Here is a 61,604-nt window from a genome sequence, read left to right on the forward strand (position 1 = left end):
GGGGAATGTCCCATGGTGTGTAGCCTTGATGAGAATTAATGTCCACATCCCACTACAGAAAGCAGAGGCATTATCCCTGCCAGCCTGGGGGACGGGCATAGAATCAAATTCCTGCACCTGGAAGCTCCCTCCAGACACCGGTCTCTTGAGCAGCGTTGCAAGGACGTGGGGTCAGTTGGAGGTCCTATTTCTTAAAGATGCAGCCGTACGGCAGGTATACCACACCCATTCTTTCTGTTGTGTCACTTTTGCAGTGATTTCTGCTGCCTAGCTCTCTGTAGCATCTAGGTTTTCAAAATTGATTGGAAGTCAATGAATATGATTTCACTGATTCTCACCATTGATTCTGTGAGACACTGACATTTGTCCAATCAATTTCCCCTTTTCCTAAGATTTTTAGAGGCTGTTTCTATTGTCTGCCACCGAGAACTCTGATTCTGTACTGATTATCTCCTACTATGGATTACATTTAGTTCTAGTAAGTTCTAGGCTATGGAGAAAGGCTCAGAATTAAGAATAAACAGAAGAGTCAGGCCTTGGGAGGCACAGGAACCAGACCTACAGATCTACACATCAAAAATGATGGGTGCCATCATTAAGATGAGAACACATCGATCCTTTCCAGTCCTTGGGTCATCACCGTGGTCACTCCAGGAGCAGAGTATAATGGACCAGCTGAGGATAGGGGTCTGTGATAGGCAGAATAATGGCCCCCCAAGACCTTCATGTCTTAATCCCTGGAACGTGTAAATGTTACCTGAAATGGCAAAAGGGACTTTGCAGATGTGGTTAAGTTAAGGACCTTGCGGTGGGGGGAGATCATCTTGCATTATTTAGGTGGGACCAATGCAATCACAAGGGTCCTTGAAAGTAGAGAACCTTTCCCAGCTGGATGTGACCACGGAAGCAGGATTTAGAAAGATGTCACTGATTTTGAAGATTGCTGGCTTTGAAGATGGAAGAAGGGGTAACAAGCCAAGGATCGCAGGCAGACACTCAAATCTGGAAAAGGCAAGGACAGGGGTCTTCCCTAGAGCCTGCAGGAAGGAACGCAGCCCTGCTGACACCTTCGTTTTAGCCCAGTGAGATTTCTCACTTATAGAACTGCGTTGTTTTAAGCCATTAGGCTCACGATAATTTGTTAGGGCAGCAAATAAAAAATGAATTCAACATCCACCTCTTGAGCTGGAGAGGACATCACTTTGATTGACAGTCCTACCAAGGCCGTATCTCTTGGAGTAGGTGGAAGGTTCCTCTGTGAAAATCAGGTGCCACTAGCAAATGGGGGAAAGGAGGCTGAACCGGAAAACACGGGTGCCCACTGCAACCACCACCACAGCCCTCTGCACAGCGTTTAATCAAAGTTTGTCCAAATGAACTTTTAGGGCCAGCAACTGATTAAGTTAAATATTCTGGATAAGAAGCCTTGATGAAATAGAAGGGAACTTTATAAGGAATGTAAATCCAGTATTTATATATGCAATATATATATTACTGCATCTTAAAAATTCCAAGTTTTGTCATAAAGATTCTCATGAAACTTGAAAAGGACTGATCCCCCCTCAAGTCAAGATGTAGTTAATTCAGCCAGCTGCCCCAGTACTTAGACATACAGACCTGTTGCATAAAGTGTTTAAGAATCATTGGCTTAGGGGCCAGCCCCACGGCCGAGTGGTGAAGTTCTCATGCTCTGCTCTGGCGGCCCAGGGTTTTGCTGGTTTGGATCCTGGGCGCGGACATGGCACCACTTATCAGGCCATGCTGAGGCAGCGTCCCACATGCTACAACGAGAATGACCCACAACTAAAATATACAACTATGTACTGGGGGGATTTGGGGAGAAAAAGCAGAATCACTGGCTTAGTTACTAATTAGTTGCTGCTAAATGGGAGACACTAATGGAGACCTACATAGAGGCAAATGAGATGGAAGTTATGGCCCACCCATCTAAGAAGGCAAAACATAACTAGGAGAGCCAAAAGGCACAAGAAAGGGAATTTACTGTACCTGTCCAAAAATCCTGATTGTGGTCACTTAAGGTCACTAGAAGAGCAGAGCGAAGTGATGCAAGTCAAGTCATTGGAAAAGCCAGGGCTGATGTCCAACACACCCTTGGCTTTTGAATGCTTGGTCTGACCCGGCAGTGGTTTAACAGTGGGTAACAAATATGTAGGAATATAGTAGAATATTACTTTACAGGGTTCATGTATTGTCATTCATAACTCAGTTAACAGGTTTTGGCTCATAAAAGATACTTTTCCTGCAGTTAAGGAGAGCGGTGCTCAGGTGGCAGTAAGGTATGTTGGTCACCTTTTTCAAGGAGAGTCTTTGTTCTGGTTGAAAACAGTTTTGCCTGTGAGCACTCCCCTGGGAGTTTGTGTATTTACTTGTTTTCTGTTGTCGAGATTTGCGGGGGTGAGAGGATGGGGTTCCTTGCCCAGACACCTGAACTAGGTTCGCTGGAAAGAGATGATTGTAGCACAATTGTTCTCAATCCTGGCCATAAGTGAGAATTATCTGGGAAGCTTTAAAACAAACAAAATACCAATGTTCACACTCAGAACTCACCTTGGCATCTAAATACTCTAAAAGCTCCCAGATAAATTTAACACCTGGTCCATGCTGTCAGCGTTAAGAACCATTGCTTTAGAGTTTTTTAAATTTTCTAAATGGTTACCCTGTAGGTCGTTAGTTTCGTACCATCAGCTCAGGGAGGTATGGCCTAACAACTCTCCAACTTGCGTGTGCCCAAGAGCCACCCGGGCGCTGTTTAAAATTCCGATTCCCGGGCTCCACCCTGAGGGCTCCCGGCAGACCCCGCTTGCGCAGCGCCCGGGAATCTTCACTTTATCTGTTGCAGGTAGTGAGGCTCACAGTCCAAAAAATGAAGGCATAAGACACGACAGTCGTGGGAGATCAGGGCCAACTAGGAAGGGCTGTGGAAAGAAAAAAAGACAATTTTGCGAGTATAGATCCCCAAATACGTGTTTTTCGTTGGCTCCCCTACTCTGGGCAGTTTGGGCTGAGACCACCGACGGAGGAGACGTGAGGGTAGCAAGGTGTGTGCTTGGCTCTGGGTTCCAGAAAATTCCTTCAGGCCCAGGGTTGCGGGGTGGTGCAGGCGGGGGAGGGGAAGTGTCCCTCCAGGTCCCTTGGCTCTGCCGCCGCCTCCCACCTGTGCGCCCCCTTAGGAAGCACCGCCCGCGCCTTTCCCCGTCCGGGGCCCGCAGAGCCCCGCGTCCGTGGCGAAAGGCAAGGGGCCCGGGTCCGGAGGCCGAGGGGCGGGGGCCGGGCGCGGGGAGGGCCGCGCGTCCCTGTGACGGCTGCGCCGGGCGCGGGCGCGGGCGCGGCCCCGGCCTCGCCTGCTCGCGCCCGCGGCACCGCCTCCCCCGCCGCCGGCGCTGCCCGGGGGCGGGGACTCGCGCGGCGTTGGCCGGAGACGCGGCGGCGCTGGACGCGGCGGGGGCGCACGGAGCGGGGAGCGGCCCGGGCCGCCTGGGAGCCGGGCCCGGAGCGCCGAGCGGCCGCCGGAGGCGCGGCGGGAGGTGAGTGAGCGGCGCGCCCCTCGCCGCCCTGGCCGCCTTCCTGCCCGCGGCTCCCTCGGCCCGGGCCCCGCGCCGGTCCCCGATCCCGGGCGCGCGCGCGGCTGCAGCCTCTGCCGGAGGCGCCTCGGGGCCGGCTCCGCGCCGCCCCGCCCGCCCCGCTGCGCTCCGTCCCGCGGCCGCCGGGAGCAGCTGGGCGAGGTTCTCGGTCCCTGCGGAAGCCGGCCTGGCCGGTGGGGGCCTTCCTTTTTGTCCCTGGCTGTGTCACGCGCGTCAGCATCGGGAGTCAAAAGCGTGCATCCCCACAGTCGCACTAGCGCCCGTCCTGCGGGCGTGATTGGCACGAGGGCGGGGACGGCTGGCCGTGCCGCTCCGCGCCTCCCCCCTCCCACCCCCCCGGGGCCCACGTTGGCAGCGGGCGCGTCCTGGCAGGTGACCGGGAGCGGCGCCGGGTCCTGGGCCGCGCCGCGGGAGCACATCCCGAGCCGGTCTCAGGGATGCTCCAGGCCCCCTCCGGGACCTGTGTTTCCCACCGTGGGCAGAGTGGAGGATCCACAGAACTTTTGCTCTGGTATACGTATAGTCTCTTGGGTTTGTATATTCTGTATTTCACATATCTTTAATATTTTTAATGATTTTTTAAATGTAAAACAAAATAGGAAAAATACCGACTTTGGCGAATGATCTTTTTAGCGGAATTTAAGAATCATTATATTCGGGATGCCATAATGATGCTAGTCATTTTCTGATGTTTGGTTTCCAGATTTGCATAACCGTACTTGTGTGACTTTCACGGTTTTGAGATTTCCTTTGTCTGGTTTGGGGTCTCCAAGACCCTGTGGCCCTAAATTATGCAAATGTTTGCGTAATGGGGCGGATTATGAAGATGTTCTACAGCCTGATGAAATATTTAACAGCTCTGGGGTGACTGTGTTTGGCTCACGGCCATCAGATTGACTCAAATTTAGTCCGTTTTAGTATTTCTGCATTTTTTGGAGCAGGAGACCTGGGGAGCAAAGGGACCTCTCCGCGGTCCTCTCCCACAAGGCATTCTAGCTCCTCCTGCGTGTGTTATAAAAGATGAAGCTAAGTTCATGCTTTTAGGGAGGATAATTTTACTTTATTTGTAAATAGAAAGCAGCAACTTAAGACTTAATTCTTAGGCCAGAACTGTTTTTAAGGTGTCAGTGTTCAAAAAGACATTGAATTCCTAGGACGTTTAAAGAAAAATGTTCTGTCTTTAAGACGTATTTTTTTCTTCTATGGAGAGGTTGTCACATTTTTATCAGTTTTGGTCAAGGGTGGGAGGAAGGAGTGGGTCCTGTTGCAACATTGCTGTAGAAGCTAGCGTGCTATCTGCTCTCTAACTGCCTGGAGGTCCAGTTATTGATGGGGGATGAAAAGGTTTTGCATTTACGTGGTTTTTTGAGGGATGGGGCAGAAGCAGCAGTGAGGACGGGTGAGGGGTCAGGCCCAGGGCTACCTTCAGTCTGTTTATGTGCCCACCTTCCCCCGGCGGGGAGAGAACTGCTGATCTTCCTGAAAATCCTGTGAAAGTGCGGCTGGCTGGCGTTCTGCACACGAAGCACAAAGGGGAGAAGGACAGAGCCTGTGCAGGGAGGAGGGGGAGGGTGGGGGTCTCTGCAAGCAGGTGCGGCTTTACAGGGGAGCAGGGGCCCGGGTGGGCACTGTAGTGAAAGGGAGCGTGAGGACAGCTTGGTCCCCAAAGACCAGCCTGGGGAGGCGGGCGGGGAGGGAGGGAGGGACGGAGGGAGGGAGGACCCAGCTGAGGGGCCTGCTGCCTTGGGCTTCAATTCAGTTGTGTTAATAGATTTACTTTAGAAAAAAGTAAATTGCCTTAGGAGGAGATTCATTTCTTTTTTTAATGACCTCACATGAGAAATAACATCCATAATTGAGGTAAGAAAAAAAGCACTTATTTTTTTTGTAAAAAAACAACAAAAAAAGAGCTTTGTTAAAATTTTTCCTAAACCTTTGCAAAAGTGGAAAGGCTGGTCTTGATAGGCTTTTGCTCCACCGTAGAAAAGTGTGAGTGGTATTTCACTTGCCCCTCCAAAAAAGTTCTTAGATTGTGGTCATTTTCTCGGCTTTTCAGGTTACTGGTGAGATTGAGAGACTTGGCGTGAAGTTTAAGAACTATTTCCTGAATTCTCGGAGAGTCTACTTTGCTTCATTCAGAAATTTCTTACACTTTCAGAAAAAAACAAAAAGCATACCTTCTCAAAATTTTACAGCATTTTTATTTTTTTAAACCGTTTAGGGCTATATAAACAGAACTACTTCTAGCTGAGATTTTAAAGATTAGTGCCTAACAGGAAAAAAAATGTGAAAATACTATATAATGTGATTATAGTGATCTATATTGTTATTTGCTGTGGTTTCCAGACGTTTTGGGTCATTTTTATTAGTAAAGATTTTAGCCCTCCCTGTGTGGGTGTGTGTGTCACGGTTGTCTTGGGTCTCGAGGCCCAGCACACTTAGGGCTGTGTTCGTTGTTAATGACAGTGGAGTTTACCCTGTTCCAAACACTTTCTTGAATTTTGAGTATTTGTGGCCCGTTTCTTCTTGGATCTGATTACTCCCTCCTAGTTTTTACTTCGTGTCGGGGCTTGTGCACAGTTGATTCAGAATGAGAAGCGTGTGCTTTGCTAGTTGTGGTCTTTGTTTGCCTGTGCTTGCATTCGTTAGTATAACTAATTTGTTCTTTTTATAGGATCTTAAAACTTCATATCTTTTGTAAGACTTAGTTATAATTTGTTAGTCTACCCCACTGTGCGTCTGCCAACAAGATACGTGGCATGTGCTGAAGGCGAAGAAAAGGGAGCAGGTGGCCCTGTCAGACCTGCCCTCCCTGCTGAGGTCCTCCGAAGCTGGTGACATGTGACCCTCGGCAGAGGGACTCAGGATGCAGAGTCAGTTTCTGCTTTTATCAGCACTGTTAGTCTTTTATGGTAGTATAATGTAATTAGTATCATGTAACATAGTGTAAAATAACTAGTACAATTAGTACATACATAATTACACATATTGCTAAAACATAGTTTGTATCCTATTTTTTGGATAAAAGTAAATGTAACTTCCAGGCTTTTCTTCCCCAGCCCTGTGGAGCGGCCTGTACCCGCTCTGGGAGGCCCGTGCCCTGCTGTAGACAGCTGGCTTCTTTCTTCAGCCTCAGATCCTTCTTCCATTTGCTCTTCAGAGGACTCCCATGAAGGCAGGTGTAATTGATCCCTGCTTTTTCTTTTTTTTAAAAGAGGAGACTGAAGCTAAAAAAGGTCCATGCCACAGAGTGACACCAGAGCAGTCCCTTTCCTTAAGTATTTCCTTGGTGGCAGGTGCTTTCCTGGGTGTTTGCTGAGTTTCACACTGGCCTTGGGAGGCCTGCCCCAAGTTACCCGTGCGCAGGGAGCCCAGGAGGCTGGGAGAAGGGACTGCCTGGCTGCCACCAGCTGGAGCTGGGCCTCACGCTGCACTCTGTCTCCTCTTGGTTACCCGCCGAGGCTCAGGACCGGGACCTGGGTCGGCTTTTTGTCCCTTGAGGACAGAGATCTTCTGGCCACCTCTGTGTCCCCAGTGATGGGGTCCAGCACAGAAGAGAGCATTGGGATGAACTCAGTTTGTTTCTCTACTTCATGGTATATACATATGCTATAAACATTTTGTTTTAGAGGAAGCTGTGAAATGCTATGATTTAATCTGGGAATGCTGGAAATACAGTTTCAAAACTTGCTAATATTACCATTATATACCTTCCTTTCACCGTAATTTTTTTTGTTGTTGTTCGCTTTTGTATTAAAAATATGCTCATTGAAGAAAAAAGATTGTATAGAGTAAAAAATGAAAGCTTCGTCCCTTCTCTTCCTCTCCACAGTATACTCTCACTACGACTTCTGTGTATCGTTCCCTAAAACATTTGCTATACATTTTCTGTGGATGGAAAGATATATTCATTTATTGAAGGTGTTTCTTCAAAATTTTTCAATGAAAATGGGATCGTATGATAATTACTATTTTGCACCTTTTTTCTCGCAACAGTTTGTGTTTTGATTATCTGTTGTTCCATAGCAAACCATCTCCCAGCTTCAAACCACCTTTTTGTTGTTGCCCCTGCGGGTGGGTGGCGAGGGCTCAGCTGAGTGCTGCTTCTGCTCCATGTGATATTGGGGAGGACTCCAGCCTTTTGAGGCTGTTTTCAGCTGGGACTTCAAGGTGGCTCATTGGCCATTATCAGTTTTGAAAAGTATTGCCTTGGTGAATTCTTAGAAGGGACAAAATTTTAATATGCTAATGATTGATATAGAAAAAAATTAACTATATTTCTCTAATTTAAGTGCTGTCAGAACTGGAGGTTCTAGCCCATCATTTCTTGCTGTCTGTCATTTATAGCTGTGTGGCAGATGGATGACTCCCTATCTTTCCTGTAGTTTTTCTATATCAGTTAGGGAGAGTCCTATATAATGTTGTGCTACCCTGCACTTAGTGATCATTTCATTCTGATTAAAGAATGAGGTACCTTGTCCACACTCTATCAGTGACTTTGATTGAGATGCTCAAAGGGAGAAAAGAACGTAGACTAAGAAGTTACTTCTAAAGGAGTCCGTTTTGGGTTGCTTTTTTTGTTTTTTTTGGTGAGGAAGATTGGCCCTAAACGAACATCCATTGCCAGTCTTCCTCTTCTTTGCTTGAGGAAGATTGTCACTGAGCTAACTATCTGTGCCCATCTTCCTCTACTTTGTATGTGGGATGCTGCCACAGCATGGCTTGATGCGTGGTGTGTAGGTCTGTGCCCAGGATCTGAACCAGTGAACCCTGGGCTGCCGAAGTGGAGCATGCGAACTTAACCACTACACCACCAGGCTGACTCCCATTTTAGGTTACTCTTTACTTCTTAGAGAAGTAAAAAGAAACCTTATTTCTCCAGGGCAGACAGGAGAAGATTGGTTTAGGAAGACTGTTTGTGGCTGTAGATGGTGGGGTGGGAGACAATCGTAGAATAAAACCAAAGCCGAAAGACCCAGGAAAGAGTGGAGGGGACAAACAAAACTCAGCCCTTAAATGGTAGGGATGAACAAATATTTCTCCAAAGCTCAACAACACGTCTCCTCCGATGTGCCTTTCTGCTTCCCGAGAATCAGTGAGCGCAGCCGGAGCGGACTCCCTGTCTTTGGAGGTTCAGACCCCCGGCAAGGCCCTACATACCACTCATCAAGCCACGCTGTAGCAGCGTCCCACGTAAAATAGGGGAAGGCTGGCACAGACGTTGGTTCAGCGACAGTCTTCCTCGAGCTAAAAGAGGAAGATTGGCAACAGATGTTTGCTCAGGGCCAGTCTTCCTCACACACACACAAAAGTAAATACTAAGCTTATGAACAATGTATAGAGACAGGTGGCTGCAGGATTCAGCCCTGGAGCTTTGGTTTGCTGACTCCTGAACTGGAGGAAAGATTGGGGAGCTCCTGCCAAAATGTAGTCTTGGCGTCCACGTGGGATGTGGCGTTTCTTTGGAAAATTCCCAGTGCTGGAAAAAACACGATGGAATTTGATTTTTATTCATTTTCACTCCTCCATCTTGCTTTTTGGTATTTCCACTACATAACACTAGGTGTGTGCGTTAATTAAAAAATTTTTCTTTTTAAAAAAATTTTTATCGGGATATAATTGATGTATAACATTCTGTTAGTTTCAGTTGTGCGACTTTATGATTCATTATTTGTATATATTGTGAAGTGATCACCAAAGTGAGTCTAATTAACATCTGTCACCATACCGTTACAAAATTTTTTTTTCTTGTAATGAGAACTTTTAAGATCTACTCTCTTAGCAAGTTTCAAATATGCAAGACAGTGTCGTTAACTATGGTCACCATGAACCTTTTTCCTTATAAGCTGTCAGCTTCCAGGATAGGGGAAAACATGGTGTTTATACTGGAGGGTGGGGGAGTGAGAGGAGATTCTGTGTACTTCCTGGTAAATTTTTAAAGCAATCTAAGGGGAATACAATGGATTTGGTCATTTAATTCTCTGGTTTAGAGCAGGAATCCACAGACTTTCTCTAAGGGGCCAGGTAATAAACGTTTTAATTGTCATAATGACCCTCTAAATGGCTGGCTCTCAACTATTCAACTCTGCCTTGTAGCCAGGAAGTCGTGAAGGGGCGTGGCTGTGTTCCGCAAAACTTTATTTAGAAAACAGGCCAATGATGGCCTGTGGGCCTTGGGATGCTGACCCCAGGCTTGGAGACGTTTTTGGGACAAGGTAGAACATTCTTAAACCCTCAAAAAAATGCTGGTGACTGAGTCCTTCACAGACCCTGAGGTGCTGTGCTTGGGTGTTCCCAGGTCTCTGCTCATTGCAGTGGCTTCTGAGTGAAACTTCCTCCTGCACACCTCCGGCTCTGGGCTCTCAGATCCAGATGAGGCCAGTTCCTCTGAGAAGGAATAAAGGTGTGGCTCCCCCACTGTTTGGAAAAGCTGTGTTGTTTCAACAGTGGTGACATTGGTCAAAGAAACTAATCTGATTTGATTGCTTGTGTGTATTTGCCTAAGTGATTAAAAGCCCTATGTGAAAATAAGGAAATGAAAAACAGATATTTAACTAGGAGGGTCAAGGGGCTTGTGGATTTGGCAGGTTGCCCATTTTCTTTTTTTTTTTTGGTGGGGGAGGAGATCGGCTCTGAGCTAATGTCTGTTGCCTGTCTTCCTCTTTTTTTTCTCCCCAAAGCCCCAGTGCATAGTAGTATATATCCTAGGTGTAGGTCCTTCTGGTTCCTCTATGTGGCCCGTCTGAGCAGTGCCATGTTCGCGCCCAGGATCTGAACCAGCGAACCCTCGGACCACTGAAGCGAGTGTGCAAACTTAGCCACAGGGCCGGCCCCTGGGCTGTCCATTTTCATATGCTTTTTTTTTTTTTTTTTTTAAGTAATTAGAGGTCTCTGTTCTCGTATAAAACTTTTTTTTGTCTTACGAGTAAACAGTTTTAACCAATTGGTTGAATTTTTTAAATTAATTAAGCCAGTAGGAAAGAATCTGCAGGATTTTCATGACTTTTCCAATTTACTAAGAAACTTTTAATGCAGAAGCACGCCGCTTAACTCCCACTCCAGGGAGGCCTGGGGTTTCACAGGCTGTCTGGTTTAGGTTAATCATTTTTCAGTGTGTCAGATGCCTATAGTCAGATGAGACGACACACTTTCTGGAGCCTAAATTAAAATGAATACATCTTTTTGACGCAGTTCCGTCTCCTCCAGTCCACATAAATTCTAAGGTGGGGAAAGGAGAGCGTTTGCGACATCTGACAGCCATAAACTCGGGCCCTGAGGTATTGCCCTTAGTCGTCGTCAGCCTTTGCCATTTTTCACCTGTGTCGTCCCTTTTTACTCAGCAGCAGTGGTTTCTAAATGAAAAGATGCTCATTTATGCTCATAACTAAAGAAGTGTATTTTAAAATATCGTTAATGCGATTGCCAAATATTAGTTAACATATTGTGTGAGAAAACAGACGTGCTCGTGCTGCTGGAGGGAGGGTCAATTATTGGAGGCGCTTTGGAAGCCAATATGGTATCATCCATCAAAACTTTTTTAGAGTTTAGGTTTATGAAAGAGTTGCAAAAATAGTGCAGAAGGCTCTCCTATATCCTTCACCCGCCTTCCCCTGATGTTACCATCTCACATACTCAGAGAATTTATCAAAATGGAGAAATTAACTTTGGCACTGTCTGATTAACTGAAGTACAGAACTTACTGAGATTTCAGTTTTTCCCCTGATGGTCTTTTTCGGTTGGAAAAGATCCTGGACAGGATCCTGCCTTGCATTTAATTGTCATGTTTCTGTAGTTAATAAGTCTGTGACAGTCTTATCCTTGTTTTTCTTGATCTTGACACTTTCTGAAGAGTGCTGGTCAGGTGTTTTATGGAATGTCTCTCAGTTTGGGTTCCTCTGAATTTTCCTGCCAGTGCATCAGGCAGTACGTGAGGCTATTTGTCTCATTTCTGTGATGTTAGCCTTGATCGCGTGGCTAAGATGGTGTCTGCCAGGATTCTGCACTGTAAAGGTACTATTTTTCCTCTGTAATTTGTGAAATATTTTGGAGAAGACACGATCTGTCCATTTTAAATGCATGTGTATTTTGGCCCAGCAATTCCACTTACAGAAATTTATGCACAGCTGTCCGTGATTTATTTCCTCTCCTGCAAAGTGGGCGTGATGATGCCCCTGGAACTGGTGGGAGCACTCAGTGGGGCCCTGTACTTGAAGCTCTCCGTCGGTGCCTCACAGGCAGGCGGCTCCCTGCTGGTTCCCCCTCCCGTCCCAAACCCTTGGGGCCAGAGGTATTTGGAATTCAGAATTTGTTCAGAATTCAGAAGAGAATAAAATGCATTTATTATACATTATGTGACAGCCCCGGGGGGATCTGCGGCAGCGCCCGTAATCAAACACGTATCTTTCTGCAGCAAAATGTGTGAATATTCACATGAGGGGGAAAGATAGAGACTAGGTAGCTTCAGGTGAGTTCTGATCAGACCTTGGTCTGAGGTCGGGCCAGGTCTTGTTCCTGGATGAGTTTTTAAAAATCTCTTTGGGTTTTAAAAACTATTTTGGATTTCAGAATTGTGGATAAGGGATGGTACCCCTGGATAAGCATTTGCAAACACAGGTGTGGATATGTGAGAGTGTTTGTGGCAGCATTGTTGGAAATAAGCCTTGAAAACCTCGAAAGGCCCTCTGGGAGATTAAGTAAATCCTGGCAAACAGTGATGCCCTATTCAGGCCTTTCAAGAGAATGGACTAAACCATACTGTGCTGCTAGGAAAAGGGTGACAAGACATATTATTGAGAGGTTACATTACAGAACACTATGCATGATCTTGTTTGGATTAAAATATATGTATCGATGCTTGTATATGCATGCATGAACATGGAGAATGACGTCTAGAAGCGTGGCTGCACATTAGAATCACCTGGGGAGATTAAAAATACCAATGTCTGGGGGCTGTCCTAAACCCACTGAATAGGAGGAGGAGTGGGGTTCACGTGTCGGTGTTCCAGGAAGATGTCCCAGGTGGTTCTGATGCCCTGCGAGGGTTGCCAGCCGCTGGAGGAGGAGGCGGGCTTTGGAGAGAGAAGAGGGGGACTTCTAATTTTACACTTCTGTGTACTCTGTGTGGTTTTTCTCCCTAGTTGTATTTGTACTTTTGTATTTGAAAAAAAAGTTTAAAAGAATAAAAAAGACTTTTGCAATCAAAATCACATATGATAAAGCAGTGCAGACACTTTTTTAGTGGACCTATAGAATCTTCCAGAAGTTTATTATTTCTGAGCATTCCTCTCCTTTAGTATGTACAGTGCCTGCTGATATCAACTAATAATTGAATTTGAAACATTGTTTTCCTGTTTTATCCTGAGTGACCAGAAGCTGGTGAGGAAGGCGCCAGCGGAGGCTGGATTCCGCCGTCTGTTCCATACGTAGGAATTCTGGTGGCCTTTACTGTAGGTGATTCACCAGGTTGCTTGTTGATGCCCCTCTCGGCTGCCACCCTAGTACCGGCTGCTGAGAAAGAAGCCGTCTCCCGGGACACACTTTGACAGGACTGCCGTACGTGGGGTGAGAGCTCTGTCAGCTCTTACAGGTTCTCAGGAACTTTGCCTGGAAGGTGCGTCCCTGGCGCTCTCTCCTGCCTCTCCCACTGCTGGCCGCACCTGGCAGGAAAGCGTGTGTGTTGTGAGCCTGCTGATTGCACGGACAGCGTTGATTGTGTGCGCTGCCCTCCCTCTGGTCAGGTCCTCTTTTATCTGGCTCAGCAGAGCCGTGTGGAAGAGTCCACTTCCTTGGCCTTAGTGACCAGTGCTGGTATCCAGCCAGGCCTGGTTTGGCTTGAAGCCTGTGAATGGAACTGATAGCAGCTCCTTTCGTGTGAGCTGCGTTTGTGTTTCTTTTAAGCAGCTTGGCGCTCTGCAGCTCTCGAAGTCTCTGCCTACTCGCCGTGCTGTGTGCCATTCTGCGCTGTGCCCACACTGATCCAGGCTCTGACAGGAGGGGGCAGGTGGCACAGGAAGCCAGGGCCAGTCCTTGTTACTGCTGCTGGGCCCTGTCTGAGCAGCGAGCGCTGTGGTAGCTCACAGTACGAGGCCACACTCCTCCAGGATGACTTCCTGCTTTGCTCAGGAGACACGTTAATTAGGTGTCATTACTAATTCTGTCAAAGGGCAAAACCGTCCCTTGTTAGGAATGAAATCACAAAGCCCTCTGGCTAATAAGGAGAAACGGATTGTCTTTAATATGACATGGAAGCACTTAATGTTTGTTCTTGCTGTTGACCGATAAGTAATTCTCAGACCTTGCGGGGAGGCAGGAGGAGGCTGACGCGTGCGAGAAGTGCTCTCCTGCCTGCGCTCCAGGAGCCTGTCCGGGGAGCCGGCCGGCCGCCTGGTCGGGGCGCGCACCACTGCAGCCCACCGTTCTTCCTCAGGGCCAGCTTCACGATTCCAGGAGGAAATGCTCCTCGTGCCTGGGGGCAGGCCGCCTCTCTGTGGCTGTGGTGGCGGCTGTGGCCTGCTTTGGGCATGGTAAGGCTGGCGTTGAGGCTTACGTATTTGTTTTCTTTTGGCAGCTCCTCAGCCCTGCCTTTGAGATGAGGGGACTGGGCAACGGGCGTCGGAGCATGAAGTCGCCGCCCCTTGTGCTGGCTGCCCTGGTGGCCTGTATCATTGTCCTGGGCTTCAACTACTGGATCGCCAGCTCCCGGAGCGTGGATCTCCAGGTGTTCTGTTTGTCTTGTCTTTGTGGATGTCATGGAGTATGTGATGTTGCTGGGTGGCGGGCCCGAGGGATTTGTCACTTGTCATGAGGCACCTTGCTCAGTGGTGTGCGACGCTGTAATGCGGGTTCAGGGGTGTGCAGATCCCGCCGCAGCCCCAGGCCTGACGCTCCACACCACCTCTGCTCTTGGCTGGGAAAGGACCCCCCATGCCTTCTTAGACTGCGCCAGAACATCCCTCTTGGCTTGTCATGTCAGTTAATTTTCAGCCGAGCCATTTGGGCCGGTTCTGGGAAGACAGCTTGCTTACGTCCTCTGACCACAGTCCTTTCTGGTCCTCCAGTTCACACTAGATACCAAAGAGCAGTGGTGTAAACGTATTTGGATAATGGGTGTGAGAAATGTTTTCAGAGGTAGCAATCTTTATCATCATCACTTAATGATAATTTTAGCTTTCCTATCTATTGTTGCCTGCTGTGGGTCAGGCACCGTGCTGGGCAGTGACAAAGGCCCTCCTTGACCAAACTCAGGCTTCTCTGAGCCCTCCTCTCGACCAGGCCTCCGTCTTGGCCCCCAGGTTGTGTGTGGCCTGCCCAGCTGAGCTTAGCAGGGAATCCTGCCAAGTCATCCCCCACCCCTGATACCTGATCAAGCTCCTCATCCCTCATGCTTGGAGTCTAAGCCCTTGGCCTTCAGCAAGGATCCTGTGAGGCCAGTTTAGCAAGAATCCCCTACCCTCCATGTCTCCTCCTAATACTCTGCCCCCACTGGGCCCCGCACTCCGCTCTTTGGCTGTAAATCCTGCCTTTGCCGTCTTCAGAGCTGAGCACAATTCCTCTCCCAGCAGCCACAGTCCTGACCCCTGTTGGAGAAGTCTTGAATAAAGTTTCCCTTACCGTTTTAACAAGTGTCAGATAACTCTGCTTTAGCGGTACCTTACATACATGATCTTCTTTTGAACACAGACTTTAAGTTTGGGACTTTACTTTTGCCATTTCATAGGCGGGCAAACTGAGGCACAGAGAGGTGAAGTCCAGGGGAGCTGGATCCAACCCAGTCTCTGACGCGGAGCTGGGGCCCTCAGCCATGGAGCTGAGTCCCGTCTGCGGGTTTGGTCCTGCTCTCTGGCTTGGCTACCCGGGGTTCTGGTGCTCCTGTTCCCCGGGCACATGTGGTCTGGTGTCTGGAGTTGGGGAGCTGGATCTGTTCTCAGAAATTTTGTCCAGTACAGAGTTGTCAAGTGCTCTGTTAGCAGGGGAAGGAACTGAGATTTTGAGCACCGGCTCACACCAGGTAAAGCCTGAGGCATTCATCTGCTTAGCTCGGTTAAGCCTCAGAGAACCCCTTTGAGGGGTGAGGTGTGTTTCCATGGAGACACCGAAGCAGGGGAGACACCGAAGCTCAGAGAAGTGAATTCCTCCACATGTAGCACCATTTCTCTAGAAAAACCTGCTTTAGCTTCTAGACAACTGGCCTACAAGATCGAGCCGTGGGAGCACACTGTGGGTAAGGCTTGGTGCTGGCTTTGGGCCCCGATGCTGTCTTTACTGAGGGAGCTTCGGTGGACTGCTCTCCAGAGGTGGCTCGACACTTGCCCTTATGCTGTGCTGTCCTTGTAGACACGAATCATGGAACTGGAAGGCAGGGTCCGCAGGGCGGCTGCAGAGAGAGGCGCTGTGGAGCTGAAGAAGAATGAGTTCCAGGGAGAGCTGGAGAAGCAACGAGAGCAGCTTGACAAAATCCAGTCCAGCCACAACTTTCAGATGGAGAGCGTCAACAAGTTATACCAGGATGAGAAGGCAAGACCCGTTTTGTTTTCCTCTTAATTCTGTTCCAGCCAAATTCTTCTCAATGGGAAGATGAGCGGCTGTGGGTATATCTAGGTGATTGTGTAGAATTTGCCTCTTAATCAAGCCTTGGGCATCTCCCCCACCTCCCCTTAGTCTCTGGGTGGGCTTGCTGTAAAACCTTTTGCAGTGGTGATAAATGGGAGAAATGCAAAATGGATCAGACTCATCCTCCTTTTGGCTTTTTTTCTTACTTTTTACGAACATGGATTAAGTACCTGCTCTGTGCCAGCCTGTGCCAGATGCTTTATAGCATCTGTGCCCTCGAGTATCTCATGCCGAGAGGAGATCAGACCTTTAATCAATGCTACCAAAGAATGCAGGGGACTCAGGAGTGCTGGTTTTTAAAAAAGTTAAAAATCAGATCCTACATAGATTAGCAAGGGGCATCCTGCTAGTGAACACATCTAAGCTTTCTGTGTCTTGCTTTTTCTGTTAGGAAGGCGTGGCTGCACTTTGCTGTGAATTAAATTGTGTAAAGGTGTGAGTTACTAATATCCTCTATCCTAAAGCACATCACACTCACGACTGCATGTTACCTAGAAGGGCTCAGCCCTCACCACTAATGCCTGCGCCTCTGGCCGTGGAATGTTTGATTCATTGGGAGAAGGCAGTATTACGAAGGTGGACTTGGTTTTATTATGAACTGCTGGCTAGCACTTCGCCAGAAAATGAATCACTTTTAGGTGGGCCTCAGACTTTTCTTACGTAACTGGTTTAAAATGTGAGAAATACTTTTTTTTTATTTGCAGAGTATTTCCCCATTTTCACAAATGTACATTTCTTCTCTGGGAGTTGTTCCAATTTTAATGCTGTTATAGTAAAGTGCTTCCTGATTTTTCATCACTTGGTTTGTACGTGGGCGACACTGTTTGTGCCCCTGAAATCTCCTTTAACTGAGTAAACGAGAACCTAGACGTTTCTCAGTGTGTACACGGACAGAACCCCTCAAAGGACGTTTTGGAGGAAGTAGAGTTTGTTCTCAAGGAAGAAAGTTTGCACAAGTTCCGTCTGGGATTTGCAGGACGTGCAGAGAGGTCTCTGGCACCCCGGCCTCCTGCTTGGTTAGGAAGGAGGAGTGTGATGGGCGCTGGGGGGTGTTGGCTGGGAAAGTGGACCCGGGAGGGACCAGCAGGATCGCCCGCAGAGCCTGGGCTGAGATGGGTTCCCGGGCTGGGCAAGGCAAGGTGGGAGGGCCGTCCATGCTGGCTGAGCACTTCTGCAGTGCCCGGTACTGGGCGCGGACCAGCCAGAGCGCGGGTTTCCATCTGGAGGTAGAAAGGAAAATAAGGTCTTGTGTGTGTCTGTGTGCCGCCTCTCCTCCCCTGTGTGTGTGTGTCATTACGTGAAAATTTAACTCTCTTTTCCTTTGGAAGAACTGTCTTTTACTGTGGACCTCTGGCCTGTCTACATTTTTGTTTTTAACTTTTTCATTGTGAAATGGTAGTGATAGAAGATAGTGTGGCCGTGTGTGTGTGTGTGTGTGTGTGTGTGTGGTGTTTGGTGGTTACTTTTAAGTGTCATTGTTGTCTTAACTCCATCAGTCTACTACATGCTTCTGAAATTCTACTGGCCCATGAAACCCAAAATCCTGGGAGCAACTGTCTGTCTCTTCATGCTCCTCCCAGCTTCTGGACATTGTTGTGCGTTGCATGGAAGTGGGTGCATGTTTCGGGTGGAGAGAAGGAAAAGAGGTTGCAGGGTAATTTCTGCTCATGGGGTGTCCTGCCCCAGCCTGGGTGTGCATGCGTGGGGCCCCCAATTCCTGTGAAACGGGCTGCAGACAACCAGGCTTGCGTGTCGTGTGGGCAGAGTCCTGAGGATGCACAGAACCATTCGTTGCAGAGGGGTCACGGTGACAGTCAGTGAAGCATCATCCCCACAGGCAAGTCCTCGAGATGGAAATGCTGGTTCATTTGAGCGTAGTCTGTGGTGGAGCTAAGACCACAAATTTGGAATTCTTTGAAATCTGATTGGCCTGCTGTTTGCTAAGAACATCTGCCTCTAAAGGAAGAAATGAGAGGGAACATCTTCCAGCCAGAAACAGGGGACTGGCTCACCTCTGTTCTTTCTTTTAAAGGCAAGCTGTGACTGGGAAGCCAGGGCTACCATCCCCGTGGCTAATGCTCTTTTTTTTTTTTTTAAAGGTATGCTTTTTGGTGAAGAAGATTGGCCCTGAGTTAACATCTGTTGTCAATCTTCCTCTTTTTTTTTCCCCCTCCCCAAAGCCCCAGTGCATAGGTGTACATCCTAGTTGTAAGTCATTCTAGTTCTTCTATGTGGGACACCGCCTTGGCATGGCTTGATGAGCGGCATGTAGGTCCACACCCATGACCTGAACCAGTGAACCCTGGGCCGCTGAAGTGGAGTGCATGACCTTAACCTCTCAGCCATGGGGCTGGCCCCCTCACCTTGGTTCTTAATGCTGCAGTTTTATGGCTTTTTTAAAAAGGGGGCAAAATGTAAGATCTCTCTCCTCCTGCCCCACCTGCAAGTTCAAGAACTGTTTGAGGGTCCAAGGGGAGGGCGGCCCTTGTCGTCAGAATAAACAGCTGATCATAGATAATGAAAATCGAGGAGTCCCAGTAAAGAAGGTAGACTGCACGTTTGAAAGAGGGTCAAATAGCCACTGGAAAACAGTGAGGGTCCTTGTTCGTTTGGCGTTTTTAACTTTTAGGTTATGTGATACAAAGTTCTTGTCTTTTGAGGTTGGGGGGCTAGTTTCTTAGCTCCAGGAGGCTTTTAGCTGGGCTGGGTGTAGTGGTGCAAGGCATGGGGTATCCGGTCAGGCAGACCTGGGTTCAAGTCCTTGTTTTCCTCAGCTCTGTGATTTTAGGCAAATCTGTTAAATTATTTGGACCTATTTTCTCAGCTGTCAAGTGGAAAAAATAACAGAATCTCATTACAAGTGACTGAGGATTCAGTGAGATACTTATAAAGGGTGTGGCATGGTGCTTCACTTGGGGTAGAAGCTCAAAAAATGGTGGTTACTATTCTTACAACTAGTTGTAGTAACTAGTAGTAGTAGCAGTCGTCGTCACAGTAATAGTAAAAGCATAGCAGTGGAGGTAATAGTGAGCCACAGCATCAGTAGTGATCGTATATGTGTATTCTTTTGTATGGACTCCTTTTTTTCCTCCCAAGGTGAAACCGTGAAACCAGATTGTCCTAGCTTTAAGAAGGGATGAAGAAGTTGCTGGGGTGTCTGTTAGAACCAAGAGCAAACGGTGCCGCTGGGCCATGGATAGAGTACCAGTGACAGCCCCTGCCCCAGCCAGGAGGGCTCACGCTTACTGCTCTCCGCTCAGCTGGGTGTGGAGCTCAACATCTCATGGGATTGTTTCCTGTATTCCTCTCGACAGCCTCAGGAGGTTGGCGCTCATCTTACGGGGGAAGGAACTGAGGCCCAGAGGGGCTTAGTAACCGTCCCCCAGGATGAGGCCTGGACCCTCACAGCCCCCAGGAGGCCTCCCTCCCTGCCGCTGGCCGCCCTCTGCTCTGGGCACGTACGGCTGCTCTGGGCCCCGAGAGGCTCCTCGGAGTTCTCGGTCACCTACGAGCACAGAGGGGCGTGGATGGGTGGGCCTCAGCGGAAGCCAGGCCGCCTCAGTCGATCGCTGTTGGAGCTGGGTGGTGGGATTGTTTTTCCATCTCCTTGCTTCGAAGGACTGCCATATTCCACCCAGCTCGCCTTTGTTGCCGACTTCAAATTCTCAGGCAAAAAATGTGTGATTCTCTCAGTATGGCCAGGCAGCTCCCAGAGAAGTAGGGCTGGTCCGTCGCCCCAGCGACTTGCCTTTACCTTATCTCGTTTCGTATCTTAGGAGCTTAGCACTTGTGTTTGAATTGGAATGACATTCTTTTTCAGAATTTTGAAGAATCGTTTGATGGTCTAGTAGTGATTCTCAGCCATGGGAGGGGGCAGTTTGCAAGTCTTAGATGGCCTGGAGACCTCCAGCCCCTGCCAGCGTCCAGCCGGGGCAGGCACTGTAGTGCTCAGGTGGGGGCCTGGGTAGAAGCCTGAGAACCAAACCGAAAGGCAAAATGTGGTGATGAAATTGGTGCTTTGGGTCAGCGCTGTGTCGTAGAATTCCCTGTGATGGAGGAAACGTTCTCTGTGCTCTGCCCTGCAGCAGTCACTGGCCACGTCTGGCTTTTGAACACCAGAAATACGGCTGGTGGGACTGACAAACTGAATTTTGAGTTTTATTTAATTGTAACTAATCTAAATTTAAAAGCCAAATGTTGGACAGTGCGGCTTTGGAGGAGAGAGGCGGAACTCCGGGAGAAAGCCTGGTTTGGGCCTGTGAGGTGCAGAGTCTGCTCTGCGGAGAAGCCGCTGGGCCCTTCGCTCGCGTCTTTGGCGCCCGCTCCCTTTCTCTGTGGGTTCCGAGTCGGGTGCTGGAGGACGAGGCCGCCTTCTGATTGGGTGGCTGTGCCCTCTGGAAGCCTGCGACTGTTCCGTGATGCAGCAGGCTGGGCTCCGCTTATCCGCTGGCTGGCGTTTGCGCCGCCCCTTGGGCATGTTGACTGCCTGGTTACGGAAGCTGTTTCAGAGCCAGAGCCCTCTCCCAGGCGCGTCACTGTCACCCGGGAGCTCACCCAGAAAAATACGCCGGCTCAGGATCCCTGGGTGCTGGAGAAAGTCCTCAGAGGACAGAGCGTTTCTTGGAGATTCCGCGCACCCGTGCACGCGCAGTGTCTTCTGAGCGCTCAGGCCGTCGTGACGCAGCCACTGATCCGGAGACCGGCGTGGGGCCCAGGTGTTTTGTGTTGTTATTTTAAAAATAAAATTGCTTTCTTAGGGTTTTTATTTTCATTTTTTTGGCCCTGCCTGAATGAAACGATTTAAAAAGTAGAGGGCATTATAACTAAGAGCTATAACTCTTTTAAAATAATTTGGCAGTGCTGTTACAAAGTAATGGCCATTAATACTTTCTTTCTGAGATCTTTTCGCATTTTTACCCATTATTATTGGGATCTTTGAAAATGTTCAGAAGACATGTCAGAGACTCGCTGCTCACCGCTTTTTCCCCAGATGGCCGACTCACCCAGAATTGGAACACGGGGCGTCTCCAGTCCTTGGCACTGGGACCAGCTCACTCAGGCGCCCTGCGAGTGTCACCTGAGATGGGTAGACACGTGGCAACGTTACACGAGCGTCTCCGCAGCTGCGCTCTGGTGACGAAATGAGACCCAGACAGTTTTACGTTGAAATAGCTGGACCTGCAGGAAGGTCAGAAGAACAAGCTAACACCTGTGTGCTGCTCACCCAGAAATCTTTTAAAACAAAAACATGAATAGAGGCCCTCTGTGTCCCTTCTCAGTCCCTTCCCTCTCTCTCTCCTGCCCAGAGATGGGCACTAGGATGGACTTTAATGATGAGCCTTCTGGTTTGTATTTCTGAACTTTGACAGCATGCAGCCAAAAGCAATACATGTTTTTTAAATTTTTGAGTTTTTAATGTGCATGTTTGGTTGCTCCGTTACTCTTTGTAGTAAGCACTGTTTTTGAGGTCTTTTTTTATTTCATAGTTCTGGATCACTCCTTCTAACTGCTGTGCCCTGTTTCTTTGTATAAATGAACCATGGATTCTCAGCCCCATCAGTGAGCCCTCAGGTAGTTTCTGGCATCTCCCTGTTACAGAGGAGGTGACAGTGGCCGTGCTTCCACAGGGCTCCCTCCGCAGTACAAGTGTCTCCAACCCCACGGTGTTTTTCTGATTGTAGCTTAGGACCCATTAGTGAGCTGTGAGTAATAGTTTATTGGGTTATGACCCACAGTAAAAAAATTAAGAATGTTACAGTGTTATTGTACATGGTAAGTATTGTTTAGTGAATCCATTGTGTCAGTTTATATAAAAACTCTGTATATGTGTGAATGTACTGAATTATAAGGTACCCTTTGGCATTGTGGGTCACAGTCAAAAGAGTTTGAAGGATACGGGGATAACCCTGAAAGTTGAATGACTGGACCTGAAGCTGCACATATTTTCATTTTTATTAGCTGTTGCTCATTGAAAGTGGTCCCACTGTTGTCTTTCACTTTTGGCGCCTTCCTGGCCTCTTCCGTTTTCACGAAGCGCAGCCCTTGGATGAGGGAGAAGCCTGGCACAGAGGGAGCCCGTCAGCGGCCCTGCATTTCTGTGTGTGATGTCTCACTCTTCTTTTCTGATTTGCCCCACTCTAAGCCATGTGCCTGATCATTGGCTGTGTCTCATAGGTTTGAGATGGGCACTCAGTAGTAGAAATTCAAGCTTTTGGTGAATGAATAAATGAATGGGAATCTCCCGGAAAGACCAGTACTTGCTAGATATCTAGCATGTGCCTGGGGCCCTTTGTCCTCAGCACCTTGCATTCTGTTTGGCGGAAGAGGAGATTCCTTCAAATGACTAGAGAATAAGTAAGTATTAGCAGCAATAGGAGTTCCATGAAGGGAGAGCTCAGCATTGGCTAAAGGAGTTGGAGTCTTTTCCTGAAAAGACTGGGTTTGATCCTTGGAGGTTAACATGGGATTTAGAGAAGTTTGTGGAGGAAGAATGGCCTTTCAGCGTGTAGAGTAACATAAAGCAAAGGGTTAGAGATGGGAAAGCAGAAGGTGTGACAAATCCCAGCTGGCTGTTTGGGAAGTCCGTTGGGAGATAAAGTTGTGCAGTGGCATGTGTCGTTGCCTGCCCTGTCTAAAGGCCTCCCTTCTCTGGAGAATGGCCCTTCACCGTCACTGCTGCCCACCTGGAAGGCTAGGTGGCCGTGTTTGTTCCATTTTCATGGCCCACAGCCCATTGGATGAGGGGAGAAACCTGGCACAGAGGGAGAGCCTTCATTGGCCAGGGCATTGACCAATCAATCAGATTCTCTGTCTTGATAATTTGAACCACAGACTCTGATCATTTGCTAGCAGATACTTCAAATGAGACTTCAACTGAATCTTGGGGATTGAACTGTCATTTTCATTTACTTTTTTTCCTGCCTCCCTGTCTGTTACAGAAATACGTGTGGTTAGGACGGTTTGACTCCATGAATGCAGTTATGCAAGTTCATGTGTATTTATATAACTTGGAAGCCCTGGTATGGTCACTTCCTAAGCCATATATAAAAAGGGATATCCAGCTTTGTTTTGAAACAGGAAATGATTGTGTGTAAGTCAGCCTTAAGTAATTTTTAAAAAAGTTGTCTTTTTCTTAATTATCAAAAACTTGTTATTGCAGACAGTTTTGAAGATAAAATTAAAATCACCTGTAATCCCATCACTCAGGACAGGTGACTTGATGTCTGAAATGCTCGGGAGACGAGTCTGGGAGCCCTTGGGTTAATCATGGCGCGTGGTCCAGGGTGTGTTGAGCTTCCCGCCATTGTGTTCATTTTTTGAGCACTGGCCAAAAGTTAGAGTCAGAGCTTCACTTTCCGTATTTGTGTTTGTGACAGTCTCTCAAGGCCAGTTTCTCGCAGCCATTTATCAGCGTGGACATTTAGACTTTCCACTTATTTGTTACAGTATGTGAATTAACCCTGCAGTAGTGCAGAGAAAGTCCTTTGAGGAACATTTCGTTTGTAATGAAAATCCAGCTCCCATGTCATTCTTGAAGGGAAGCAACTGCCCTGGAAAAGGAGAGGTTGCAGAGTGGAAGGGCAGAAGAGGGGGTGCTGGAGATGCGTTAACTGTTGTGTGTCCAGAGAGAAAAGCTTATAGCTGGAGGCAGCTGGCAAGGTGGAGAGAGACTGGCCACATTGAGGAGGCCACGCAAGCTTCCAGGTTTCTCCCCTCTCGCACAGTAACTTGGGGCCTGAGGAGGCTCTAGAAAGCATTGTTTCAGGAGTGGGATGAAAACGTCCTACTTTTAGAGGGCTTTCCTGTTGTAAGTGACCAGTTAGTTGGAGTTTCTGTGGTTGCTGGACGGTGAGAGCTGGGAGAGCCAAGGTTAGGACCTGGGGGTGGAGCCCCAGTCAGTTGCCGCAGCATTCGCTGCTGTGAATGACTCCCTCTGAGATTTTGCCCCTTAAAAAGGAGATCACTGACGTTAAGAAGTCTGGGCATTTGTCCCACTTCAGAGTTTTCACAGTGCTTTCACACACGTGAACCCATTAAATTTCTCAAAGTGCCTGACAGGGGACAGGTGTCGTCACTCTGAGACGGAGGTGAAGACGGAGCCTTGAGAGGTCACCTGCCGGCTCCTGGGACCTGCAGAGCGGCCGGCGGGGGCTGGGCCCAGGCTGCTGGCTCTTCCCATCTCCCTTGCTCCACCACTGAGTCCTCATACAGCCAGACACAGTTCTCACAGTGTTCCAGCTGCTTCTCTCGGGGCCAGCTTTTCTTGCCCACCTGAGAACGTGGTGATTTTCTTCTGGAGGGTTGGCTTTCCTGGGGAACTGGAGTGGACTTGTGCAGATAAAAGTAGTGTCTTTGATTTTTATCATCTTGTATCCCTGTGAGTGATTATGAGTCAAGGGTTCTAAAGCAGCTTTTCTGTTCTTATTACCATTCATTTTCCGTATTCAGTTCTGCCCGTCCGCTCAGTATTTATTCTGCCAGATGCCATGTTTGTACCAGGTGGTGTCCATTGTCTGTGTATTTCCCCTTGAGTGCTGGAGAAAGACTAGTTAAATAGGCCTGTTGGGGTCAATTGTAGACAGAGGAATTACCTATTTTAAGCAGAAAGGATTTAGTACGGGGAAGCAGGTGCCTGCAGAAAGGTGGGAAGGGTCTGGAGGAACAGCCTCGACGGGGATAGCTCACCACAGCAGGCCCGACCCCGAGCCTGGACCAGGAGGCTGTGGCTGCACCCTTGGCTTGGAGCCAGGGGCACCCCATCCTTGCTCCATTCTGCACCTCACCCCCTAACCCTGTTCGGCGTTCCAGTCTCAGCATCTAATTGGAGTCTGAATCCTGCTGGGATTGAGTGTGGACTATGTACTGTAGCATTTGCATCTTTCCCTTCAGGAAAACGGGGCAAAAGGAGCGTGTCACAGACATGAGGACTCTGCTAGGCGGGTGGGGGGTGTTGTAAGTGCTGCGTGAGTCACTGTGAGAGCCGCCCTCAGGTATCTCACCTGCACACGCCAGGTTAGTGTGTTCCTCCCAGGAATGGCGCCTGGTGGCTGGGTGTGAGAGGGAGCGAGTGGTGTTGGGCAGAGAGTAGAGGAATGTGGAGGCCCGTTTGCAAAAGGTCCTTTAAGCCAGTAAGTTTGGACTTCAGTTTAAGCTGTGGGTCAGAGCCATCAGATCAGATCTGGGGATTTAAAAGGCAGGCCCTGGCCCCTGGGAAGTATTTTGGGGCGGGGAGGAGGCAGACCACTCAGGTGGCTCTTGACTATTTGAAGCAAAAATGATGTTGCGCATTTGAATGGAGGTAGGAGTGGAATGAATTCTGCAGGGTGAGCAGATTGGAGAGTGAGCCCGGGAGGAACCGACAGGCCTGGCGATAGATGGGATGTGGAGAGGTCTACGTAGAGGCAGAAGGTGCAAGCAGGTGCAATAAACCTCACCGAAAATCTGTTTCCCTGAAAAAAGGTGTTTCGGAACACTTTGTCTTTTCAGATTGTAAATTCTCTAATTTGCTGATTGGATGTAGCCTCAAAAGACAGCTTTGTAATTAAACTCGAGTAATTTACCTCCCGGGTTAAAAAAAAAAAGTGCTTGTTAGGAAAAACAGCAGAATACCTGATGCTCAGCAGATGCCCTTTTCTGCACTGCCCCTGCGCCAGCGGGCATGCGTGGCAGGTCTCCACCCTTCCCGTCCCCCCTTACCTCCCACGCTCAAGGGAAGGGACGTGCTGGACCTCGGGAGAAAGCTCGGGAAGGCTTGATTCAGACTGCTGTGCTTTTACAGTGCACCTTGGGTAGGTCCACGAGGAAGGCGTCCTCTGGTGGTGTGCGGTGGCCGTGCTCCGTCGAGCACATGTGGCCCACACAGGTACCGGGCTTCTTGTTTACTCCTGGGCTTGGCTGCTTCCTTCCAGGAGAGTGCTTCCTGTTTCCTGCAGTAGGAGGTCTGACGCCCCCGGGTGTGCTCCTGTGGCTGGCCTTGTCTCATGCCCTGGTCACTCAGAATCCCGAGCTTCTGTTCACCTGCTGTGAACTTAACTCACAGGACAGGTGTTCCAGGTGAAATGCACAGAGACGGTTAGTTGGACCCCGCGCTCTCTTCCTTTGTTTTCTCTTTGGCATTGACGAGTGGGGCTCTGATTAATTCGTGTTTAAGAACAACGTGGGGGATCTGTGAGGAGCACGGGCTGCAGTCCAGTACACTTGGTTCAGTTTTCGTTTTCTCTTTAGTCCCCAGGTGTCTGTGTACACCTCTTTGCAGAAAGTCAGAATTTGCAAGCTGGGCTTTCCCACAGGTGAGGGTGGAGATGTTGTTAGGATTCCCATTTGGGAAGGCAAGAACCAGCACCCAGGAGGGGCCCAGCCCAAGGCTTGTCCCACCCTGCCTGCCAGCGAGTTTGGGGTGTGCTTTCCCAGCCACCAGGGTGGGAGGATGTTGTTCCCTTCTGCGTGGCAACGTGGGGACCTTAGGGCAAGAGCCGTTTGGGGTGTTGGAGCAGCTGTGCCTGTGTGTCTTGGGTCCTCTGGATAGATGATGTTTCCTTCTTTTTTCTTTAAGCTTTGCATACAGCTATGCATCATCTCCCATCAACCTTCCATTGGAAGTTCAGGACTTGAGCCCATTCTCCTGCCTGATGCTGGCACCTGCCAGGTGGGCACCTTGGCCTCTGACCAGGACCCTCCAGGTGTCTGCCTCTGCCTCCTGAGCGCTCACTCACACCTACTCATCTCTCCTGTTTACACCCTCATAGTCACACTCTCACACTGACTTACACTCACTCGCTCACGTCCACACCCTCACACACTAATTCACTGACTCACCCACACACATTCTTTGTGGAGTTTTTTTGGTTATTTTTTTATTGTGGTAGAACATACATCACATAAAAATGACCATCTTAGCCATTTTTTTTCCTCCTGAGGAAGATTGGCCCTGAGCTAACATCTGTGCCAGTCTTCCTCTATTTTGTATATGAGTCGCAGGTACCGATGGCCACTGCCAAGGGGAGTAGGTCCGCGCCCAGGAACTGAGCTGGGATGGCGAAGCCGAGCAGTCCAACTCAACCGCTAGGCCACGAGGCTGGCCCCCATCTTAACCATTTTGAGGTGTACAGTTGAGTGGCATTACGTACCTTCACGTTATTGTGCAACTGTCACCACCATCTCTCTCCAGAAACTTATCTTCCCAAACTGAAACTCTGCCCCGTTAGCCACCCACTCTGTGTTCCCGGCGCTCCGCCCCCGGCACCACCGTTCTCTGCCTGGGCGTGGTTGGCTGCTCCAGGGGTCTCACGTGAGGGGAATGGTAGTGTTTGTGCTTTTGTGTCTGGCTGGCTTCACTGCGTACGCTGTCTTCAACACCCGCACCCTGATTCTCTCACACACTCCTGAGCCCCTACCGCGAGTAACCCAGGCTGCAGGTGCTGACACTTGCAGTGTCCCGGGTTTCTTTCTCTCCCGAGAGTGGGTCTGGGACTGAGCCCGTGCGCCTCTCGGCCTGCTCTGTGAGTTGGCCTGTGGCTGCCCTCGCCCTCCCCGGGGAAGCCCCCGGGCCGCGGCGTGGTCTGTGCACCCCTGCCCCTCGTAGTGCGCCCGTCGTGCGGGCTTGCACGTGCCGCCCCTCGGCCCAGCTCGGTGCTTCCCCGGGCCTGCCCGCCGCTCTGCACCTGCGCGGCTCCTGCCGGCACGCTCGCCCCGCCCTGCCGCCCGGCCGCCCGGGAGCGCTCCCTCCCGCTGCTGGCGGCCTGCAGAATCGTGGAGAGGCTGGGGGCCGGGCGTGCTGAGCCGGGGCCTGGACGTCTCTCCTGGCTCCACTGTCATTCCTCTGTGTCCGCTGCACGGTTTCTCTTGAAAGAACAATGGTTTGACCGGTTGAACCTCCAGTGTCCGCTCCGGGCCACTTGGAAATGTAGGGGCTTTCCTTTTGTGTTGGTGACACACGTTGCAGGGATGCGAGTGCTGCTGGCGTTTAGAGGGGGCGAGGGGAGCAGGGCTGCTAAAGATGCTGCCCTGTCGGGGACAGTACGGAAAATAAAGAATCGTCCAATCTGAATGCCCATCGTGTGCCCCTGTTAAAACGCGGCAGGCTTTAGGTTCCAGCTGGGGAAACTGAGGCCGGGAGAAGTTAAGTGATATGTCAGAGGACAAGGAGCAAATTAGCAGACTCCAAACCAGAATCCACGGAATCTTCCATTTCCTTCCCCACTTTTCAGGTCTTTTCATTTTCTTCAAGAAAACCCCCTCCGCCTTTTCTCTTGCTCTCTCTCCTCATGTCTCCTTTTCTTGCTCCTCCCTTTTATCCCGTTAATGAGCCTTAAAAGCTCTTATCGTAGCTGAAAAATTGTTGGTGGAACTATATATACTGTGATAAGAAAACTGCTTAATTTTACGAGGGAAATTACAGGTAAGAAATAACACACTGGAAGGATCTGTGCCTCTGAAAGATCTTGAACTTAGCCAGAATTTCCTTCAGAAAATAAAAGTCTACCTCAGCATCTTCCAACTCATCTTTCTTTTCCACTAAAACCAGCCTTGAAGTTGATTATAAAAGAATTTGTTCTTAACTTTGCTTTTCAGTTTTAATTATTAGTGCTGTGACAAGATTATCTGTGTGTGTCTGTGTGTGTAGACTAGTTAAAACATGAAAAAGTAGACAGAATGGTCTGCTGGCCCCACGTGTCCAACATCAAGCTAGTGATGATGACACACACTGTTTCCATCCTGTTTCACTGTGTATCTCTAGAAGGCGGGATCTGCTCTTCTCGTAACATTCTCATACCATTATCACACTAAAAATGCCAGTGATCCCTTCATAGCAAAGATCCAGCCAGTGTTCACATTTCTGTGTGTGCTTATTTTTAACCACAAAAGTGACTGCTGTCAACCGTAGGGTTTTTGTGGACGGGACTAGTGGCCACACGACTTTGTGCCTGGGTTCTCTGAGAACATGTGTTTGGTGAGCCAGCATTTGGCCCACAGGGGCCATAGGTGTGAAGTGTGTGGCAGGCAGTACTTGTTTTGTTGTGGTTGCCAATGGGTGCTGGTATGAGTGTATAATCTCAGTGGGATGCTGTAAATAAATAACTAATTGGCAGTTCTCTGCTCCCAGACTGTCCCTCTGCCCGCCCTTCTTATTCCCCAGGGGCTGTGCTGTCCCTACCGGTGAGTGACTGTTGAGTGCTGAAAATGTCTCAAGTGAGATGTGCTGAAAGTGTAAAATATGCTGGGTTGCAAAGGCTTAGTATGAAAAAAAAAGTAAAATATCTCGTTAATGCTTTTTATGTTGATTACATCTTGACATGATAATTTGGATATATTAGATTCAATAAAGCATTAACACCTAATTTCACCTGTTTCTTTTTGTTAATTGGGATAAAATTTACACAACATAAAACTCACCATTTTAACCATTTTAAAGTGTGTCATTCAGTGGGTTTTGGTATATTTACGATGTTCTGCAACCATCACCACTACCTAATTCCAGAACGTTTTATTACGCCAAAAAGAAACACATACCTGTTAAGCAGTCACTCCCCGTTTCCCGCTCCCACCGGTCCCTGACAACCACTAATTTACTTTCTAGATTTGCCTGGTCTGGGCATGCATTTGTGGAATCACACATTTTGTGGCCTTTTGTCTCTGGCTTCTCTCACTTAGCGTAGTGTTTTCAGGGTCCATCCATGTTGCAGCGTGTCAGTGCTCCAGTCCTTTTTATGGCTGAATAGTCGTCCGTTATATGGATATACCACCTTTTGCTTATCCCTTCATCACTTGATGGACATTGAGTTGTTTCCACTGTCTGACTGTTATGAATAATTCTTGCTGTGAACATGTGCGGACAGGTTTTTGTGTGGACGTATGTTTTCATTTCTCTTGGATCTATGTGTAGAATTACTGGGTTGTGTGATAAGTCTAATTTTTTGAGGAACTGCCAAATTGTTTCCCACAGCGACTCCACCATTTTACATTCTCGTCAGCTGTGGTGACGGCTCCAGTTTCGCTCCAGTTTCTCCACATCCTTGTCGATACTTACTTTGCTTTTTTGGTTTTTTTACTTGTCGCCTTTTGCGTGGGAAGCAGTATCTTCACATTTTGATTTGCATTTCTCTAGTGACTAATGATGTTGAGCATCTTTCATATACTTACTGGCCACTGTGTATCTTCTTTGGGGAAATGTCTATTCAAATCCTTGCCCAACCTGTTTGTTCTTACTGAATGTGAGAACTGAAAATTTTTAACTTTCCATTTATGACTGACGTTGTATTTCTGTTGGATAGCACTGCTCTGGGAGGTTTTGAAGTTGGTGAGGGGTAAAAAGAAGACAAACGACTACTTCCTCTTCCACTCATGCTTAATGTCATTCGCAGGTCCCTAAGATTAAGATTTTCATTTAAGGTTCATCTCCCTGAGGCACTGACAGGAATGTCATTGCAAAGAAGTTCCCCAGGTGCCTGATTGCTGGTGGGTTGACAAGGTTAGAGAGTTAGAGGGTCCTCTTGAGCGAGGCTTAAAGGTGGAACCCCACCTTCACAGCAGGTTGATTATTTTAATGAGCCAAACGAATACAGCAGCAAAGGCTGCCTTCTCTTCTTAATGGGATCAGCGTCACACTTCCAGTGAGCTCTTAAAACATTAGTATTTTTAAAATTTAGTCATTCACATCTTATTGAGCTTTCAGAACATGATAATTTGTTGTAGATTTACTGCTTTGAAAATTTCCATGAAACATTGAGCTTATTTTTCTAGGAATCTAATGTAGAAATAGTTGGATCGAATATACTTGTTTCCCAGATAGAATGGTCACAGTAAGTTTGTCCGTGGGTGATGCACCGAGTCCTCTGAGTTTAGTTTCCAGGTAAAGTCTGGTGGCACCTACAGCCTCCCTGTCTCCCGTGAGCGTTCCCAGGGGACACTTCACGCACACCAGCAAGTACAGCTGCCCGCGATGTGAACAGCAGCTGGGCTGTTAGAGTAGAATATATAATTCATTTGAAAGTAATTTTGTCTAATGCAGGTGTTTTCTTTTCTTTGTACTGAACCCAAAAAGAAGGTAGAAGCATTTTCATAGTTTTCCTGGAAATGAGTCAACAAGATTTTCAATAAATATAGAACTGCATATAAAAGATCTCGCTGGCATTTTGCAATCCTTTTCTCCTTTTCTTAAGTGGAGACTGTATTTTTCCATGCATAAGTAAGTAGGTGGGGGAAGATAACTAGAATATATTTTCTTTGGAAGAGTGAAGTCACATGGGCGACAGAAGTATCTTCAAATATTGCAGCCTGCAGCAGTTCCTAAACATTCTTAAACCCTCAGATAGTTGCAGACTCCAGTATGGGTTTTTTTGGGCTCAGGCTGAGGGGAATGCGTGAAGGGACTGGTCACATCGCCATAATTTTTGTAGAAATGACTTACCTGAGAGAGAGCAGCTTTCGAGATGACTAGCGCATAATCGTTTCCCTGTTCCTGCCCTTTTTCTGTTTTCTTTCAGCACTGATGTTCAGCGGGAAGGTGGTTTTGATACTTACGTGAGGTGGAAGTCTCAGTGTACAACTCAGTCGTGATAAATATGTTCACCTTGTTGTGCAGCAAAACTTTTTCATCTTGCAAGAGTGAAATCTATACCCGTTAAATGCTAATGCCCTTTCCCCCAGCCCATGGGAATCACCTTTCTACTTTGTTTCTATTATTTTGATTGCTTTAAACAATTCATGTGAGTGGAATCGTACACTGTTTCTCCTTTTGTGTCTGGCTTGATTTGCTTGGCATAATGTCCTCAGAGTTCATCCATGTTGTGGCATGTGACACTCCTCTTTTTTAAAGGCTGCATAATATTCCATTGTGTGTATGTACCAGTTGTCGTTCTCCATTTGTTTGTTGAAGGACACTGGGTTGCCTCCAGCTCTTGGCTGTTGTGAGTGCTGCTGCCGTGAACGTGGGGGTGCAGGTATCTCTTCCAGAGCTTGCTTTGAGTTCTTTGGATGTATACCTGGAAGTGGGACTGCTGGGTCTTAGGCTAATCTTCTGTCTTTTTCATTGAACCTGTGCAGGCCTTTTCTGAGAGGAGCAGGAGCTGGGAGCTGAGTCCTCCTGTCACTTCTGGTTCTCTTTGCTCCCTGCCCATGTCGAGCATCTAGAAACACTCCTCTTGATACTCTCTCCCTGAGAGATTAATTATACAGATATTACTACTGTCACTTCTTCCTTGTTGTGCCAGGAAATGTTGTGTGTCCTCAGATCTCCCAAAATAAGCACCAGATTCATTTGGCCAGCTTTCGTTTTTGGGAGCACACTCCTGTATTCACTTCTGGCTCTGTCCAGGCCAAAGAGAGTCAGGGCTGGACAGAGAGGGCACAGGGAGACCACAGAGGCGCAGAAGAGCGAGGTGGTGTGGCTGTCGTCGTACACCATGTGCTACCCTCGGACGGTCACCATTCTCGCCCTCTCTTTGTCAGGGTTTACTTGGGTTTAGCACTGGCTGTGTCTGCTAAGCTGGCATCCTGCTTGGGGTCCCCTCCCAGTTTGGAAGTCGTGCCGAGGAGCTCGCAGTCTGGAAGGAGCCACCGGGCTCGGGTCCTGTAGCTGTTAAGAGAGCCACGTGCCCTTGAGCCTGTGCCTCCGTTTCCTGTCCCATAAAGTGGGTAGCCCTGCCGCCCGTGCCCCTGCAGTGAGGAGTGAACACGGCGTAGACGTGGAGTGCTCGCCAGGGACGCGGCCTGTACAGGCCGCTTGTCACGCTGGATGCCACACTCACACTTCTTCCTTTTTTTCTTTGTCTTCTTGAGCCCTGTGTTGCTTCTTCCCTCCTCCATTGTCGGCTTTCCCCGACGCGCCTTGCCCCAGGGGTCATGACTGCGGGCAGGAGAGGACGGGAGTGCAGACAGCTGCCTGGTGGTGCACCCTGCGCCCGGCCCTTCCTTCTGCTGGCCGCCTGGGCTCAGGTGGCACTGTGTCCCGGGCTGCGCAGAGGGCCGAGGGGTCCGTGGTGGAGGGGGAGTGCGTCCAGAGCTGGGGCAGCCCCGGCCCCCTGCCCTGCTGGGCCACGTGGCTCAGCACTGCCCCGGGAGCCCCTGCAGCTGCTGGGCGCGTCCCGGGCCTGCGCGTGCGCTGCGGCTCCATCTGTGTGTCTTCCTGCAGGCGGTGCTGGTGAACAACATCACGGCGGGCGAGAGGCTCATCAGGACGCTGCAAGGTGAGTCCGCCTCTACTCCGCGCCGCGCCTTCTTTCCCCTTCAAAAAGGACATTTAAAGAGCCGTCTAGCAAAGAGTCAGGGTGCAGGCTCCTGCGGGGCCCTGGTCTTCCTTCCAGGGCCACTTCCAAGGCCAACGTAGTGATGACTGCCTGTCTTCTGCCCTCTCCCTCCCTCCCCGCCCCCGTGTCCCGCCGCCCATCGTGTTCTTGTCTGTGGGTTTTGATGGTGTGCCCTGTCATGATGGTGTGCCAGTGACATGTGCGATCTCGTGCCCCCCTCTCGGCACAGACCAGCTAAAGGCCCTGCAGAAGAATTACGGCAGACTGCAGCAGGATGTCCTCCAGTTCCAGAAGAACCAGACCAACCTGGAGAGGAAGTTCTCCTACGACCTGTAAGTGCGTGCCCCTCAGGGGCTGACCTTTTCTAAACGGAGGGCGGCAGGCAGGGTCCAGCCTCCGCTCCCCGGCCCTTCCAGTATGGAGCATGCAGGGCCCTGCGGGAAAGCCTCGGTCCCTTCTACAAGTCGTGTCCTTCATGCATTTTACGTTTGAAGTGTCAGCAGTGCTTCAGAAAGCTGTGGAAAAGTTCACCAGTGGGCTCACCATAGACAGTAATAAGAGGGCAGTCCCTTAGTAGGAATGATTTGCTCCGCATGCTTTAAAACTTAACAGAGTTTAAAAGTCCGTAAAGCATAGGTGTATTGGTTAAGTCGATAATCTAAAGCCTTTAAAAATGTCTTCCAGAAGTGCTCAGATGTGACCCAAGTCCAACTCACAGAGTAGAAGGCATTCTGGCATAATATTGGTCTGATTTATCACTGGCTGTTGGCATTGTGGGCGTTTTGTTTTTTTGAGACTTTTAAGGTCTTTCCAAATTTCTGCGGTGAGAATGGAGTACTTTTATTTTTTCAGCTTTATTGAGGTGTGATTGACAAATAATCATTGTGTGTATTTAAGTGTAAAATATGACGATTTGGTATAACTGTACATCGTGAAATGATGCCTCCAGTCAAGCGAATTAAGTGTCCGTAATCTCAGCGATTTCCCTTTTTGTGTCTGTGGCGGGAGCCCAGGTGTGGTGCTGTGAGTGGTCACCTGCTGCACATTAGGCCTCCTGCTCGCAGTTGTGACAGCCTGTTTCCAGCTGATGACTTCAGTTACATGTGAAAGTTCTACACTTTCACTTCTTGGAGTACTTTTATGATCAAAAGAGAACAGTAAGCTTTAAAAAAGTTACCTTAACCCATTCGTGAGAGAATAAAAACCAATTTAGAGGGTGGAGAATGAAGTTGTAGTCTGTGTATTTTTTCTCCTTTTTTTCCTCATAAAAACAGTATAACTCAAGCACAGGAAGTTTGGGATTTGGGGACAACTAGCCACCCGTGACCCCAGCCCTCTTTTCCCTGTGACTGACTTCTCTCTAGTCTGTATCCAAGTGCGTATGAATTTTTTACATAATTGCAGTCGCCATTAAAATTTTTAAATCATTTTTTCACTTGCATTATGTATATATAAAAATCCATATTGCTCCAAAATGTTTTATTGTAAAAAATGGCTGGTTAATATTCCATAATGTATAGGTACCACATTTAATTTACTGTTTCCCTGTTTGTTGGATATTTAGGTTACTTCTAAATTTCAGTTATTATAACTTGCCTGACATCAGTGCATATAACTTTTAAAAATTATCGTTTTGGATTATTTCCTTCTAAAAAAGACTCACCTGTAGGGTTAGTATGCCACTTGGTATCCATTGCCAAATTGCCCTCTGGAAGGTCACCAGCAATGCAGGAGAGTAAGCTTCCTTACGCCCGCCCGTTGCCCTTGTAGGGATTCTGATGTTCCTTCTAAAGATTGTCTGCTCACCGTGATATCTTCCTGATTACTTTAAGATCAACTTTGTAAATACAGAAAGGACATGCGCAAACAGTCAAAGCAAGGGAAACACAATGAGAAAATATGCGCGTGGAACCTTATTCAGCCAGCCCATCGGTTCTCTGTGGGTGGCAGTTTTGCCCCCAGGAGACCTTTGGCAACGTCTAGAGAAGTTTTTGGTTATCACAGCTTGGGAGAGGGTGCTACCAGCTTCTAGTGTGCCGAGAACAGGGCTGCCGCTCAGAACCTACAGTGCACAGGGCTGCTCCCACAGCAGAGTTCTACCTGCCCAGACGCCGGGAGTGCCAGGTAAGAAACCCTGAGCTAGGCTGGTAACCACCGAGAAGGAAGTGCCCCGGTCTTACTCATCTTTGAAGGATGCCTTAGCACACGCGTTTCCCTTCCAGTGATTGGAATACAATAAGCCATCAATGGCCTCCCTTGATAAATGCCGATGCAGAAGATTTTGACCTAGCTGGAAGTCAGCCAGGGCCCAGTGACAGGACGTGCAGCTCGGCTCCCCGTGTAGGAGCGTTCAGACAGGTAGCGAGCAGAACGTTCTAACCTGGGTTGGCTTTTGCGGGCCACATTCTTCCCTTAGGAGGGTGATAGCTGGGTTGGAAACTCTTGCTAGCTGACCACATCTGTTTCACTAGTTGTCCCTTGTACCACCATATGCTGGATGCTTCCAGGGATGATGTTCATGGAATGTTGAAAACTGGAAAGAGTTCGTTTTTCTTAACTTTCTTTGGATTATAGACGCTTTTTGAGAATCCGATAAAATGTATGGACACCTTGTTAGCAAATTTCTAAATGGATATATACACAAAGTTGTGTGTTCAATTTGTGGGACCTCGGAAGCATACCTGCACGCCATCTGTTAAAACCCCCTTTCTGGTCTAATCCTTTTACAGAGGGCAGTGCTGAGAATGAAAAAGCTGACAGGCTAGATTTCCTGATGCGTAAGTTAGTGTTCTTTCTCCAGTATCAGAGTCAGCACTTGTCCCCTCTTCTTATTCCTACACCTGTGGCACACATCACTAAGTGATCACTGTATGTGAACCAAACACAACCTTGCAGTCTCTCCCCAAAGCGCTCAGAGGAGGTGTATCAGATGGACTGCCTGCCGTCTCATCTCCATGCCAGGAGGAAACAGGAAACAGTTTGTGGATGCTCTTCCCGGACTGTAGCTAGTCATACTCTGAAGATAGCGCCCTGGACGGTCGGCTCCCCTGCCTTGGTCGATTGCTGGATTGAGCACATTCCGTTCATAGTACTCTGATTGTCAGTTGCACCAGTTAGAATAGTCGCTGGTGCCCAGTCCTGTATGTCCTACATTTTAGCTCCAGTTGATGCCTGAATATTTGCCATGTGCATGTGGGAAGAAGCCAGCCTGAGGCTCAGGAAGTAACAGTGTCGCCATCTGCTGATCTGTGTCTGAGAATTTGAGCTTCGTTCTGAGGTGGTTCCTCTTGCTGCTGTCGAGCTCGGGTGTGGACAGCCAGCCTTCATCTGGAGGCTCGGAGAGAGGCTCCTTGTTCTAGATTTTGGCCGGGCTGAGAGTGGGTGGAAACAGCATTTCCTGTTCGTAGGTTTAAAGGCTCAGGAACGCCGTGCCCCTGCTCACTTGCCATCCCGAGCTTCTGCGACATTGCTTAGTAGTGAAGAATCGGACATGGTTAGTTCTTTCAGGATACTGACATCTCTCTGTCGTTCGCTGTATTTAAGCTGCTTTGCACCAGTCTACTGCCTGGGGCTGGCATGTTTGTGAGAATTTTATTTACATGAATTTTTCACCAAGTCTTCTCCCGATGTGTAAGCTGTCCGTGGCCAGGAAGCCTGTCTTTCGTTATTTCCACAATACTCGATGCCCCTGTATGTGTGGGACGATGAGACCCAGTCAGTCCTCTGACCAGAAGGCTGTGTCCCAGGGGTGGAGGCTGAGTGCCCTGACACTTGCTCTGAAATGCCTGCGTGTGAAGGAGACACGGCACAGTCAGAAGCCGACGTGTGGCTCTGGTGTCTGCCTTAGCGCTTTCTGTCGGTGTCAGACAGTCAGCTCACCGCCTGGCTTCCTTACCTGTACAGGCAGGGAGTTCTCTCAGTTTCTTCGAAGCTCTGACATTTAAGGTACGCTTAAAATAAATTCCAGGCAGAGAGCTGAAGCGATGCTTCCGAATGTCTCAGCTCGTTGGGAGCTCGGGCTGATTAGATTGTACGCGCCAACCGTAATTCTCTGACGCCAACCGGGTGTCCTCCAGTTCGTTTCAATTTAGTTTTATTTATTTTTTAAAAATAATTTTGCATTCTTTTTTTTTTTTTTAAGATTTTTTTTTCCCTTTTTCTCCCCAAAGCTCCCCAGTACATAGTTGTGTATTCTTCGTTGTGGGTCCTTCTAGTTGTGGCATGTGGGATGCTGCCTCAGCGTGGTTTGATGAGCAGTGCCATGTCCGCGCCCAGGATTCAAACCAGCAAAACACTGGGCCGCCTGCAGCGGAGCATGCGAACTTAACCACTCGGCCACGGGACCGGCCCCAAATTTTAAATTCTTGAAGAGTTTAGATTCACAGAATTATTGAGAAGAGAATACAGAGTTCCTGTATACCCCACACCCAGTTTTCCCTATTGTTAACACTTTAGGATAGTATATTTGTCACGATTAATTAACCAGTATAGATTCATTATTAACTGAAGTTCATGCTTGATTCAGACATCCTCAGATTTATTCCGGTTCTCCCTGATGTCCTTTTTCTGTTCCAGGATACACATGACATTTAGTTGTCCTGTTTCCTGAGGCTCCTCCTGGCTGTGACAGTTTCCCAGACTCTCTTTTTTATGATCTTGACAGTTTTGAGGAGTACTGGTCGGTGTTTTGTGGAATGTCCTTCAGTCATCATATATCCGGTGTTTTTCTAGTCGCTCCTCTGGGGCGGCATTTCTGGGAGGAAGGCTGCGGAGTGGAAGCACGGTTCCCATCCCTTCCCGTGAGGAGGGCTTGTCACTGCGACGACGTTCAGCTGGTCCCCTGCTGGAGGCGTGTTGGTCAGCTTTCCGCAGGAGGAGGTTACTCTGCTTTCTCCCTCTGCTCTGTCATCTTTGGAAGGAAGTCCCTGTGGGAGCCTGCACGTAGAGACGGCGCAGGTTTATGCTCCGCTTCCTTAGGGTGGGGTATCTGTATACATTGGAATTTTCCTGCACGGGAGATTTGACTCTTCTTATCTATCAGGCTACTTATTTGTTTATGTCAGGATGGACTCATGGATATTTATTTTAGACTTTGGGTTATAATCCAATTTTTATTTTTTTCCTCAAATTGCTCCAGCTTTGGCCTTTGGGAGCTGCTTCAACTGACTCCCTTATCCAGTCGACATATCCCAGTATTGTGCCCCTCCCCCACCTTTTTTATAGCACTTTCTTACACTCTGGCACCAGAAGACGCTTCAGACTTATATATTTCCTGTCCCAGTCCTGGAATCAACCAATCCACCATTTCTCTAGGGAGCTCTGGTTCTTTTTATTAAGAATGGTATTAGAAACCAAGATCGTGGCACAAGGCGTCTTGTTGCTCCCAGGGTGTCATTGCTGCTAGGCCTTCTCAGATGACAGAGCAAAGAGATACGTGTGTGTGTATCTGTATCTAGATTAAGTTAAGCATGAATTCATACTGCTGTCTCCAACTCTAATCCATTTAAATTAATGTAGTATGTAATTGGATATGTTCTCAACTTGGGACATGATTCAGTTACTTTATCAATGTTTTGTGGCTCAAAACGTTTTCGAAACTGCCTGTGGCAAAGACTGGTCAGTGCTTATCCAAATCTATTCATCTTTTTTTCCCAGCAAGAATACTACATTTCTAATCCTTCCTTGCAGTTAGGTATGGCCAGTTGACTAAGGTCTGGCCAGTGGGGAAAGGAAATTGTGGGGTGGGACTTGTAGGAAGGCCTCTGAAAATGAGGACAGGCCACTGCACACCCCTTCCCTCCTCCTTCCTTCCTGCTGCCCAGAACTCAGACAAGATGGCTGGACCACTAGCAGCCATCCTGGATCATGAGGTAATCATAAGGATAGAAACCAGTGCTAGGATATTGAGACAGAAAGAGAAGCCTGGAGTTTTGGTGACTCAGAGCTGCCATACAGGCCTTGGATGACCTACATCCAGAGCTCTTTTATGTGTGGAAAAGGTAAACTGCTGTCTTAGGGCCTGTGTGCTTCATGCAGCCAAACCTGATGCTGACTTATACACTTTTTGAAAGTGCCTTTCGATATTCTCAACCAAACTGTATCATTTTCATGAGTGCCTGTCTGTGACCCAGAGTAAGACTTCTTAGGAAAGGCCGTTTAGAAGTGAGTCTTACAGAATGGGGAGTAGAGAAGGGGGATTAGGACTTGTTCTAGAAAAGAAAGAGAATCTGGGGAGCTCAGCGTGATCCGGGCAGGGCAGAGAGTTTATATTGTCATGGGAGGGAGTGAATAAGACTAGTATCTTGAAGACGGGCACGAAAGTGATCAGCTACGCGGGCCTTGGTGGGGAAGTTTTCTTCTCCTTCTCCCCAGATTCTGATGACACGAAATCAGGCCTTCTGTTAGAGTCACACGTCCCTGCAGCTCTGCTCTTTTTTCCCCCCAGTCTGTTTCCTTTTGTGTTCAGATTGGATAATACCTGTTGTTCTGTCTTCCAGTTGACTGATTCTTTCCTCCACTGAGTTTTTTTATTTTTGTTATTGCATTTTTCAGTTCTGAAATTTCCATTTGGTTCTTATTTGTATGTTTTATTTGTTTGCTAAGACTTTTTATTTCTTTGCTGAGACTATGTATTTTTTCATTTCTTTCAAGCAAGTTGTAATTGTTCATTAAAACATTTTTCTGGTGGCTGCTTTAAAATCTTCATCAGATCATTTCAGTTGCTCTCTCCTGTCGGTGTTGGGATCTGTTGATTCTCTCTTTTCATCCCATTCTTGATGTGTTGCGTGATTTTTGGTTGAAACCTCTGGGCAGGCGTGGAGCCCTGACTCCTCCCTGACGTCCTCTGACACCACCCCATGGGGAGGCAGAGGGCCTCATTACGTGGAAATGCAGGCTTCCTACGGATTCTGCAGTGACACTGCTGGGTGTCCTTCAGATCCTGAGGTCCCGAGTCAGTCTGCCTCCTTCTCTCCACCTTTCAGAGTTTTCTTATGTTTGTTTTAAATATAACGTTCAGAGTTTTTAGTTGTGCTTAGTGGGAGGAATAGGAAAAATGCATATGTTCCATCTTCCTGGAAGTGGAAGTCCAGTTCAGTTTTGACACTCCTCAGAGTTAGCACAAAGTCCACAGATTAAGGGGCTCAGTCCCACAAGACTGCCCCCACTTCAGACACCAGCCACAAGTTCCGGGTGTCCCCAGGCCACCTGTCCTTTTGCCTGGCTAGCTCCAAATTCAAGGCTTCCCACAACACCCTCAGATTCAAGAATTCTCTAGAAGAACTCACAGAACTCAGGAAAGTTCCGTACTTAAAATTACAGTTTTAGTATAAAGGGTAGAACTCAGGAGCAGCTAAGTGGTCGAGACTTATAAGGCAGGGTCTGGGGTGAGGGGAAGCAGGAGCTTCTGTTGGATTGGGGGGCCACCTTTCTGGTATGTAGACACGTTCATCGACCAGGAAGCTTGCCAAGCCTGGTGGTCCAGAGTTTGTGTCTAAGGGTCTATGGGCATGGTTGATTACGTCGTTGGCCACGAGACGGAACTCAGTCTCCAGTCCCTTCCTCTCCCTGGAGGACAGGGCAGGGCTGAAAGTTCCTGTCCTCTGGTGCTGTGGCCTGTTCCTCTGACCAGCAGCCTCCATCCTGAGTCAGCTCATTAGCATGAACGCAGGTGTGGTCCACAGGGGCTGCTTATGAAGAACTGAAGACGCTCCTATTGCTCAGGAAATTCCAGGGGTTTTAGGAGCTCTGTGCTAATAGTTGGGGACAAAGACCAAATTTTTTATTATACCAGATTATATTTAAAAAATTGTTTGTTCTAACCAGTAAAGTTCACTTATTTTAGAACAATGTGACATTTTTAGTAAGTTCAATCAACTACGGTTTTCTTGTCATTTAATAACTGAAAACACACATGTAGCTTTGTGTTTTTGGGTGAAAGAAATGTGCTGGGTCTCCTTTTGAAGTGGGTTCAGAGTCACAGCAGGGACGTGCTGGGTGTACAGACATATCCCTAAATATTTGTCCTTTCTTTGGCATTCTTTTACCGAAGGAGCCAGTGCATCAATCAGATGAAAGAGGTGAAGGAGCAGTGTGAGGAGCGAATAGAAGAAGTCACCAAAAAGGGGAATGAAGCTGTCGCTTCCAGGGACCTGAGTGAAAAAAAGGACCCAAACCAGCAGGTAATTCTCGTGTTTTTCTGCCAGGGACTTCCAGAAGGTATTCCTGCCCTCTCTTCAGGCATCTTCTTCTCTTGCCCACTGTCTGATTTGCTCTGATCTCTGCTCTTCCTTGTGAGTTTGGTTCCCTGAGACACAGCAGCTGGTCCCCAGATGCCGGGACTCTGACCGAGTGCGCTGGCCCCCGGTCCCAGCCCCACGCTCAGGGCTTACAGGGGTTACCTCACTTAAAGCTCACGGCCGTCCTGGGAGAGACTTGCTATTGCTTTCTTGTTTTGAGGACACTCAGTCCCAAGGAGATGGTTACATCCTGTGGCCACCGTGGTCACCTGGTCACTGATGGGGCTGATCAGTGCTGTGCTGTCAGCCTGCCGTGCAGAGCACAGCCTTCTGGGAAAACTTTGTGTTAAATATAGCAGCTTTATTGAGATGTAATTCATAGACCATACAATCGCCCGTATCATACTTAGAGTTCTAGTATATTCACAAAGTTATGTGACCATCATCACAGTCAATTTTAGAACGTTTCATTAGCCCAAAAGAAGCCCTGTACCCATTAGCTTACTCCCCACTTCCCCCCAGTCCCCAGAGCCCTTGACAGCCACTAATCTACTTTCTGTCTCTATGGATTTGCCTTATCTGGACATTTCCTATCAGTGGAATCAGACAGTATGTGGTCTTTTGTGTCTGATGTCTTTCACTTAGCATAATGCTTTCAAGTTTCATCCATGTTGTAGCATGTATCAGTACTCCATCCCTTTTTGTGGCTGAATAATATTCCATTGTATGGATATACCACATTTTGTTTATTCATTTGTCAGCTGATGGACATTTGGGTTATTTGCATTTTTTGGCTACTATGAATAATGCTGCTGTGAACATTCGTGTATATGTCTTTGTGTGAAGGGAAGTTTTCATTTCTCTTAGGCATATACCTAAAAGTGGAATTATTGGTCATATGGTAACTCTATGTTTAATGTATTGAAAACCTGCCAGACTATTTTCAGAAAGTGATCATACCATTTCCCATTTCCACCAGCAGTTTATGAGGGTTCCAGTTTCGCCACATTCTTACTGGCTCTTGTTATCATCTGTCTTTTTCACTGTAGCCATCCTACTGGGTGTGGAGTGGTTTGGAGTTGCATTTTCCTAGTAACTAATGATGTTGAGCATCTTTTCATATGCTTTATTGGCCATTTGGATATCTTCTTTGGAGAGGTGTCTGTTCAAATCTGCCCATTTTTAAATTGAATTATTTTTATTATTGCATTGTAAGAGTTCTTTATATATTCATAGATATATAAAGATATTGAATACATGATTTACGAATACTTTTTCCCATTCTGAGAGTTCTTTTTTCACTTTCTTGATGGTGTTTATTAAAGCACAAAAGTTTTAGATGACGTCTAGTTTATCTGTTTTTTTCTTTTGTTGCTTGTTCTTTTGGTGTAATATCTAAAAACACTTTGCCTAATCCAAGGTCATGAAGATTTACTCCTGTGTTTTCTTTTGAGAGTTTTATAGTTCTTAGCATTTAGTTCTTACACTTAGTCCTTTGATCCATTTTGAGTTAATTTAATTTTTGGTATATGGTATGAGCTAAGTGTCCAACTTCATTCTTTTGCATGTGGATATCCGGTTGTCTTAGCACTATTTGTTGAAAAAAGCCCTCTTCTTTCCCCAACTGAATTGTCTCGGCAGCCTTGTCAAAATCCGTTCACTGTAAATAAGAAGCTTTATTTCTGGACTCTCAATTCTATTCCATTGACCTCTTTGTCCTTGTGTCACTACCACACAGCCTTGATTACTGTAGCTTTGTAGTAAGCCTTGAAATCTGGAAGTGTGATTCCTCCAGCTTTCTTCTTCTTTCTCAAGGTTATTTTGTCTAGTGTGCACTGGTTGGCTTCCCATATGAACTTTAGGATCTGCTTGCCAGTTTCTCAGCAAAGCAAGGCAGGATTCTGACAGAGGCTGCCTTGGCTCTGTAGGTCACTGGCGAGTATTGCCGTCTTAGCAACATTAAGTCTCCCGATGTGCGAATGTAGGATGTCTTTCCACTTACTTAAGTCCTTTGAAAATCTCTTTCAACAGTGTTTTATAGTTTTCAGAAGACTTGCACTTCATTTGTTCAAATTATTTCTAAGTATTTTTTGTTGCTAATATAAATGGAATTGTTTTCTTAATTTCATTTTCAAATTGTTTATTGCTAGTGTATAGAAATATAGTTCATTTTTTGTATTGATCTTGTATCTTGCAGCCTTGCTGAATTTGTTTAATCGTATTTGTTGTGATTCGTTAGGATTTTCTGTATACAAGATCATATCATCTAAAATAGGAAAAGGAAGATAGTTTTACATCTTCCTTTCCAATCTGGATTCTTTTGTTTCTTCTTATTGCCTCTTAGTCCTGGCTGGGATCTCTAGTGCGGTGTTAAATTGAAGCGGTAAGAGCAGACATCCTTGACTTGTCCTTGATCATAGAGGAAAGCACTAAGTCTGTCGCCATTAAATTTGATGTCAGCTGTATGTTTTTCATGCCCATTATCAAGTTGAGGAAATCCCCCTCTATTCTTAATTTGTTGAGTGTTTTTATCAAGAAGAGGTGTTTTGGATTTTGCCACATTTTTTTCTGCTTGTGTTGAGATGATCATGTGTTTTTTTTGTCCTTTATGCTCTTGATATGTATTACATTAATTGATTTTTAGATGTTCAACTAACCTTTCATTCCTGGGATAAATCCCACTGGGCTATGGTGTATAACCCTTTCGTATGTTGCTGGATTTGAGTGCTAGTATTTTGTTGATGATTTTGGTGTCTATATTCGTAAGAAATATTGGTTTTTTCCTGAGTCTTTGTCTGGCTTTGATACTAGGGTAATTACTGGTCTCATAGGATGAGTTGGGGGTATGCCTTCCTCTTCTGTTTTTGGAATCGTTGTGAAGATTTAGTATTGATTCTTTAAATGTTTGGTAGAATTCACTAGTGAAGCCATTCGGGCCTGGACTTTTTTTGGGGGAAAGTTTTAAATGACCAATTCAGTCTCTTGTTATAAGTCTACTCAGGTTTTCTTCTTCTTGAGTCAGTTGTGGTAGTTTGTGTCTTTCTAAGAACTCATCTGTTTCATCTGTTATCAAACTTGTTGGCAAAAGTTGTTCAGAGTATTCCTTTTTTATTTGTGTAAAGTTGGTAGTGTTGTCCCCTTTCGTTTTCTATTTTAGTGATTTGAGTCTTCTCTCTTTCTTTTCTTGATCTAGCTAAAGTTTTGTCAATTCTCTTCATCTTTTCAGAGAATTAACTTTTGGTTTCATTGGTTTTCTCTGTTGTTTTTCTGTTCCATATTTCATTAATTCCTACTCTAATCTCTTTTTTGTCCTTCCTTGCTTTAGGTTCAGTTCACCCTTCTTTTTCTGGCATCGTAAGGTGGAAGATTAGGTTATTAATCTGAGATCTGTCTCTTTTCTTAATATACGCCTGTAAGTTTCCCTTTAAGCACTGCCTTAGCTGCCTCCTGTAAGTTTGGTATGTTGTGTTTTTGTTTTGATTTTTCTCAAGGTGCTTTCTAATTTTCCCTGTGATTTCTTTGACACATTGTTTATTTAGGAGCATATTGTCTAATTTCCACATATTTGGGAATTTCTCAGATTTCATTGTTATTGTTTTGTAGTGTCATTCCATTGTGATTGGAGAACATATTTTGTGAGATTTCAGTGATTTTAAACTTGTTGAGGGTTAGGGGCCAGCCCCGTGGCCTAGTGGTTAAAGTTCAGCGTGCTCTGCTTTGGCAACCCAGGTTTGGCACCCGGGCATGGACCTACACCACTTGTTGGCAGCCGTACTGTAGCGACATCCCACATACAAAATAGAGGATTGTTTGGCACAGACGTTTCCTCAGAGCAAATCTTCCTCAAGCATGAGGAGGAAGATTGGTACAGATGTTAGCTCAGGGTGAATCTTCCTCAGCCAAAAAAAAAAAAAGGAAAGAAAATTCGTTGAGGCTTGTTTTGTGGCCTGGCATCTCTCCTGTCCTAGAGCATATTCTATGTGTACTTGTGAAGAATGCGTATTTTGCCCTTTTTGGGTCGAGTGTTCTCTGGATGTCTGTTCAGGCTAGTTGGTTTGTAGTGTTGTTCAAATCTTCTCTTTCCTTGTTGATCTTCTGCCTCCTGGGTAATCCAGTGTTGAAAGTACTTCTGGGAGATCTTGACTCAACCTCAGATCCCCTGACTTACGCCAGGTGAGAGGGTGTGATTGGGATAGATCACAGCCTGTCTCAGGTTTCAGTGATCCCGTTTGTCAGAAGGATATGGTCTGTTGCATGGCTTGGGTTTTTGTAAGTTCATGGTCACGGAGCCCCTGCCCTGTGGTCCTGTGCTCCTGTTTCAGCTCCGAGCCCTTAGCGAGCCTCAGCCCCGGCCGCAGGACGCAGGCCTGCCGCAGGCAGAGGCTCCACAAGGGAAAGGAGACGTGCCTGGCGACAGCGAGCCCCGGACCCCGGCCCCCAGTTCTGAGGCAGCTGTGGATTCGAAGAGACAAGGTGACAAAGGTAAGTGTAGCTTGGTAATTACGTTTAAGCCCCCTTTGGAGCCCCATTCAAATAAAAAACATAGCAGCAGTGCATGCCGTCCACTCTGCACTAGTCCTCCCAGGGCACAATGCTGCTGGGGACGGGCGCGGCGGGGGCCCGCAGGGGGCAGTGAGTGTCCCCGGGCACCTGGAGTCGGGGCTGCAGGGCTCGTTCTCCATCTTCCTGATGTTTCGTCCTTTGAACTGATTGCCTTGTCCTTTGGGAGCCGTGTGAAAAATGTGCAGGCCACAGCTTTATTCGGGACACGGGTGGGACTGTGGCTTTGAGGGGAGGGGGCTGAGTCCTAGCTGTCGTTGGCTCCCAAGGACTTGTCTCAAACAGATGGGACGGTCAGGTCACCTCAGCACCCTCTTCCTCTCGTAGGTGGTTGCTGTAATTGAGGTAACTTAGTCCAGGCTGTTTGTCTAACCACTTTCCTCTTGTGGTTCTGAAGAGGAGCTGCGGGCGTAGAGAGGCCTAGAGTCTTCTGCTTAGGTCACAAAATATATTACCCAACCGCCTCACCCACCACAGCCCACCTCATCCACCCTCCTTGGAAGGCTCTGGAATGGAGTGGTACTAGGTTTTTTGTTTTAATTAAATTAAATGCTAGTGAGGTCACAGCTAACTGTTCTGTGCACAGAGGAAACCAATGAGGTTCAGGTTGTGAGTGAGGAGGCACTTCAGAGGGACAGCCCGGGGCTGCCACACGAGCCAGGCCAGGAGCAGGCTGTGGAAGAAGACAAACGTGCGGGTGGAAAAGGCGTTGGAGAAGTTGGCCGGACCCCACAGGTGCCAGCCACCCTGTTGGAGAGCCAGGAAAATCAGGAGATGGAGGGCCCTGCGCGGGACCAGCTCGTCATCCCTGATGGGCAGGAGGAGCAGCAGGATGCTGACAAGGAAGGTGAGTGAGAGGCTCCGGGGCTGCCAGCCGACCCCTTTCCACCAAGCGCTTGGCCCTCTCAGTCTCCTTCCGGGTGGGTAACCGTGAGGTTCACCAAACGGCAGTTCCCCATTTGGGGCTCACTTTGTCTGTCTGGCGTCCATTGTTGAGTCGGAGGCAGGTGGGAGAGCAGTGCACTCCCCACACTTGGCGCTTTCAGAAATAATATTCACGACTAGGCAAGGGGACTTTTCAGGTGGAGGACCTTGAGATGGGTGCTTGGCATCAAGTGAACTAGGCCTCGTGGCAGGCAGCCCACATGCCTGCAGCTGTCTGCATGTCCTGCGGCGTCACCGGTCAGCGCCTGGCACATGGAGGGAGGGGGGGCGATGATTGGATCAATGGGATTTGGGGCATATTTGAGCAGTGCGGAAAAGTGACACATGAATCCCTTTCTGGTTTGGTTGAGCTTTTTTTTTAATGGAAAATGTGGGAAACTGAGATCAACAGGATATTCTGGGATGTATTTTGGTCCCTTAAAAACGTGAAAAATTTCAAACCCAGCTGACACAGGAGCCGCTTAAATATAGATCTTTCTCAACTTATGATGGGGTTGCATCCTGCTAAATCCGTGTAAGTTGAAAATATCGTAAGTCAAAAATGCGTTTAGTACACCTGACCTACTGAACATTATAACTTAGCCCAGCCTACCTTCAGTGTGCTCACACTTACATCAGCCTGGAGTTGGCAAAACCATCTGACACAGAGCCTGCTGTATAAGAAAGCATAGAATACCTCATGTAATTTATTGACTACTGTGCTGACAGTGGAAAACAGAACGGCTCTAAGTGTCTCGGTGGCTCCCCCTCGTGATGGCGCGGCTGCCTGGGAGCTGCGGCTCACCGTCGCTGTCCAGCAGCACGAGAGCATATCCTCCTGCTCATCGCCAGCCAGGAAAAGGCCACAATTCGAAGTATGGTTTCTGCTGAATGCGTATCGCTTTCGCGCCATCATAAAATCGAAAAATCCTGAGTTGAACCATTGTCACGTAGGGGACTGTCGGTAGAAGACACCTGTGCTCTGGGACTGAGCAAGTAACAGAATTTGGGGAATGTGCTTATTTGCAGAAGTTATCCTGATTCCACTTAAATCTAATTTTCTCTCAAGTTTCTTTTTCTGAAGAATGTGTTCTCACGAGTTCTCAGTTAAAGAAAGGAAACTCTAGTGGCGGATCAGCGGCACTCAGGTTTCAGAGCACCTGCAGGCCTGTGGGAGACCCCTTGCTCTGGGGCAGTTGTACTGCTCTCGCTGTAGAGTAAAGCCGCAGCTCCCAGGCCTGCGCTTCCTTTCCACGGCAGGCAGTGGGTGCAGGGAGTCTAACTAGAGCGAACTTGCCCGGGCATGCTTTTTTAAAAAAGATGCTGTTTACCTACATGTATACACATATAAAATGCTTACGTTAGACCGTCTGCATATATCTCTGGAATGCATTTTGTCCCAATCTTCTTTCCTGGTCGCTGTTCTCTCCAGGGATGAACATAATGAAGAATGAACCTAATTCTGTATGTGTGATGGAAAATTTTATCCTTTGGCTCACAATAGCCACTCCATTTTCTTCTTCTGGAGCGATGAGCCATTCTGAGGAGATGCTGTCATTAACTAGAAATCTGTTGTTTCTGAAAAAGAGTGGTGCCTTTCTTTAACTTTGAGTTGATTGTCTCTTTAAAAAACCAGGATTTGGGTTTAGTTAGCTGGTTAGTTGCCCCGTTTCCAGCCTGCAGTATATCCCTTTGTTTTAGGGTTATGTTTTGTATAGTAGGTCAGAGTTGAAGTGGGGCATGCGTAAGTAGAGAACTCCTACAGGGCATTTGTACCGGAAGCAAGCACATGAGCCCCTGTCATTCCTGAGAGGGGGCATGAAGAGCTCTCAGTACCTGAGCTCTGGTGTTCCTATGGCATCAAGAGAGAAGTGATGTAGCTTGTGTTTTATGTGTCTGTGCCAATTTTATAGGGAGAAACCAGCAGAAACCGGGAGGAGATGATGACTACAACATAGATGAAAATGAAGCAGAATCTGAAAGAGACAAGCAGGCAGCCCTTGCCAGCAATGACAAAAGCGTAAATGGTGAGAACTGGGGTGGGGTGGGTCACTTTCATGTCTGCTTGGTGGCCCTTCACCTGTGGACTGACTGTGCTACGACTCCCACGGCAGTGCTGTACGTAATCGCTATTCCAGGGGACTCGTTTTCTTCAGAAGCCTTTGAGTGTAGGGGCAGCGGAGGCAGCGGAGGGTTGAGGAGCCCCAGCTGCAGACCTTTAGGGAGGGCCGCGTGTGCGGTGGGCTCAGGCCCTCAGGAGTCGGTGGGGGTTTGTCTTCACTGACATGTAGGGACTTGATCACTCTACAGCGCCCAGCAGAAAGCCCTCGCGTGCGCGCACAGCTTCCAGACAGCTTTTTGGAGTAGCGCTCCATATTATTACTGTTTCGATTCCTGAAGAGTGGGGTGGATCGGGTTCTGGACTCGTCTGCTTCCTTGTGACTGCATGCAGGTGGTGTTCCTCTCGCTTCATACCAGGAGCCTCGTAATGGCGGGTACTGCCTTGGTTAAGGCGATGCCCACCAGCTGCCTCCATGGCAGAGGCCCATTTTCGCTTGGGAGCCGATAGTCATCTAGAGGGGAAGCTTGGAAAAAACCCTGGTCTGCGCGGTGACTGTCCGCGTCCTGTCCCCCCTCACTTTTACAGCTGCCGTTCTTTAAGGACCACTCCCTGTGTGCACGCACACTTGTTTTAGCATCACTATGGACTCCTGGTTTCCTTTTTTAAAATTGGTTTTTCTGTCAGGTTCTTGGTGTTTTCTTTGTCAGTTTTCAGTAGCTCTTTGCACACTAGAGAGATCGCCCTTTATCTGTGATGTAAGTTGCAAATACTTTCTCCCAGTTTGTGTTGGTTTTGCTTATGGTGTTTTTGCCATGCTAAAGTTTCAAAAATTTTTGTCTTTTTTTCTTTTCTTGCCCCTGGATATTAAGTCGTAGTTAGAAAGCTTTCCCATCTAGAGTTGGAAGGAATTCGCCTGTTTTTGTTCAGTATGCTTTCAGAATTTTCTGTTTTATGTTATGAAGGAAAACAGATTCAGAACACCACACAAAACATGAACTTTGAGAATGTGAGCACCCCCTGCCCCCGTCAGGAGATAGAGCTCGGCTGGCCCTCCGGAGGCCCCTCTGCTGTCCCGGTCACAGCGCCGTCCCTCCTGTGGTAGAAACGCCTGTCCTGACCTTTCTGCCAGGCATGTTCTTGCCTTTATTTATGGATTTACCAACCACGTGGGCATCCCTGGACACCTTGTTCAGACTTCGCCAGTTTCGTAAATTTGAGCTGTCTTTAAGTCTCTCTTAATCTACAGGTCCCCCCTCCATTCCTTTCTTTTCTTTACAGTCTGTTACGGAGCCAAACCATCTGCCCTGGAGTTTTCCACAGTGCGGGTGGTGCGGATTGTATATTCATGGTGTGGTTTAGCATGTTCTGCTTTCCTTCCTCTTTCCTGCAAATCAGCAGCTGATATTTGGGCTCAGGCCCTTGGAGGATGATGCATAGTGGCGTGTTCTTTCATCAGGACACACGTAATGTGTGTGTCCTTCTTTTTGTGAGGTAAGCAGCAGTTGACGGTCAGTGCCTTTGTATATTAATTGATTGGTGGCATTCTAATTCAGCCATTGCTATTTCGTTTGTTAGTTGGAATATTTTCTAAATAGTCAGTGGTATTGTTCATATAGTATAGGCAGGATAAATGCTTGATTCTTTATTTACCATTTTCACAATCAGGAATTATTTCCCTCTCATCCTCTGAAGGTGACATTTTTAAAATATAATTATAAACTTAAGGATTTAAACCTATTTGATGGATCTCACTCAGTTGCATTTATTCTCCTTTTTGAAGTTCACATGGTCCCGTCTTTTGGCCGTCTTCAGGTTCCTTGGTCTGTTGTCGCCCTCCTGCTCAGCCGCTGCTTTACTCCACACCTGGCGCTTTTTCTCTGTGAGGGGCTCCACCTGGGGAGGGGCCCTGGCAGAGCGGTTTCAGAAGCTCATGGGCCTCAGCCTCCACCCGCCCCTTATTAGCGTGGACTGTGTGGTCACCTGCTCTGGAAGTAGCAGGAGCTCCCCCACTTCCAGCTGTTCACGCATTGGCCCGGGTCCTTTCTGCTGTAAATCTGTTGGCTGTTTGGGGTTCTCTTGCGCTAGGTCTATCAGATGCTCCATTGTTCTCTCTGTTTTCTCTCTAGACGCTGCTATCACATGGGTGGATGTCCATGGTTTGTCTTTAACTGCTGATGTTTTGGGGTCTGCAAGAGTCCTTGTCGTCTAGTTTTGTTGTAAATGTCATCCATGGTTTTTGAGTTTTTTAGTTAGCTAAACTTTAATCGCTTTGTGTAGGGACTCAGAGATTCAAGAACGATGCCACTGTTGCCACCGTCTTTCCAGAATCCTCTTCTGCTTTCATATTTACGTTTAGATCTCTTGATTCATTTGATTCGTTTCAAATGTGTTCAGGTATATGGCACAAGGAGTGGCTCCAATTTTCTTTTTCCAAAGGGCTGCCCATTTGGCCCAACACCATCTCAAATTGCCATGTCAAAGCCAGTGATTTGAGTTGCTACCTTCATCAAATGCTAAATTTCCTGTGTACTTGGGTCTAATTTTTGGACTTTCTCTTTCTATGCCATTGATTTCTCTAATGATTCACACTGTTCCAAGTCTAACAGCTTTTAAAAATACCTGGCCGGTCTAGTCTCTCTGGAAGATCTCAGCCGACGTCTCTTTGAATAACGCTTCCTCCCCTTTTGAATCCTTCCTGAACTCCAATGAGAAGTGTGTTGGGTCTTCTCATTCTATTCCTGTCGCTTATCCTCTTTTTCATGTTTTCAGTTTCTGCCTTTCTAGTCTGTATTCAGAATAATTTCCTCAGAAATATCTTCTGGTTCAACAATTTTTCCCTCAGCTATGTCTTATCTATTCTTTAATTCATGCTTTGTTTTTAATTTTAATTATTTTTCATTTCTGAACTTTATTTGGCCACTCTGTGTGGGCCCTTATTCCTTGCTCACGTTTGCAAACACCTTTTATTTCTCTAACTGTATATCACACAGAGTTGTTTATGTTCCCTGTCTTCTAGTTGCAGTATCTGAAAACTTTGTGTTTCTCTTTTCTCTGCACATTCCCTCTCACGATCCCTTGTTTCTTTGTGTGTTTGGTGCTTTTTAACTGTGAGCTCCTGGGTTCCCTGGAACCTCATCTGTGGGGCGTCTTTGAGGACCGAGTTACAGTTGTTTTCCACTGGAGAACGCAGTTGGCCTCTGCCAGTCTTGAGGAGGGCACTGCAAACTCACAACCTCTTTAATAAAGTTAAGTTCTTTTCAGGTTTTTTTGGATCACATAGGAAATGTAAGTTCAAATTATATCTCCACACAGTCATCTCACGTGGTTAAGAATCCCGCCAGTCCACACCTGGGGCTTTCTTGCCGTCCCACTTTCTTTCCAGGTTCATTTCCCATTACCTTTAAGCCAAGGATGGGAGTCTTCAGGGTTTCATCTTCATGTAGGATCCCCTTTCTTGACTTCCCGTCTTGAGTGGAGCCCTAGTCTTGAGTTTTTGGCCTCCAGCACCTTTTGAACCTGTGAAGGGAGAAGCCCAGTGTCTTCAGGCTTCCACAGAATCCTTAGGGCAAGAGGTGGCTTTGATGCTTGTCCCCTTCAGGAGTGGTAACTTTCACTTCATTTTTGGCCTGGCAGATTCTTTCTTTTACTGCCATTATAGGCAATGCTTTTTAATGTTTTCTTTACTTTTTAAAAAAAATTTTAAGTTTTCATTTTGAAATAGCTTAGATTTTTAAAAAATAGCAAGAATTTCCGTATACGCTTCACCCAGGTTCCCTGATGTTAATGTCTCATGTAACCATAGAGCAGTTATCAAAATGAATAAAGTGATATTGACACCTGCTATTATCTATAGACATGTTTTAAATTTAGTGAATTGTCCAGCCAGTATCCCTCTCTGGTCCCAGACCTCACCCAGGATCACACGCTGCGTTTACCATCATACTCTTTAGTGTCCTTTAACTCGGAGCCATCTGGCTTTATCATTTATGACAGTGATGGTTTTTGAAGTGCTGTGGCCAGCTATTTGGGAGAAAGGCCCTCAGTTTGGGTTTGTTTGATTCAACAATGTGTTCTTAAAAAATACCTTTCAATTTTATCCAACATGTCAGTTATTACAATTGGCGGAGTTGTTTGGGGTTTCCAGAAGTCTTAACTTGATTTTTAAATTATTTTCATGGGCTGTTTAGGTAATTTTTGTAATGCAAAAGGTGAACACATTAGCAGTCAGAATTTTAAGCATATACAAGGTCTCTGGATCTTTCTGTTCTTTATCATTGACTCCACTCGTTTGTGTCCCTCAGTTCCTGAATAGCATGTTTTCTGGTGTGGTTTCTCTCATCTCTTTTGACACATCCTTTTAAATGAGCCTTTTGTTGGTGCCATCGAGTTGATTCTGACTCCTAGCCACCCTGAGTACAGCAAAGTAGAACTCTGCCCGGTCTTTCCGCGCCATCCTCTTAGCTTCTGGAGCTCTATCAGACAGTGCTCTGCTGCTCTTCAGAGGGTTTTCACGGCCAGTTATTTGGAAATGGGTGGCCGGGTCCTTCTTCCTGGCCTGTCCTAGTCCGGAAGCTCCCCTGAAGCCTGTGCACCATGAGCGGCCCTGCTGGCATCTGAGATACCACTGGCACAGTTTTCATCACGGCAGCAACACGCAGCCACTACACTAAGACCGACAGACGGGTGTTGTGGTTCCCTGCCCGGGAACGAACCTAGTGTCCCACAGGATGTTCGGCTTTACAGTCACGCTTTGGGATCTTGTATCCCCCACTCCCAGGTGTCCCTCTCAGGATTTGGCCTTGTGCAAGGTTTTAAACAGAGTGAGGGGGTAGGCAAAGTAAAGAAGATAAATGCTCTGCAAGCTCTTTTAAGAAAGAGTTTTAAGTTGAAGTCGTCTCATCAACATCATTTTTAAGATTATGTCATTGAACCGCTTTAAGACCCTGTTTGCTCCAGCGACGGTAGGAGAAAAAGGCATTAGCTCCAATTTTATTAGAGAACTTTAAAAGACACTATTCATTTAAGGCGGTCATTTAATTAATTAAAAAATCATTAACCATTTAATGTGCAGTCGTTGTAAATTAGGACATTGGTTTTAGGTTTTATTTGTGCTGTGTCTTTTTACGTCGTTTGTGTGTCAAAGGATAGAGTAAGGATGGTGGAAGCCACAGAAAGACCTCAGCTCTGTCAAGGAAGAGCTTTGGAGTCACGAGTTGACCAACGCCGTACGTGGCACTTAAGACAGCGGGCCTCCTGCTGGAGGTGCACTGACAGAGGGAGCCACGCGGCACACCAGGGGCTGGTCATGTCAAAAATTTGATGAGAGTACATTTTATCGTGTCCATTCTATAGGATATGGGGCATTGTTTCCTTCTTTTAAACAATGAGTTCTTAGCTGTTTTGGCTTTGTTTCCTGGCACCTTGCTGGCTGTGCTGTGGGCTCTTTACTGCCTTGTCCTTGATTAGGAATGCAAATCCACCTTAGGTTGTTGCTCTGGGAGATACTGTCCTCTGTGTGACACAGTTTGTAGACACTTAGGTCAAATGGGACCTGCTTGGGCTGGTTTCTCAAAATGTTTAATATTAGAATATTGTGTTTTTTCTTTCCTTTTTAGTTCTTAATGCAGCAAATCAGAAAAGAGACACAATAAATTTACTTGATCAGCGTGAAAAGAGGAATCACACTCTCTGAATCAAACTGGAATCCCGTGCTGCGTGTCAGGATTGAACAGAGAACGCTACGAAATATTCATGAGGGATTGGATACTGTGAAATGCGCTAAGTCAAACATACATCTAAAGATGATTATTGTGGAGTTTTAGTACCTACTTTATGTAGGAAAATGAGATGGTCTTTAGACAGTTTTGGGGGGTACTTTTGAAGTGTGTATATTAAAATGTCAAAATTTGTCAGCTAATAGGTATTTCGTGAGTTCAACACCAAAAGTAGAACCCAAGTTCTTCAAGTATGGCGACGGTGGCAGCTTCTTCTGGAATATAACTTTGTTTAAAAAATAAAAGCCTGCAGGAAGAGTCCATCTTCAGACGTGAAGGAGAGACCTGCGCGCTGGGGAACTCCTTTTTCTCGGTTCCCTCTGGAGTCACTCTCTTCTCCGCATGCTGTGCCGAGTGACCGGTGCCAGCACGTTCTCTCTGTCCTCCCTGGTCAGCACTGAACCATTGTTGGTTTATGCTCTCATACATGCACTTCTGGTTCTGACAATCAATGTCCTAGAGCACCGACTGTTAACCCAAACATCACTAGCCGCAGTTTTAAATGAGTCTAAATACAAAGGTGTTTTGTGTGAGAGTTTTTAGAAAGACTACTTGCATAATACCCTTGTCATTAATGTACAAAATGCTTTCAAGTGACTTGTAATTTGAAAACTTGTGGCCTATACTTTGCTTAATATGTGTGAGCAAAGCAAATCTTGTGTAATATACCATATTACCAAGAAGAGCCACAAGGGGCTTAGACCGACCCAGCAGGGGCTGAAGCAGAGCGGTGCGGCCACAGGCACTGTGGGCGACGCGGGCTCGCTGTGGACAGGCTGCCTGCTTCACCACTAGAGTAAGAGCAGAGGCATGCGAGATTAAGGATCCGTGCAGTGTTATGAATTGGGAACGTTTAGAAAGGCAAGACAAAGGACTAGTCCTTTTGTCCTAGTCTACACATTTAGCTTGTGGTAACTATTACAAAACTGATGTAAAAATCAAGTTAGTTGGAAAATGACTAATCATAATTTACACTGACAATAGTGACATTAGGTTTGACTTGCATTGGTTCTTAATATTTAGGGTAGTCAGGCCGTTGCCACTTGTGAATAACTGAAAGTCACAGGAATGACTTTCAGCGAGGCTCCCTAAAGGGTACATGGGTGGTGATGCTTATTAAAGTGCATTTCGAGTCACAGGATGTGAGCTGCAGGGAACTCAGGTCATTTGGTGTAACCCCTTTGTTTTCAGCGAGGAAACAGGGCCCAGAGAAATTGTGGCGCTTATCAGGCCAGAGAGCTGGTGAGCTGGAATCCTGGCCTCACCCCCAGTGTGGACTCGCTGTGCCCCAGTAATCACCCAGTCGGGACCTGGTTTGCGTCCAGGTCAAGATCACCAACTTGAATGGTCTTCGTGTATGCTATCCTTTTACCTAATCACTGAGATTCAACTCTTCACCCAGAAAAGGCAACTGAAGGGGTATAAAAGTAGCTTTGCAGGATTTTATCTAAGTCCATGTCCAAGCTCCCTTTGTGTCTTAGTCTTAGTGTTGATATTCTCTTGCTTTTTCAAATAATTAATAAAACTTTTATTCATCTCAGTTTAATCTGTGTGCACAGAGTTGCTGAGAAATAAAATATTCTTTATTAGTTAAACTTTTAAAACTGCTTTCAATTTTCCCTTCATCCCTTATTGGATCTCTAGAGAATTAGCTTTAAATTGGGGATTAAGGATGGTAGTTTGCCGTAAATCTTTTGTGGAGTGAGATGAGATGTCAGTACGAATAAAAAATAACGATGATGGTTTCATCTTCACATACACAGGCACCCAAAGGCCATTCATTCAGGGGTGTGTACTGTGAGCTGTTTCTCCAGGCAATCCTGCTTTATTTACCGCTGGCTTCCCTTGGGATCACAGGCACCTATTCCAACGCAACAATTTAGAGGTGTCATGGCTGTTTAAAAAAACCCAAAAACCTGTGTAATAAGCATCAGGTAGATATCAAAACCAACCTTGGTCTTTTGGTTTCATCCAAAATTAAATTTAGCAGCTATCCAATTTTTAACAGGTGTAAACTCTTTAATTCACACCTTCCTCTGTACTCTCACATGGCGTGTAGACAGGAGTGGATTCGTTTGGTCTTTGTCTCCTACAGATAGGACTGCAGATGGAGATTCCCTAAGCAACACTGGATTAGATTCCACGAGTAATCCAGTCGCTGCACATACTTAATGTACTTCTGTGTGCTGGATTTGAGAAATCGTTACCTGTGAAGTCACTGTGCTGTCATTAAATAACTAGATTGGTCACTAGCATGACTCTTGTTTTAATTGGTAATAGCTGGTAATAGCTGGTTACCATTCCCAGTCGAGTGCTTGAAGAGAATGGTGAAATCAGGGTCATTTAAGGTCCAGGGGGGGCAGTCTGCTCCCACTGTGTATTTTAGCCTGAAAGACTATTCATTATAAATAATGGTAGTTTATAGGACAGTCAACTTCTAACACTTGTCTTTGAGATGAATTTTAGAATAAATATGTAAATTTAAAATAAACGTTCTATTAACTGTGGGTTATATTAACAATTTTTGTTCACGTGGTTAGCTTAAGACTTTGAAAATGTTCATTAGTGTCAGAAAGTTGGGCAAATAAGCTTATGATAATTGTGTATTTCAATATTTGTATGTTTGTGTGCTATTTCTCAGCTCGGAGGCAACACTTTCTTCAAGCGTAGTAAGCCACTGTCTCTTAAAAATTGGTTTGTAAAGTTCCGGTAATGTATGCACCGAAGGAGTACTCTAAGTAGATATGTTCCTCTGCACCTGAACCCCAAACTAAATGCTTCTGTCCTTGTTGGTGTGCCAGGGAAACACATCTCTGGGAAAGGTAAATGACTTGAAATATTGTCATCTTTAAACGACATATAAACTTCAGATAATGAGCTTTTTTATAAACCAAGGCCCTAGCCGGTTCTACAGTAGAATAACTGTCCTGATTTGAGTGACAGACCATACCTTGCTTACACACTTTGTACGCCTGCAAAGATTCTAATACTGCGATGGGTGCTTGGTAAATATTTGACGGTTAAGTCCAAATGAATGATTCAGATGGATCAGAGAGGTGGTCCCAGACACTCTGATTTCCCGTATAACTGAAGTTTTGCCTTTGAGAACCTTTATAGAGATTTAGATGACCAAATGCCTTTTTAGAATGAATGTTAATGACATGAAAATTCGGATGAAAACCAACTTAGCCTTAGAGGCAAGCCAGTGTCTTTGTGGAAGAGTTCCTGATGTTAGCTTGCTTTTTATTAATTTCTTTCAAACCTGTAGTAAAATCTCAGTAATGGAACCCCCAGGCTGATATATCATGTCTGCCTTTATTCGGAACTTAAATGTTCACCTAAATGTTTTACCTCACTGTCCAAAAAAGCTGCTGCGTTATCAACATTTTAACATCTGAGTATCATTTAAAAGAGAAGTTCTGTGACCTTAACCAGCAGTCTGCAACTGCCAGACGTTTCCTATAAAGGATAATCTTGGTATAACAATCTCCTTGCTCTGGTTTTTAGAGATGGGCTCATTCAGAAGTTATTCTAGAAGTCAACAGATGACCTGTGATCACAACAAAGCACCACTTTCCTTTAAGCTTGGCTAAGTTTGAATCTGAACACAAGGTGGCAGGTGCTGCATTTTTACCTTTGCAGTAATGTAGAAATTCAGAGTTGTTGCGTAGAAAAGATCCTCCGAAAGCTGACATTCTTCTAAAATGGAAAGCAGTGTTAGCAGAGGCCCACAGTGTGAATGAATGCACAGGTGGACAGCTGCAATCTGACAGGTCCTTTCAACACTTCACAAGCAAATTTTTAAAACACCTTTGGCAGCTGTGGGATGATGAAAATATTTAGTCATCCAAAGTTTATTATTATTTCTTACTGCAAAAGCAACCAGCTCTGGTTCCCTACGATCTTTGGATTTGGAGGTACTTGATATGCCAACTTGTGCTTAAGTTGATGGGCAAATAAACAGAAATCAACCAGTTTTACCAGGTGAAGGAAACCGTTTAGGGGAAGGGCCACCAGACCCCAACTTGCCACCTCCGAATGCCTCTGCACTGCGAGCTGGCCTGTGTTCTCTCCCAGCCAAGGCAGCCTTCCTGCCGGCCCTTGTGGTCTTCTACCTTTTCTATTCAGTGTTCCCTAGGGTAGCTCGTTGCCATCAGGATGTCTTCTACATCTTAAAAAATCCGCGTCCCATTGAGCAGGTCCCGGAAAGGTGAAGTCCCTTTTCGCAGGTTTATAATCCAGTTGGGAGGATAGAAACACTATTTAAATTACAACTAAAAGGGGCCTGGCCCGAGATGTGACGTTTCAGCTGAAGGATGAGGAGAAATTGGCCAGAAGAGGCTTAGCAGTCAGGGGAGGGAACGCAGGTACAGCTTGAGAAGCCCAGGGGAGACGGTGGAAATGAAGTGGGCCAAATCGGGCATTCCTGGGTGAGGACTGTGTCACTGACCAGAGAACAGTGGATCTTTCTTTATGATCACGCCAGCTCCTCCAAGAACAGAGTGGGGCAAATATGAATGTGGGGAAGTCACTTCTTCACACCCAAGCTGTCTCCATTACTTCACCCCACTCCCTACACCTCAACTTACTTTTCCACTCCTGCCTCATCTCCTCCAGAAAGGGCCTTCACCATTGTTAGCAGCAATCTTTATTTGCCCAATCTAATCTAATGGGCCCGTCTTGGTCCTTATTTTACTGGCCTTTTAGCTGGATGTGCCCTGCATTCTGTTTATTTTCCTGCTAAGTCTCCTTTGCAGGCTTTTCCAGTGCCCAGAGGTAGCCAGAAAGGAACTCTCGTCTCTGGTGTTCTTTGACCAACGATTAAAATAATGTCTTAGCTAGAGTAGTCAGTCTTGTGAAAGCAAAACAGTGAAACAGACAGAAACTTGCCCAAGGGTGGCATGGCATGATTTTTAAGTGCTCACTTCTCTTGGCCTGTCTCATCGCCTATCTGCTGCCTCCCCATTCTCTGGCCCACTCTTGGAACTTGGCTATCCTGTGTTCCTTGGGATCTCAGGCCATTCTTCTACATGATCCCTGAGCAATTGCAGCCCCCATACAAGGCTTTAATTTACTTCTCTGCAGCCACTCAGACCTCAGTTCATCTCCACCCATGAATGCACCTTTCAGCTCCAGACCACACTACTTGCCATCTTCACTAGGATGTCCCAAAGACATCTCAACGTCTAAAGCAACCTTTATCCCTAAACCTACGCTGTTTTGCTTATGTAAGCAAATGGCACCATATCCATCTAGCTGCCACAGCCATAAAACCAATGAATCATCACCCCTGATTCCCACAAACTCACCCATTTACCCAGTCTCGTACCTCTTACATCTTTTGATTCCATCCACTTTCCTCACTCCCTCTGCCACTACCTTAATTAAGAACACCATTTCCTCCCAACCAGATTCCCTGCCTCCAGTCTGGCACCCTTTGGAACCAGTCGTCTTGGGCAAGCAGATCTGATTTGTCATTTCCCTGCATTAAACCTCTTTCAGTATCCACCAGCATCAGACTAGAGTCCAAATTCATTAACTGGCTTCCTAGGTTCTGGAGGACTGGTCTCCCCCGCCTCTCAGTCTTGTCTCCAATCCCTTGTTCTGCTCTACACTTTCATCAGCCAGCCACCACCTCACCTCCAGGCCTGCGCACGTCCTGTTTCTCTGCCTAGGACCCCTTTACCCGCCAATACCTCTTCATTAGCCTTTGAAGTTCAGAGATGCTGTCTCTGTGAATCTTTATGTGAGGTGATTCTCCTAGACCAGCATACTGTATTTTCCCGAGTGCATTATAACTACCTGCTTGCTTGTCAGCACTCTTCACAAGGTTGTACTCTGTGAGGAGGGAGGTCTTATTTCCCACGTCGTTTCTTATTACCTTGAATGACAAGAGTTCTCAAAAGTAGTAAAGTTTTAAAAAAGGGCAACTTTCTACTTTTCTGATTAGAAACCTACTGTTAAAAAAATACTAAAGCTACAGAAACGAAAATACAGGATTCTGTCATTAACATACACTAACAAATCTTTTGTTTTTCAGTGGATAATGGACTAACTTAGGGACACACTTTGCTCTCAAGAAGACCTAGTCCTAAAAAGTAGCCTAGATGCTCTATAATTAGGCAGAACGGCTGCTCAGCTGCTCTCACGTACACTAGCTGAGCAATCAGACGTGTGGGTTAAGAACGCCGGAGCACCCCCTTAACTGGCCGTGCGCCGTCGCCGAGCGGGGCCCTCGCTGCACTGATCCATGTTCCTCTTCCAACTTGACTTAGGCTCTCGGCTGTTGACCAAATCTTGCTGCTCCGTTATCCTCTCTGCTTTTTCTTTTGATTCTTTCTTTCTTCTATTGCCTATTTCCTACCATTTCTTTGCCTTTTTTGTTTAAAGCTTTCAGAAATTACCAGCCAGAAACAGTGCTGTTTTCCTTCTCAAATTAAATAGATAGCAAAAGGTATACTTTTATCTCCTCATACTTTAAGTTCCTATTGTACAGGCTACTTTTTTTTCTTTCACGACTTGTGGGTTCTGAAATTTCAGGATGCGTAATGGCTGTTTCTGGATGACAGAAGTTACCACTCTTGGGAAAGAGA

General features: G+C 46.9%; 1 protein-coding gene across 3 annotated transcripts; it reads left to right on the plus strand.

Annotated features, from left to right (window-relative positions):
* The first annotated feature begins 3,387 nt into the window (after window positions 1-3,387).
* Window positions 3,388-57,518, plus strand: GOLM1 (golgi membrane protein 1). 3 transcript variants are annotated; one of them, XM_023627122.2, is made up of 10 exons: window positions 3,388-3,545; window positions 14,170-14,319; window positions 15,936-16,115; window positions 33,340-33,394; window positions 33,684-33,786; window positions 41,505-41,634; window positions 46,014-46,173; window positions 46,838-47,098; window positions 49,089-49,202; window positions 54,853-57,518. In XM_023627122.2, exons 2-10 carry the CDS (start codon window positions 14,191-14,193, stop codon window positions 54,927-54,929), a joined length of 1,209 nt encoding a protein of 402 aa, XP_023482890.2. In that variant the 5' UTR covers window positions 3,388-3,545; window positions 14,170-14,190; the 3' UTR covers window positions 54,930-57,518. The 3 variants fall into 3 exon arrangements, with proteins under 3 accessions (XP_023482890.2, XP_001495688.5, XP_014590868.3); XM_001495638.7 differs by lacking the exon at window positions 3,388-3,545 and adding an exon at window positions 3,616-4,133; XM_014735382.3 differs by lacking the exon at window positions 3,388-3,545 and adding an exon at window positions 3,639-4,113.
* Window positions 57,519-61,604: the final 4,086 nt, after the last annotated feature.

This window comes from Equus caballus, chromosome 23 (genome assembly GCF_041296265.1).
Source record: "Equus caballus isolate H_3958 breed thoroughbred chromosome 23, TB-T2T, whole genome shotgun sequence".
NCBI lineage: Eukaryota > Metazoa > Chordata > Mammalia > Perissodactyla > Equidae > Equus > Equus caballus.

Coding starts and splice junctions, on each gene's coding strand:
- GOLM1 (XM_023627122.2), top strand. CDS start 14,191: ATGAGGGGACTGGGCAACGGGCGTCGGAGCATGAAGTCGCCGCCCCTT. Junction 33,395..33,683: donor GCTCATCAGGACGCTGCAAG/GTGAGTCCGCCT, acceptor CTCTCGGCACAG/ACCAGCTAAAGGCCCTGCAG. Junction 47,099..49,088: donor GCAGGATGCTGACAAGGAAG/GTGAGTGAGAGG, acceptor CCAATTTTATAG/GGAGAAACCAGCAGAAACCG.